Source organism: Lepidochelys kempii, chromosome 1 (genome assembly GCF_965140265.1).
Source record: "Lepidochelys kempii isolate rLepKem1 chromosome 1, rLepKem1.hap2, whole genome shotgun sequence".
Taxonomy (NCBI): Eukaryota; Metazoa; Chordata; order Testudines; family Cheloniidae; genus Lepidochelys; species Lepidochelys kempii.
This window is the reverse complement of record NC_133256.1, coordinates 244651354-244723442: the sequence shown is the minus strand read 5'-3', so window position 1 is coordinate 244723442 and position 72089 is coordinate 244651354. Positions and strand designations below refer to the sequence as shown.

Genomic DNA, 72089 nt, shown 5'->3' with positions numbered 1-72089 from the left:
AATCAATTTGGAGTGGGCAAATCTACTGTTGGGGCTGCTGTGATGCAAGTAGCCCACGCAATCAAAGATCTGCTGATATCAAGGGTAGTGACCCTGGGAAATGTGCAGGTCATAGTGGATGGCTTTGCTGCAATGGGATTCCCTAACTGTGGTGGGGCCATAGACGGAATCCATATCCCTATCTTGGCACCGGAGCACCAAGCCGCCGAGTACATAAACCGCAAGGGGTACTTTTCAATAGTGCTGCAAGCTCTGGTGGATCGCAAGGGACGTTTCACCAACATCAACGTGGGATAGCCGGGAAAGGTACATGACACTCGCATCTTCAGTAACTCTGGTCTGTTTCAAAAGCTGCAGGAAGGGACTTTATTTCCAGACCAGAAAATAACTGTTGGGGATGTTGAAATGCCTATATGTATCCTTGGGGACCCAGCCTACCCCTTAATGCCATGGCTCATGAAGCCGTACACAGGCAGCCTGGACAGTAGTCAGGAGCTGTTCAACTACAGGCTGAGCAAGTGCAGAATGGTGGTAGAATGTGCATTTGGACGTTTAAAGGTGCGCTGGCGCAGTTTACTGACTTGCTTAGACCTCAGCGAAACCAATATTCCCACTGTTATTACTGCTTTCTGTGTGCTCCACAATATCTGTGAGAGTAAGGGGGAGACGTTTATGGCGGGGTGGGAGGTTGAGGCAAATCGCCTGGCTGCTGGTTATGCGCAGCCAGACACCAGGGCAGTTAGAAGAGCACAGGAGGGTGCGGTACGCATCAGAGAAGCTTTGAAAACCAGTTTCATGACTGGCCAGGCTACGGTGTGAAAGTTCTGTTTGTTTCTCCTTGATGAAACCCCCGCCCCTTGGTTCACTCTACTTCCCTGTAAGCTAGCCACCCTCCCCTCCTCCCTTCAATCACCACTTGCAGAGGCAATAAAGTCATTGTTGCTTCACATTCATGCATTCTTTATTCATTCATCACACAAATAGGGGGATGACTACCAAGGTAGCCCAGGAGGGGTGGTGGAGGAGGGAAGGAAAATGCCACACAGCACTTTAAAAGTTTACAACTTTAAAATTTATTGAATGACAGCCTTCTTTTTGGGGGGCAATCCTCTGTGGTGGAGTGGCTGGTTGGCCGGAGGCCCCCCCCACCAAGTTCTTGGGCGTCTGGGTGTGGAGGCTATGGAACTTGGGGAGGAGGGCAGTTGGTTACACAGGGGCTGTAGTGGCAGTCTGTGCTTCAGCTGCCTTTGCTGCAGCTCAACCATACACTGGAGCATACTGGTTTGGTCCTCCAGCAGCCTCAGCATTGAATCCTGCCTCCTCTCATCACGCTGCCGCCACATTTGAGCTTCAGCCCTGTCTTCAGCCTGCCACTTACTCTCTTCAGCCCGCCACCTCTCCTCCTGGTCATTTTGTGCTTTCCTGCACTCTGACATTATTTGCCTCCATGCATTCGTCTGTTCTCTGTCAGTGTGGGAGGACAGCATGAGCTCGGAGAACATTTCATCGCGAGTGCGTTTTTTTTTCTTTCTAAGCTTCACTAGCCTCTGGGAAGGAGAAGATCCTGTGATCATTGAAACACATGCAGCTGGTGGAGAAAAAAAAGGGACAGCGGTATTTAAAAAGACACATTTTATAAAACAGTGGCTACACTCTTTCAGGGTAAAACTTGCTGTTAACATTACATACATAGCACATGTGCTTTCGTTACAAGGTCGCATTTTGCCTCCCCCCACCATGTGGCTACCCCCTCAACCTTCCCCCCCCTCTGTGGCTAACAGCAGGGAACATTTCTGTTTAGCCACAGGCAAACAGCCCAGCAGGAATGGGCTCCTCTGAGTGTCCCCTGAAGAAAAGCACTCTATTTCAACCAGGTGACCATGAATTATATCTCACTCTCCTGAGGATAACACAGAGAGATAAAGAACGGATGTTGTTTGAACGCCAGCAAACATACACTGCAATGCTTTGTTGTACAATGATTCCCAAGTACGTGTTACTGGCCTGGAGTGGTAAAGTGTCCTACCATGAAGGACGCAATAAGGCTGCCCTCCCCAGAAACCTTTTGCAAAGGCTTTGGGAGTACATCCAGGAGAGCCGCGAATGCCAGGGCAAAGTAATCCTTTCACATGCTTGCTTTTAAACCATGTATAGTATTTTAAAAGGTACACTCACCGGAGGTCCCTTCTCCGCCTGCTGGGTCCAGGAGGCAGCCTTGGGTGGGTTCGGGGGGTACTGGCTCCAGGTCCAGGGTGAGAAACAGTTCCTGGCTGTCGGGAAAACCGGTTTCTCCGCTTGCTTGCTGTGAGCTATCTACAACCTCATCATCATCATCATCATCATCTTCTTCGTCCCCAAAACCTGCTTCCGTATTGCCTCCATCTCCATTGAAGGAGTCAAACAACACGGCTGGGGTAGTGGTGGCTGAACCCCCTAAAATGGCATGCAGCTCATCATAGAAGCGGCATGTTTGGGGCTCTGACCCAGAGCGGCCGTTCACCTCTCTGGTTTTCTGGTAGGCTTGCCTCAGCTCCTTCAGTTTCACGCGGCACTGCTTCGGGTCCCTGTTATGGCCTCTGTCCTTCATGCCCTGGGAGATTTTGACAAAGGTTTTGGCATTTCTAAAACTGGAACGGAGTTCTGATAGCATGGATTCCTCTCCCCAAACAGCGATCGGATCCCGTACCTCCCGTTCGGTCCATGCTGGAGCTCTTTTGCGATTCTGGGACTCCATCATGGTCACCTCTGCTGATGAGCTCTGCATGGTCACCTGCAGCTTGCCACGCTGGCCAAACAGGAAATGAGATTCAAAAGTTCACGGTTCTTTTCCTGTCTACCTGGCCAGTGCATCTGAGTTGAGAATGCTGTCCAGAGCGGTCACAATGGAGCACTCTGGGATAGCTCCTGGAGGCCAATACCGTCGAATTGTGTCCACAGTACCCCAAATTCGAGCCGGCAAGGCCGACTTAAGCGCTAATCCACTTGTCAGGGGTGGAGTAAGGAAATCGATTTTAAGAGCCCTTTAAGTCGAAATAAAGGGCTTCATCGTGTAGACGGGTGCAGGTTTACATCAATTTAATGCTGCTAAATTTGACCTAAAGTCCTAGTGTAGACCAGGGCTAAGGGACAACCCCTGCTCAAAAGAGTTCATAATCTCAATGGACAAGAAAGACACAGGATGGGAGAAAGGAATGATTATTGTACCCATTTTACAGATGGCGGAGTTGAGAGAAATAAAGCAATTTCCCTAAATTCACAAGAGAGACTGTGCTAGAGGTAATATCTTTTATTGGACCCAACTTCTGTTGGTGTATGAGAAAAGCTTTTGAGCTTCACCATTAGGAACTCAGCTGCCTGTGGGCTCAGTCATCTAGCAACTCAATGAGCTCAACTGGGTGGGCCCTCACTGAGAGACTGTCGTCCTTGATTGGTCAGAAGAGCCAACACATCACCGCTGTAGCCCTGTAGCAACAACAGCAAAGTAGTTGCTCGATGCTTTCCAAGCCTGCAGCTGTGCCAGACCTACTTCCTGTCCAGCCCTTGCTCCAACCCCGGCCTGCTCTACTCCAGCCCTAATCTCTGCCTAGCACTGAACTCCTGATTCCTGGCTCTGAGCACTGGCTTGTCTCCTGACCATGACTCTAGTTCTGGCTTTCGGTTCCGTTTTGACTCCTGGCTCCAACCATTGGTTTGCCTTCTGATCACACCTCTGTTTTTCCCCTCTGAGTCTCCTCTAACTACTAGGTCACACCATCTACACCTTGGTGTGTGAAGTTCATAGAGCTCTTCTTTCGGTCTCTTTGTGAAACTTGAAAGCTTGTCCCTTCCGCCAACAGAAGCTGGTCCATTAAAAGGTATTATCTCACCCACCTTGCCTCTCTCATATCCTGGGACCGACATGGCTACAACAACACTGTGCTAGAGTTGGGATTTGAACCTGGAACTACCGAGTCACTCTCCAATGTCTTAACCACAAGGCCATCTCTCTCCATGTACATTTAGAACTGTCTCAAAGAATTAGAATAATTCTGACCTTCAGCTATAGGATCACAAAGCAAAGTGAACAGTTATCTCTTGATGTCAGAAAAGAGGATGACACAATTATCTCATGCAGTGACTTAGTGCACTAACTTTCACCTCATGAGTGGAGTTCAAATTCTGACCGAAGTGATCTCATCCACATCCCTTTATCTTGAAAGCAAATGAATGAATGAAAGCAGCATTCCCATACCCTACAGCCATAATGTGTTAGTCTGTTATTGCAGATAACATTCCACTCTTTATGACAACCTTTGTTCAAAATTTTCTTGTTTGGAATGCTCAGCTTTGACAGGCTCTGCCCTGTGGATTGCTTTATAACTGCAATAATGCCTATCAGACAGCTATTTTTTATTACATTAGCAGTGAAAGACACTTCTTATTCAAAATTAGAGGGTTAAAAATGTTCAGGCAAGCTAAAGCAATCCTTAGTGCCTTGGAGTTTTGCTATATAGTTTTAAAAATCCATTTCAAAAGATAATCCAGTTAAAAGTGAACGTGTATGTAATCATTTTTACTTAACTTTTTTACAGATAAATTAAAAACCTGAAGATGAAATTTGTAACTTTCTCCAGTTTTGTTGCTTGTTTTGTATATTCCCAGTTATTGATCCTTAAACCAAAGAAATTATGAGAGCCAGATTCTCAGCTGCAGTAAACTGATTTGGGCTTGTCTACATGAATACTTAGGGTATGTCTACATTTAAAATGCTACAGCGATGCAGCTGGGCCACTGAGTGCTTCAGTGTAGATACTACCTATACCAACAAGAGGGATTCTCCCTTCGGTGTAAATAATTCACCTCCCTGAGAGGCAGTAACTAGGTCAACAAAAGAATTCTTTCATCAACCAGCACCATCTATACTGGGTGTTAGGTTGGTGTGGCTACATCTCTCAGGGGTGTGGATTTTTCGCACCACTGAGTGATGTAGCTATACCAATGTAAGTTTCTAGTGTAGACCAGGCCTTAGTTCGCAGCTAGCTGGAGTGTAAACCTACCCTGCTGCACACGAAGGGCTTGGCTACACTTGCAAATTGGAGCACATTAAAGCAGCCCCGGGTGCCCTAACTCCCGACCCGTCCACACTGGCAAGGCACTTAGCGCGCCTGGACTCTGCAGCTGGAGCGGTCCTGGTACTCCACCTGCACAAGAAGCATAACGCTTGCTGCGCCTTGGCTGAAATGCCCAGGCATCAGTGTGAACAAGGTGTTGCATTACTGTGCTGTGATCGGCCTCCAGAAACGTCACATAATCCCTTAAGACAAGTGGCCACTCTGGTCATTGTTTTGAACTCGGCTGTAGGAATGTGGATATGCCATTTCAAAGCTCCGTTTCTGACAGCCGGCATGCTTATCTGCACCAGAACAAAGCAAGCCATTACTGTGGAATGCTGCTTGCTGTGAGTGTGTGAGAGAGAGGCTGGGGAGTGGGGTCTGCTGCTGTCTCAAGTTACAAGAGAGCATGATGACACACACTCAGAACCCAAAAAAGCAACTCTCTCCCCCCACACACTCCCTGTGACACTCCACCCCCCCCCATTTGAAAAGCATGTTGCAACCACTTGAACACTGGGATAGCTACCACAATGCACTGCTCTCTGTGGCATTGCAAGAGCTGCTAATGTAGCCGCGCTTGAATCTGACAGTGTGAACACACTGCAGCACTTTTCCTACTGTGCTCTCCAAGGGCTGGTTTAACTCACAGCGCTCTACATCTGCAAGTGTAGCCATGCCCCTTTTGTCTGTGCGGATCCTGCTGCCATACATGAAAAATTATGTAGTACACTTTGAACTACTCTGCTTTGAAAGGGGAGTAGATCAAAGATCACTCCAGAACTTTTAGTGTATGGCAGCAAGGACGTTTAGCATATGGCAGACTACTGTGGGGTAGATTTACATCCCAGCTTGCCATGAACTAAGTATTTGTGTAGACAAGCCCTTATCTGTGTTCTAGTAGCACCTACAGGTACCAACCAAGATCAGGACTCCACTGTGTTAAGCTCTGTACAAACACACAGTGAGATAGAATCTCTGTGCTGAAAAACTTATGATCTAAATTGAAAAAACACACAAAGGGTAAGAGGGGAAATAGAAGCACAGAGAAGTAACATGACCTCTCTAAAGTAACACTACAGGTCAATGGCAGAGCCAGGAATAAAATCCACGTCTCTTTGACTCCCTACCTTGTAGACCACCATGCTTCCCCATAGAAATCTATGGAGCTATGCCAGTTTCACCAGCTGAGAATCTAACCCTGACTCTTGAAGTCCAAAATTATAACATTCATTGTTCACCTCTGCCCTGCATCCATCCATATGGCATTGAATAAACTCCCCAGGTTCTGGTCTAAGGTTACATAGGAAATTTCCAGTAGAGCAGGGGATTGATCCCAGGTCTTCAGCATCCCAGGCTAGTTTAATCTGACATCAGTTTTGTGAGCACAGATAATGGCCATTAGAAAGTTCAAAGAGCAAATTTCTAGCCAGTGTCAACACTTATAGCCTTTAAAAAAAACAAAACAGTAGACCCAATATAAATTTGCCAATTACTGGTAGTCAACCTTACAAGTACAGGTAGGACATAATATGATCACAGCTTGAACCAAGGAGTAATCATCCCACTGCATTCTGAACAAGCTACAAGTAATGAAGCAGCCTTACAGAGAGCCCTACGAAGAGAGAAATGCAATAATCAAGCTTCTTGGACACAAGGGCATGTGATGAAATTGTGAGGTCAACCAGCTAGGAAAAAATGAAAAGCTTTCATACCACTTCCAATTCAGATTCATGATTTTCCATTGAAAGGACAAGTTTGAGGGGAACGCTATGACTCTTATTCTCATTAAATATTTCCAAATTAATCCCCTGAATAAACAAAAAAGGAATCACCTTGTATAAACAACCTCTTCCCAACAGCAAAATGTATGGCTTCACAGGACTGAGGACAAGATAGCTCTAACACATCCAGCCATTAGTATCATTCATTTAGCTAATCTCTCAGCAACACTTTTTTTTTACCCTGATGAATTCAAAAAGTTTATATCCAGGTTTCTGATTTAGAATGCAGATGCATTCGATAAAGGGATAGGAGTAATTACAGATTTATTTTGCACCCTTACAAACTGCAAGGGTTTCAAGCTGAGATTTTCAAAAGAGCTGAAGGAAGTTAGGTGTCCAACTAATTAGGAACCTACCTCTCTTTGCTTCCTTTGAAATTCCCAGGCTTAATAACCTTTTAAAAAACAACCATGTACAATTTTCTTTTTTAATTGTTTTGTGTTATACCCTACATAGGTGCTTAATAACAATAATCAGTAAGTGAATTATGGCAGTGCAGAGGGGCCCCAAAAGAGATCAAGGTGCCATTGTGATGGGCACTGTCCGTAAACATAGTAAGAGAAGGACCCGGGTCAGGAGTAAGGCCCTGCAGCTGTGCCTGCTCAGCCTCTGACAGCCTAACAGGTCAGCTATGCTGCTAGATTAGCTGAGGAAGCTAGCAGGCCAATTCGTAAACCCAGCAGCAGCAGTAGCATGCTGACTGCTCAACACACATGATTATGGATTCTCTACCTCCCTGTGGTCACTTTACTCCAAGTACTGCTCCTCCACTGTTCTAGCCTAGACGCTGCCCTGCACCCAATCTTATTCCAGTCCTGTCCCAGACTTACTTCTGCCTTGGAATCAGCTTTGCTCTCAACTCCAGGTAATCCAAGTCTGATGGTTGACTCTGATTCCCGACTCTGACATTGTCTCAACCCTTAGCCCTGGCATTAGGACTCTGACCGCAGATCTGACCCCTGCCTCTAATTCTGCTTTGACTTTGGGCTCTGACATTCAGATTCTGGCCACTAGACCTTGTGACATTGCACTCCATATGTTTTATGGAAATATCCTTATGAGTGTGAATATGATGTAACTGGAATGTGCTTTATGCAAAAGGTCTCTTGTAAGGTATCATAACAAAGGTTATAAACTACTGAATGTGTTCCTCCTATTTGTATACATGTATCATTCTTGTATCTGAAGCTAGAAATATGAAATATAACTCTGAAGTCCTAATGTAATTATACAAAGTGTGGGCCATTAATGATGGTTTAGAATCTTGATGGCTCCCATTGACGAGGACAATTGGTTGTAAATGGCTCTGTTTACTTACAAACCTTCCTGTGGGCCAGCCCAGGAAGAATGGAGGCTAGGGTCTCACAGGATATGTGATCATGTTACCTGATACTGGAATCCATCTTAAATCTGGTACTTTTCCATTTGGGGGGGACCCAGAGAGACAAAAGATTCCCACCTTGTGCCAAAGCTATAAAATGGGGTGGAAGAGAACAAAGGGGGGTTTCCAGTCATGAGAAAGCCTCAGTTTTCCACCTAAGATGTCTGCTAGAACTAACAAGGACTGTACCAGGGGAAAGGATTGGGCCCAGACTAGGAAGGAGTCTAGTCTGTGAAAGAAGCTTATTGGAACATCTCTGAGGATGAGCTATTATCTGTAATCAGTTTCTTAATGTATTCGGCTTAGACTTGCATGTTTTTGCTTTATTTTGCTTTGTGACTGACTTTGTTTTGTTATTACTTGAAACCACTTAAATCCTACTTTTTATATTTAATAAAATCACTTTTGTTTATTAATTAGCCCAGAGTAAGTGATCAATACCTGGGAGAGCAAACAGCTGTGCATACCTCTCTATCACTGTTACAGAGGGTGGACAATTTATGAGTTTACCCTGTATAAGCTTTATACAGAGTAAAACTGATTGATTTGGGGTTTGGATCCCATTGGGAATTGGGTGTCTGGGTTCTGGAGGCAGGTAACCTGCTGAGCAGCTTTGGGGGCATGGACCAGACCTGGGTCTGTGTTGCAGCAGGCTAGCATGTCTGAATCAATAAGGCATGGTTCTGGAGTCCCAAGCTGGCAGGGAAAACGGGCTCAGAGGTAATTCCAGCACATCAGGTGATAGTCTGAAGGGGGAGCTATGTGACCGAACTCGTCACAGGCCTAACTGTCTATGACCCAGTCCCCTGACACCCTGCTCCCAAAAGCTTATAATCTAAATAGACAAGACATACAAAGGGTAGGAGAAGGGAAATATTTTTATTCCCATCTTATATGTGATGAAAATTTGACTCTGTGGCAGGGGTGCTGGAACAATTTTTATAATAGGGGTGCTGAGAGCCATTGAACCAAACTGTATATCGGGGTCTTAAACTCATGGCCCGCGGGCCACCTGCAGCCCACGAACCTCCCCAATGTGGGTTGTGGGGCTCCAGCAGTTTTGGGGCTGGGTCTCTCCCCGGGTCACCCCTGGATGCTCCACAATGGCCAGGGGCCCTGGCAGTGCAGCAGAGCTGAGCAGCATCTACATGCCCACTCCATGTGTCTGCCAGCCCCTCCCTGCAGCCCCAGGGTGGGGCGGGGCTGTGCCTCCGCATGCTGCCCCCGCCCCAAGTGCCCCTGTGGCAAAAGGGAAGCTGCGGGGCAGTGCCTGGGGGCAGCAGCCCACCCTGGCCCGCCCTGCCTTGGAGCCCCAGGTAGGCACCACAGCCCCCGACCCCCTTCCAGAGCCTGCACCTCCACCCCTTTCCCACACACCCCCTACCCACCCCAAACTCCCTCTCAGAGCCCACACCTCATCCCCCTCCTCCTGCATCCCCACCTCCTCCCCAGCCCAGTGCCTGCACCCCAGACACCCTCCCCCATCCAAACTCCCTCCCAGAGCCCAACATCTCCCCCCTTCTGCACCCAAACTCCCTCCCAGAGCCTGCACCCCAATCCCCTACCCCAGACCTCCTCCCCCACCCAAACTCCCTCCCAGAGCCTTAGGCAGGTGGGGGGTGGAGTTTTGGGGGGTGGGTTCTGCGTGGCATGAGTAACATTATTGGTCCGCTGGGAGGATTTGAGGGCTGGCACTGGCCCTAAGGTAAACTGAGTTTGAGACCCCTGCTGTATATGATGGAAACCACTTCAAGCCAGGAAATGCTGCAGCACCCCCAGATCCCCTAGTTCCAGCACCTATGCTCTGTTGAATTCAGTGGAAAAACACTCAGTGATATCAATGGAGCACAGATGTCACACAGGTAGTCTGTGGCAGAGCTCAGAACTGAATGTGGACTTCCTGAGTGTAAGACAAAGTAATACTCAATCTTTACTTCTATTAACACTAGGAGTTCTAGACAGATTTATCATCTTCCCTCTGTGCATATTCATACCTCCCATTAACTTCAGTAAGAGCTATGCATATGGCTTTAGGGTATGTCTACATTGCAATGTAAGCCTGGGCTCAGACTCCAGCTCAAGCCCAACCCCCCTTTACATCTACATGCAAATCTGTCTGACTCGGGCCAGTAAGCCCTCAGGACCTGGGACCTGGGGGGGCAGGATCCGAGCCCAAGTCCCACTGGGTCCAAACTGCAAGGTGGATGCAGCTTGTGCCTGGATGCCCAGATTCATGTCCTGAGAGTCTGCCAACACTATCCCATGGGTCAGTGTTCCTTGCCCTTTCTATCCCAAGACTAGCCAATCAGCTCCCAGGATAGGGAAGCAAACCCCCTGGTTCTAGTACAGCTGTTTGGCATTTAACTCTTCCATTTCATTCCAACCACCGAACTGCAAACAAAATGAACCATCTCCTGCATTAGCTATGGCCACCAAGAAGAAGTAGTCCTTTGCCAAGCATGCTGCTACCTGGTCATGGCACCACAGTCAGAGTCTCATAAATCTCTGGTGCTAGGTAAGTAAGATGTTCAACTTCAGTAAGAGCACCAGAAATGACCACATGTGCCAAAAAATAACGGACAATCTGGAAGCACTGGGGATTAAATGGAACAGTGACCAGTGCAGGGAGCTGATTAAGCAGATCAAGAGCAATTCCTGGAAAGCCAGGTGTAAGAACCACACTTTTGGGAACTCCCCATCATCCTGCCTTTTTTACAAGGACTTTCACTGAGTGTCGGGTACAATAGCTCAGTCAACCAGGATGACAACCTTCTGACCTCCAGATCTCGTACAGCACTAGAGGGGAGCCAGCAGCTGCCAAATCAAGTGACTCTGGTGTCCCCTGTCGGTCCCCCAGCAGGCTTTGCCACCAAAGCAGCTGCAGCTCATCCTGGGCCCATACCCAGAGGAGCTGTTTGATGACCCCCATCCTGGAAGATCAGCCTGCTTCAGAACTGGCAGCAGAAGGCTCCAGACTACTTCTGCATCTGGATGTGTCTGGCTCCATGCCTGTTGTTTAATATATGAATGGGGGGGATTTCTGAGTTATGACCTAATGCATTGTTATTACAAGCCATAGGTAGCAGTTAAACAAGCATTTAACATTAAACTTTTTACTAGATATTTGCACATTATTACAAAGATTTGGTGGGGTGCTACCCTTTTAGTACACCACATCATGCAAATCGGCCATCCCACAGCACAATGAATCATCTGCTGTATGCAGGGTGTGGGAAAATATAGCGCATGGATGACTAAATCCTTGCTGTATTTTAGAGAATTGGGTTTATGCAGTCCAGAAATGTGCCAAGGAGGAGGGGGGCTGGCTATGAAGTTCTTTGAGAGTCCATATTGTCATGTTTGTTTGCGTGTAGTCCATAGGTAGATGTAGTCAGAGCAGGCTGTATCATAAATTGTAGCTGCACCCAGTAACGGCAGGAATGCAGAGAGTTTTCAGCAGTTTACACAGAGGCAGTAATACATGTGGACTCTAGCACAGCATCCTGTTGATTTTCCCCATGAATTTTCACCCAATCACAGCTCATAGCTGAAAACTTCTCCTGTAGAAGGAACTTCATATAGATAGTCACATTTCAGGGAAGAGTATATTTTTCAGGCCCTCCTCTGTAGGACATCAGCCCACTCCACTGATAGATGTGTTGCTCGGTCATCATAAACTTGAAAACCTCCGAGGCATACACAGCTGGCTTCCAATCAGTAGCTTGGAGCAGAATGTTCCTTTGCCATTCAGGAACCTCTAGGATTGTTATCCTCCAGAAGGTGGAATGCCTGAAAAGACTGAAAAAGCTTAGGAAGTAAACACCCACACACACCAAGGCTAAAATGGTCTGTAACTTTTAAACATATAGTATTTGTAAATTTCACCTTACCATTCTCAGCCTTTTCACTCTGCTTAACTGTGTTATGTGCACAGAGCACCTGGGATCGTAAGCGTTGCTCTCAGAATATATTGAAGCTGAGTTTTAGAAAGGTTTTTTTTTTTGCCTTGCGATTCAAAATGTAACTTTTTCTGAGGATGTACTTAACCTTTTCTGAAGTACTGAGATAATAATGTACTATTTGATGTCTATTTTCAGGCCTTTCCACTTCTGCAGCCTAGCAAGAGCCAGGGATTTTGAACAGTCATGAAGCAGTCCGAAAGGATGCCTGTCCATGATGAACTTATGGTGAATATCTTGGATAGGGCCAACAAGCAGGTACAGTACCAAAGGGAAAAGGATTCACGGCTAGGGAAAAGGCACAGACAGATTGCAGAGTATAGGAGAGATTTGCAGTGTAGTTTCTAGACCAGGAATGGTGACTGAAGGAGGAAGAGGGAGCAGAGCAGAACACAGCAGAAAGACATGTTTGCTGCTTGCACTAATGGCCATGGTCAGGCTCCTGCACCACATCCTGAGTCCCCTCCACAGTACCTCTCCACAGACCAGGAATGCATTGGTGAATACTATGGTTGGGTTGCCCCTAAAAGTGGGAGTGAATGCTAATTGGACAGGGCACACATAACCCCTGCAGTCTTCCACTGTCATTTAGTGCCAAGTGCATGCTGAACGTGGTAGAAAGGGAAAGTAGAATGGGGCCAGGAGACATGCAGAAGTAGGGAATTTATTTGTTTGCATTAGTTACACTGTTTTGCACTGCTCAGTATTTGTTATGTGCTTTGATTCATTACTAGCTTTGGTGTTTTAATGGCAGCTGGCCTGCCTGACAATTCTTTAACATTGTTTTATTTTCTTTGTTTTTTGTAATACAGCCATGTTAACATTTGTCATTAAGAAAGTTCATTACCTTCACTGTATCCTATCATGTACACTAAGTGCATTGAAAGAATAAAGATAAAGACATAATAAGGCACATCTAGGAAGTTGTATCCAAACACAATTTCTCAATACATCTTTTCAGATCAATCCATAATGAAAATCCACAGTTCATGTCACAAAAGGCAATGCCCCCCCCCCATTACATAAGCAATCATCTAAACCATGACTAAAAATTCATGACAATCACATTCCCTCCCCACACACTAACACCGTACGCAGACAGTACTTCATTTACTGTTAACATTGCTGTACAAATAGATTAATCAACATACCATTCTCCCTCTTCCATTGTTCACACAGAGACAGAATGTGGGTGTACAAAGCCTCTTGATTCTATGACAGAGGCACTTTTTGGCTGAGTGTACAGTTCAGTACTCCATTATTGTCACTCAAGGGCAAATGGCTCACCTTTAGAGTCACAAAAATTGTGGAGGCGACAGCAAGCCACAATAATGTGGACAACATTGATGACAATGGAATCCAAACCGTTCCGTCAACAGTGCCAGTGGGCTTTCAATCTGCCAAAAGCCCAACCACCATTCTAAACCTACTGAGAATGTAATTAAACCTTCTTTTGCCAAGACCTCTGATATCAGAGTATGCTTTCATAAGTAATAGCGTGTACCCGGGGTCCCCCAGCACAATGGTGGGGACAATAATTCCATTTATGACACTGTCATTTGTTGGCGATAGTGTCCCAGTCTGTCTATGAATGTATACTCCCAATCAGCAGAGAACCCTGACATGAATTTTTCAGTTCAGCCCATTCTGGCATCCAAAAACTGTGGCCTCTGTGGTCAACAAGGTCCTGTATAACAATGGAGTGTAGTATCATTTATGGTTTATGTGCTCATGTGCTCCTTGAGGAGGATAAACTATGGGCACATGGGTCCCATCCGTGGTCCTGGTTTAGTTAGGAAACCCCATTCTCTCAAAACCAGCAGTGACTTCAGGGACATTGTTTATGCCCACCACCTTTGGGTAAATCACACACCTCAGAAATCTCCACCACCACAGCCAACTTGCTAACACCCAACTGGTTAGCAATGGACCTGTGGCAGTCTGGGGTAGACAGCTTCCAGATTGTTATCGCAACCCGTTTCTGGACCAGCATGACCACCCTTGTGGGAGCGTCCTCCCACTGGATAATCAGGGCAAGCTGCTCACAAAACTCCAGAAATGTCACTTTCTTCATGCAAAAGTTCTGTAGCAATTGCTGCTCGTCCCAGGTCCATACAGTGATGTGATCCCACCAGTCTGTACTTGTGGCCCTGCTCCAGAAAGACCAGTCTTCATCAGGGGCATCAGCAGCTACACTAACAATCATGGGCAGTATCAGCCAGTTCAAGTCTGCTATATTTGTTTTGTCATCATCTTTGTCCTCTTCTGACAGCTGCCTTCGGCAGGTTAGAAAATGCTGCCAAAATGTCCACCACAGCCTCATGCCTGCTATGCCAATTTCCTGACACAAGAGTGAAAGCAGGACAATTTCTTCAAATGGTATTGCCTCCATGTTGCTGGCTCTGGTTGCTTGGAGCGTGAAGACCCAAAAGACAGGTTCAGTTGGATGCGCTGGCAGGCTGTGACAACTTCCTATAAAGTGCTACAGGATGGACAGTCAAATTGTCCCACTGTGCACAAAGGGCTAGAGTGGTAGAGCTGGAGAGGGCACTAGGAAGCCTGGGATAGGCTGGTTTGACTCAGGTTTGTGTAGTGCAGTGTGGACACATCAGTGTGAAATCCAGGTCCAGAAATTCTAACCTTAGGGTCAATATTCAGGGTGTACATTCAAGCACAGGCTTACAAACACTGAGTCTGTGGGCTCCAGTCCCACAGATCTGGGCTTCCATTGCAGCATAGGCATACCCTTAGAAGTGAACAGACTCCTTAATTATTAATCAGTGATGTGTGACATTATTTTGTGTACTGAGCTCTAAATCTAACAATGAATAATTATTCATATTTTCAAATCTGAAGGGTATAGTTTCCTTCACTTTTAATGAAAGACGTACATAAAGTTTGTATCCCTAAAATATATTTTACTTAATCATATATATTTGTCTATATAAAGATTAAATGGAGCTTCAGCTATGATTGTACAGTTCTTTGACCAGATGTGCTATGCTAGGAATCCTAACATTGTATGTAGTTCCCAGAAAATTATCTGGACATAGAAAAGTAAAGACATTATAGAAAACCTGGCATTTTTTCTTGTATTACAGGTGTGCTAAGTCCTACACTAGTTTGCAAAGAAAACAGAAAAGTAAATGTATATGAATTAATATGCATAAATGTATATGCCTTCATCTAACAAAACTTATTTTTACACACACATTCATATCCTCTATATTCAAAATACATAACTTTCAGAATGGAAAATAGAAATACTGTACAATACTTAAACAATGTATGTTCTTAATTGTCTATGCATAAAAAAATTGCAGGAGGAACATTATCGATTTTTACATTTTATTAGAAATCAATTATAAATTAACTTGACAGTGAGAGATTAAAAATTCCATACTGGAAAAAAGTTCAATAATGAACAAGTTAACTGTTCTTGCTCATGAAGCACAAGAATCCAAGTAGCAAACTAGAGCAGACTAGTGGCTGTTTAAGCAAACTGCTACCAAAATTATTTTTAACCTATGCCTAATGAACAGCGATTAGCATTGAAAAATATACACAAGTCATGGAATAGACTATATTTCATCACTATATAAAATGCTTTGTAGTTGTTAAGGAGTTTATTAATGTAATAGTATAAAGCCTTAATTCCCCTAAACAGTGGATTCCTTATTTAAAACTATTGAACCCTCTGAACTGAGAATGAAACTGTGTTGGACTTTTTAAAAATGATCAAGTATGCACAAAGTATCAAGAACATCTAAATCTGTGATGAAGCACCTGTAAGACATTAACTTGTTTAGTAACTGGACAGTTTCAAGCCTAATAATTTCTTTACAAGTAAAGAATTAGTTAAACACCAGAGCTCCTGTGGTGATCTGGTGAGTGAAGTCCTCTGATACTGCTGTGCATGTGTTATGCAAGGTTATAGTATCCATGCCATTTGAACAAATGAAGATTTCACCAAATTAAGACGAGTGTGTTTAAAAATAATCTCAGCATGTTCCATCAAGTGTGAATTGGAAACCAAGGAGTTTCACATCAAACAAAACAGGAAAACCCAATTTCCTTTCTGTTCTTGCACAGTCTGAGCTCAGGCATGCAGCACCCCGGGCTATGAAAGGCAACCTTTGACATTCAACAGAGGACTACGGTGAATGTGCATGTAAGGGGTCCCTTCTCCCCCCAGTAAAGAAGGGGAGTGTCATATTTCATTCCCCCCCTCGCCCGCCCCACCCAGCTCCTGCTTGGGTGGGGGAAACCCTGAGGGGACTGGGATGTGTCAGCGAGGGGCCAGGGCACGGCACAGAGGCAAGAAGTGTCCTTGGAGAGCGGCGCCCCTCAAAGCTCCGCGAGCCAGGCTGCTCCTCCCGCCCCCGGGAACACGCAAGGACACGGACTGCCCCGGGGCCTTGCCATCCCGCCCGGCGCTGCCGCCACCTGTATCCCTCCCAGTGCAAGCGCCCGCGCTCTGCTGCCATTGGACGCCGCTGCCTACCGAAGCCTGCTAGGCACAAAAGGCGTTGCTAAGTGAATGCTTATTTTGTTTCCCTCCTTTTTTTTTTCCCTCCCCTCTTGCGCCCCCCCCCCCCTTTACTGATGAGAGCCTTGATTCACTTGCAACGTGTCAATTGCACTGGCTCTCTCGCTGCTCTTCCCTCTCCCCTTTTCTTTTTCTTTTTTTTTTTTTCCTTCCGGGGATGGTGACTTGGTAGCTGGGTGGCTTTTTAGTGACATCCAGAAAACCCTTCCCAGGCAAGCGATGGCTTAGAGAAGAAGAAGAAGAAGAAGAAGAAGAAGAAGAAGAAGAAGAAGAAGAAGAAGATGAGTTTCCACAAGGAGGATGGTGTGGGGAGCCTGTGTCACAAGGCGCTGCAGATCATCTCAGAGCTGTGCCTGGGGGGACAGGTGGAGCGGGAGAAATGTTCAGGCATCTTCTTTCCCTTGGAGACCACCAAGCAAGGTATAGGCAGCACAGGTACAGTGGACTCTCTGCAGATCCCCCCTCTCCTGCTCCTCTCTCGTCTTCTGCTGCTTCCCCCCAGCTTCTTTCCACTACCCTCTCCCCCCCCCCCCAGTCCCCCGTCCCCCTCACTCTGCTCCTTGCCTCTGCTTCGCTTCCTTGGTGCAAAGAGGGGGGAACACCCGTGTGGGACGGTTATCTACTAATAGCAGCGGCAGCAGGTTGTGTGGGCGTTCGGAAAGTTGAACTTTTTCTTTGCTTTGCCTATGAAGGTGGAGGGGGGCGGGCGGTGGGAGAATCCATGTTAAAATAACAATAACCAGAAGCAGTTTGTCTTCAAGTGCTCAGGACCGCACTCAGCGCAAGCACAGCAAACGCTGGTGCCCAAGAGTCTCATTTGCTCTGCACGGCGCTGATTATAAAGCAGAGCTCCGGGAAGGTTCCGACGTTGTGCGGAGGGGCTGCTGTTGTAGCGATGCTGCAGAGCGTGAGGACGAGAAGTACAAAGAAAAGGAAAATGCTGCTGGGGGGGGGGGGGGGGCGTCAGGACCTTGGATCAGGGGACAGGGAGTGGAGGAAAGAGAGAGAGAGAGAGAGAGAATCACCCCCAGAGTGAAAGCCCAACAGTTGGTTGGATTTGTGCAACAGGAAATATCCCGCCTTGTATCCCATCTCCTTTCCCCTCTTTCCAGTGCTAGTCTTCCCCTCCCGCGCACACACACTTGAACTTCCATTGTTAATTGTTTCGTGCTTTATCTGCAAGGAAATTTTCCTTTCTTAAGGCTGGAAAACTATTTGCTCCTGTTGCACCGATAGGAAGGGGGAAGAGGCTGCTGGTTTAGTGTTATAAACAATGGTGTATGTTCCGGGGGAAGGAAGTGTTAGTCTACATGTATGATTTACCCCACGTCTCCCCTTCTCTGTTCTTCCCAGTGGCCCTTATTTTTCCTTGCGATATTTCGAGCACAGGTTTTCAGTCGGGCAGCCACTAAGCCAACAGGTTGTATGAATTGGAAGCGCTTCAAATGAAGGCTTGCTGTACATAACATTGCTCAAGATTTAGAGGGAGTGGAGGGAAGGAAATGGACAGGAACCCTATTCACAGAGCCGAGACACGGTGTTTAGATGTTTTTTAATGTGAAAACCCGATTTTTGTTGTTGAAGTTTTAACTATGAAAAAAGGTATATTGTGTTATAGTTATGGGAGAAAAATATCCTGGGGGACCCCAAACCAATCCATCAATATACCTTTGTGTGCACTTTCGGCTGTTTCTGGATGACCAGCTGTTGCAGCGATCGCTTACTGATGATAAAGCCATAAAGCCTGGCAACACCAAGTTTTATGAATGAAAGGAACAGTTATTTTAATAAAATAGTCCCATAGGATGAGCCCTCGTTTACGGGTGAAGTTGTTGTTAAGGGTGTGTATTTTACATTGCCTAGGTTTCATGGGAATGTACAAATGGAAACCTGTAGATTCAGTGAAGTGCTTTGGGGTCAGATCTGTTCTAGGATCCATCAGGGAAGACTTGAAGAAAATAAGGGACTGATTTAAATCCTCAGAAGCAAGATAATCTATCAAAGGTGAAATTGTCTTGTTTTGCCTAGTTAACGGAGCTCAAGTGGTACCATATTTGGACACTTACTATTTGTACCACGGCACATCAAGGTTAGGGAATGAATTTCTGATTAATTTCTGCATTGTCCCAGGTTTCTGGCTCAGTTCAGCTCTCTCACCTTACTTTGTCATAGTTCATGATTCCGTTGCCTTTCCTATGGTAATGTTTTTAAAGGGAGCGTTTAAAAATTAAGCTCATTTTTGGTGCTTTATTCTTATGCTCTCGCAGGCGAGACCTGAACAACAGAGAAAAATAATAAACATGTAGTTTAAAAATCATTATGAAGAGCAATAGCAGTAGTATAAATGTCCCACCTGTTTGTTTTTTTTTTCTTTTAATGCCCAAAGTCTTTAGTGCATATTCAGCAGTAAGGTGGAGTTTTATAGCACTCAACAATTCCACTTCAGAACAGAGAAACTTCCCACCTAAAAAGAGAGAGGAATGAGGATCTAATTTTTTTTCCAACTCCTGTTGACAAAACCAAAACAACCATAACAACAACCACCCTTCTAGTTCTTTCTCATAGGCTACGGCACCGTGTGCCAAGTTTTATTCTAAGGTGTATTTACACACCTTGAATGCAAGGATCCATAATGAAATCTCTCTAATCAAGTTAACGCTAGCTGGCGCCTCTGGATCATTTTATGTGGTTATTTACCTGAGCCAAGAACAAAGGAAGTGATTCTACTGCTGTTGGAGTTGTGGGAAAAGTCCCAAAGTTTCCAGTGGGAACAGAATCCAGCAGGAAGTTTATCTGCATCGATGGCGGGGTGGGGAGGGGAAGCGGGGGTGGGGGGGAGAAGAGGTGTATGTATTTCAATGTGTCTGTGTGCGCGAGGAATACATACAATATAGTACACGCTATAAATGGATAGACAGATTAATAGATTGTGTATGCGAAAGTGTTGCTAGTGGATGTGATTGATTATTTTTCATTTGGTTGAACTACACAGTATTCCCAATAGCATTTTTAATTAAATATAGTATATTTTAGCATATTTGTTATAATCCATCATATGTTAATTATCTTGATCCAGATTGAATCATATCAAATGGAGATGTAGTTGGTGTTGAGCTTCAAAATCTTACAGTAGGGTTGCTTTACTTGTGGTAAAAGAGCACCTAGTGCACTGTATATTAATTTTTGAGGGTCATTATTAATTTTATTTTAACAAACATAAATGTAATATAAAGGAATAATATATGAAAGATACAAAGGTGCTCTCCAAGGTACTGATAAAGCAAATTATCCTGTTTAGACATTTAAATTCAGCACCTGTTTTCATATTAGATTGCATACCTTCATTTTTAGCATTTCTTCAAAGCCAGCAATTTTATCAGTATTTTAAATTCATAATGCTTAACCAATTTGCAGCTGTTTGCCAAAAGGCCTGGGATTTTAAATTTTGTATTCTGTGGCAATAACAATTTGTCATGAAGTAAAAATGGCTGAGGTGAGAATATAAAATTGCTTGCTCATAAGATTACTAGAAACACATCTTACATAAAAAATAATGCTAGAGAATGTATTTTCTAAATTATCAGGATATTAGATTACATGTCTTCCATTTGATGAATGCTTGATAAATTTTTAACTTCTCTTCAGCAAATACATTGTCTTGAGTATATCTACATCATTTTAATAAGCTATAGAATCTTAGGGCATCTTCACATGAATAAACATAAAGCATGTTTTAAAATAAAGGCATTCTTTTCTGTAGTATGACATTTTCTTCATTTCTCATCAATATGTAGATGTGTGTTTTAAAACTCACTAACATTTTTAAACTGTTCCTTACATTAAATGAGACCACTAATGCACTGATAAAAGACATGATCCAGCATTTCTTCTTCTTCTTCAAGCAAAACTTCCACTGAACTCACTGGGTGCTGGACCGCAAACCCCTAACTCTCAGTGGTGAACAGTTGCTCCATGAGTAGTGCTATTAAAGTCATCGGGATTACTTCTGTGAGAGGCTGTTCATTTATTGTAAGGGGTTCACAATCTGCCCATGACCACAGCAGAGTTTCATTTGAAGAAAAGCAGCGGGATCAGGCCAAAAGTTAGATAGTCATACCCAAGTTCTGCCACTTTTGTCATGTAGTACCATATTCAGAGAGTAGTACTAGTAAATAGTCCCACTAATATCAAGGGGACTACTTGCCAAATAAGGAACTACTCAACATGAATAAGGGTGGCAGAATCTAGTCCAAAATTATTAGAGTGTCATATAGGATGCTTAAGAGATCATATTAGTTGGCTCATATTAGTAAAATCATATCAATGAACCACCACAAATATGGAATAGTAGGCACTCTACTCCAAAGAGACATGAATGAAAAAGTGATTTCCTCCTCCTCCACATTTTTTCATCTCTCCATTGAAGAATGGGAAGCTTTTTCTGTAGCCATGTATACTTCTACTTGAGCATCAGTGTTCATTAAGATTACTATCAATTGTACTATAACGTAATTTGTGTTTGAAAGTAACCATGTCTCTACAGACAGAATAGTTATATTCCTTAGCAGTGCAAGACGTCATTGGGTGATACAGGACATTGCTTGCATAATCTGAGCTTTTGCCTTTCTTTTAATATAGTGAATGCCTTTTATGAATGATCATACAAACGAAAACCTGTATTAAATGTCCATATTATGTATGCTATCATACTTGAAAGTCGATGGTCAGTGTTGGTCTTTCTTCAATTATTGCATTTGACCATGCAATTTAATTGAGATAATCTTTTCTCTCACAGCTAGAACGTGAATGTGAATTTCAATTAATGACTGATTTTTGAAGGAGCATTTGCATTTATTTGCAAACACTTCTTCCTCTTCAAACCATTGCTGTCAGATGATGCTCATCAACTGAATTTACACTCAGATTAAATTAAAAACAATCCCACTAATTAAACCCTGTTAGCAAACATAATTTAATATTTACTGACACCAGAAAAGTAATGCAAACACACATTTGTTGTTAAAATATTAACAATGTTAACATATTTAAATATCTAAACACTTGAATACAGAACATTTAAATAGCAGTATGTACATCCGTGGACATGAGAATTATGTGCTGAAAGATTGAGCCCAGGGACCCTCCACCCTCGTAGGGTCCCAGGGTTTGGGCTCCAGCCCAAGCCTGAACATCTACACAGCAATTTTTTTGCCCCAAAGCCCGAGCCCCACGAACCTGAATCAGCTGACACAGGCCAGCCATGGGGTTTTTTTTTTATCCCTGTGTAGACATACCCTAGAGGACTCTCAAACTATTTAATAGGACATTACCCACTTCCTATAGACTACATAGATAACGACACACTGTTAAGTAGAATCTGAAATAGTGAAAAAGGAAAGTCTTGTGGATGCTTGGGTTAAAAGGCAATCTGAAAGTACCAATGATCAAATGGATATGTAACTTGTCTGCTGCTCAGGATGAAAAATATATTTGATGACTGGATTGTTATTCTCTCAAGAGATAATGAATCACACATTCATATATATCCCAGTGTGCCACCAAAAATATGTGCAACCATCAGGTCCATTAGCAGTGAGCAATAACCTAAAAGTACTTATTGAGCAAATTCAGATGCCAACAGAGTGGGTTAACAGTGAGATATGTTTCCAAAGCACTGAAATATAACGAAACTACATTCAGATTGAAAAGGAAATGCAGGCAGTGTGTTTGGTAGTGGATGATTTTATGAGCTGAAATCAACTGAAGTCGATATGGACCATAAATTGTTGGATGCTCTATTACAGAAATTATTGTGCAAAGCACTGTCTAGAATCCAGAAAATGATCATGAAATTTCATGGAGTACTTGTTTAATGTGAAATACTGGCTGACAATAAGCTTTTTGTAGTGGATGTATTTTCAAGGGTGCCTATAAACAGTGAAAGCCAGGAGCTACAGGAAGAAGAATTTGAAGTAAATACTACTCAGTCACTTTGCATTTCCAAAAATAAATGTGACAAACTCAAATGAGAAATACAAAATGGCCCAAAGATACAACAGCTTGAAGGAGTCATTTTAATTGGAAAACCAACAGAAAAATGACAGGTAATTGCAATCATAAACTCTTATTAGCTTGTGGAGATGAAATCATGGCAAATGATTGGATGCTGTACAAAAAATACCCGAGGTGAAATCCTGGCCCTATTGAAGTCAATGGGAGATCTGTGATTGACTTCAATCTGCACATGCTTTCACCCATAGCACAACATGAGGACAGGAATGCTAAATGCAATCCACAGCTCTTATAAGATATTGTGAAGCATAAGAACAAAACTTGAGATGCCCTATTCTAGACACCATCAAAGGTAAATGGCTGAATGCAGCTGCGGGGATGAGACTGTCAGGGAGCTGATTACAGGTCCCCAATTTCCTGACCCATCTTTGAACCCAGAGCAGGTTAGAACAGCCATTTCAGAATACAGACACCCATGACTTTTGCCATAACAGAATTAATGTACATCCATCTGCATCCAAAAATTAAATTAGGCTCTTAATTTTGTCTCTATCTTTAAGTCTTAGTTAGGGACAAATAGCACACTATTGACATATAGGGAATACAATCCATTCCTGTTGACAGATTCAGCCTTAAGTACTAAACTTCCTTGATGGGCATACGAAGAGACTCCTGTCTGAAGAAATGTCTCTTGATATTTTCTCTTATCAAATCAAACTTTCTGTGAAAAAGACATTATAGGCGACATTTCCTGTTTGATACATAGGATTTGGAAAGCTCAAAAAGTTTGAGAAACAACTTGATTACAGTGTATAATTACTTTCATGGATAGAAAATGATGGGTACTAAAGGGCTCTTTACTCTAGTGGAGAAAGGCATAATGAACCTATGGCTGGAAGCTGAAGTCAGACAAATTCAAATTAGTTACTGAAACTGAATGGCCTGTGAAATACAGATCAGACTAGACAGAAGATCTAATGGTCCCTTCTGTCCTTAGAATGAATGATTCTCATTGAAACTTGTTTGTTTTTCACAATTGTTATGATTAGCTGTAGTAATGTGTTAATTTGTTGTGTGGTAGAAATTAGCAATATGCATTTTTTTAATCTTAAAATTGATCTGAAAGGGATTTTTAAGGGCTAAATGTTGGCATTTAGTCTCAGCTCTGAGGTTAGAACCTAGCAAAGCAACACCCACCCAGAGTAGCCCTGGCAAACACTCTGCCTCTGTGAGGCACAATGCCCTCTGCAGCTCTTCAGTTGCATAGGAGGGAGTAATTTGCCTATACCCATTTAAAGCATGCAGTATGCGCCCTCAAATCTCCTGCTGTGTGATTGGCCACTAGATGAGTGAGGTTAGGAAAGGTGGAACTGTGATTCTGCCTGCTCCTTCACCCCTTTTCCAGTGAGTTCACTGGGAGCAACTCAGAAGTGAACCTAGCCTGTTCTTCCCAGAGCACAGGTTTCAATTTCAGTTTTTCAAGCCAAACAAGGGGAGTGAACAATTCCTTACTCCCTTCTTACTCCATCATGGCTATGTAAGGGCAAGCCACAATTTAGTTCTAAAGGGTTACTTAATATATGAAGAGATAAATCTCTATATACAGGAGAAATAGAACAATTCCAGAATTTTAGACAACTAGCCAAAATATATATGTCTAAAATTCTGTAATTGTTTCATTTCTCTAGTATAAAATGTTCTGTGTTTTGATTTTTAAGTACCCTTTTTATTTTGATTTGGCTTAGTTTAAACCCCAGGGTTTTTCTGGTCCTTCCAAATTTTCTCAAGGCTCTAAACCTTTCTTTTTTTTCTTTTTGTACAGTTATCACTTATCATGGTATATGGACCTTGAGCTCAATATTTATTATTGAAAGATATGTATCTGGAAATCATAACTATAATGTTTAAAAAAACAAACTTCTTTAATTTCAGTTGTACTTCTAATCCCCCTAAGAGAAGAGTGAGTTACATACCATTTCATAGAACCACTGTGTAGTTCAAGGATTTTTTCTTTCTGTGATTTTTTTAGCAAACTTGTATTTAAGGTGCTCAATGTGCTTCTCAGCTGGTTCATTTTAGCTGCATGGAGCCTGAAGCGTTGGATGCAGAGTATTAGCTGTAGATCTGTCAACCCTTGTTGGAGCAAGCAGTAGCAGCAATGGCTTAAGGGACAAGAATTCTCCACAAGATTTAATTGGGGCCGATTGAATAATTTTAAAACATGTGAAAGGCCCTTTTCAAAAGACAAGGGGTTTGAGAATTTTTAAGTCTATATTTTAAAATATAACATGGTACTGAAAAAAATCAAACTGAAGTGTGTCTCATATAATAACTCTCCTAATGAGGACTCCTACTGGCACTACCAAACATCAACCTTCCCTTGAAATTTGAATCTGTTCACAAAGCTGAGATGAAATCTGTTTTTTTTACTTTGGTAATGTTATTAGACATGTTCACCATGGTGGCAGGCCAAATCAAATGCTGGATAGCAGGGGTAGCTAAAGTGCAGCATATGGTCTACAAGGTGCTCTGTGGTGAGCCTCATTTTCAGTACAGAGGGATAGCCCATGGAGACTCCAGGTACCAGCACGCTAAATGCCATCTTGATCTGAGCAGCTTTCAGATGTTAGCCTGTGCTGGTCATACCTCCATACTTGTTAAAAAAGAGAGCAGCTGTATTCTGTTCTATTTCATGCAAATTATGCATTGCCTTTGGGCTTCTGACATGTTTCCAATGCATCCAATGCACATTTCTTAATGTGACTAAAGTTTGGAAGATGCTGAACAACTATATATCTGCCAGGGTGCACATGATGATCTATTAATGTGTACTCAAAGAAGATAGGTTCTGTGATTTAATTTTTTGAGTCAGATACATTCTTGGTTTTACTCCATGAAAGTTCTTGCCAGGGCCTAACCCAAGGGCCTAACACAAAGTCCACCAAAGGCCTAAACCAAAGCCCACTAAAATCAATGGAAAGACAGGCTACGCTTCCTCTCAATGATTAGCACCCATTCATTTTAGTGTGAGTAAGACTGGCAGAAACTGGCCATTTGCTGGTAAACAAAGCAATAATTAATAGAATTTTAGTTAAATTGTTATCAGTGGGCAAAACTTTTAAAATGTATATTGTTTAGATATCTGCAAGAGTGAAAATGTTAATCTGTCATATCCTGAAAGCTCTATACAAGAGAAATATCTAAAATCTTCTGCTTCCTTACTTGTGTCATGTTTCTTTTTCTCTGTGCTTGACTGTCTTGACAATCTTTGTTTTTGATTATTTGCAGACATCTCAGTCAGTCTGCTAGCAGTAGTCGTCAGCTTCTGTGGGCTTGCCTTGCTGGTAGTCTCGCTATTTGTCTTTTGGAAGTTGTGTTGGCCATGCTGGAGAAGCAAACCTCTTATTTCTAATACCAGTAATATCCCTCAAAGCACCTGTAGTGCTCCTACTGAGGTTTTCGAAACCAACGAGAAAAAGGAAATTAAAGAAAATGGGAAACCTTCAGTGAAGGTACTTGAGGCTGCAATGAAAATTAGCCACACTTCACCTGATATTCCAGCAGAAGTCCAGAATGCATTGAAAGAACATCTAATTAAACATGCCCGCATGCAGAGACAGATCACTGAGCCTACATCCTCATCCAGGTAAGGAAAACTCAGTTTTATAGTAATTTATGGAGTATAGATAAGAGCCAGAGCATTTTGTTGTGAATTAAGGCCTCAAAATTGGAGTGTTCTCAGTCCAGTGCTTACACGTTTTCGGGAAAACAGTCATATTAAGCCAAAGCATCAACATTTCTGCAAATTTTTCAGTAAACAGCCATAAAGAACACTCTCTCAAAAATTTAAATTGAAATATTTCATTGTTTATAAATGCAAAGATCAAGTCTATGTCTGTCACTATTGTACTTAAAAATGTATTTGTACTTGTGACACATTTCCATACAAACTTTTATTAAGGAAGGATCTTTTAGGGCAATTTACCAGAGCCAGGCAAGTTTATAGAACATCTCCTGCTTTCAGGTACAATTGGTATGCATATTTTTACAGCTCCATCAACTGAAAATTTGACTCATAAAATAAATTACAAACGTGGTTGATGCACATTTCTTTAAGATGTGGATTGACATTTTAAAAGGATTAAAATTTCCACACTCAACAAAATATACCTCTTTGTGGAATATTCCTAATACATTACACCTATAATACAGAGGGTTTTTTAATAAACCTGAAGCAGCTCTGAAAGCCCTGGTACAATTTAGAGAATACCAACTGTTTGTCCATCTCAGGTACTGGATTATGTCAATATATGGTGAACTAAAGATATATTGTGACGTAGTAGTGCCTGTAATATCATAGAATTTTTTGTGACTTACGTATTTAATGTACATGAGACATTTAAACAGTGAAATGCAACATCAATCACTACATCTGAAATAATTTAGTAATGTGTTTTAGACACAGGGAAAATGAAAGCGGGGAAGAGGTGTGCTGTGAATCATGACATAAATGAAAACAATAAATGCTAAATATAAAGTATTGCATTTTTACTCAATAAATGATTTGTACAATGTACACTTGAAACTGAAGCAAAAATACATGAACAGTTCAGGCAAATGTTGAAGATGACATCTTGAGACAGATTCTGTCCCACACAGTGGCCCCTTTATGCCCAGTATATATGTACGTAGAGAACCTTATATTGACCTCTTGAGCATAGGGATTTGCTGGGGGAGTATTCTGAATGGGATGGTGAGTGGCTGGAGTGCTTTGTTCTGCTACTGTTCCAGGCTGTGAAGTAGCCATGTGAGGCAGTCATAAATCAAAACATTCCTTAGGGAAGGTCTCACTCACACCAGGAACTGCACAATCCTCTTAAACATCCTTGAATTAGGAGGATGCACAGATGACTTAAAGCAATCTTTTTCTCCCACTTTGTCTGGGCTCCAAGTCCAGTGCTCCACTTCCTAAAAGGCAGAGCACAGAATCTGACTTGTTACATGGAACTTTTTTAAAATGCTGGAGAGATATCCATGAAATCATAACTGTCATTCTGGCCAGAGAAAGACCAAAGTTGGTACCATTTAACATGACGAGAATATTACATAGAATAATTTGATATTAAGTGGAAGGTTCTTGCCCATACCATCACTTCTCACACTCCAAAATCTCCATCAGGGAGTGTAAACCTCCAATGAATAGATAGAAGAAATATCTAGCTGCAGAACAAACCCAAGTACTACGTGTGGTATCATATAGGAAAGGAAACAACTCCTAGGATCCTGATCCAAAGCCCATTCAAGTCCATGGAAGTATTCCTGTAGATTTCTAATGGGCGTTGGATCAGACCCTAAAACCATAAAAAGTCTTGGAGCCGAGGACAATCTTAAGGAATATAAGCAGTTATTTCTCCTCTTCTCACTTGTATCAGCTGGTAGTGTTTCCAGGGGGTCTTTCTCTCTTGCTCATTCCAGATTATGAAGGGGAAAACTTCACTCAGATCGGCCTTTCATCTCTCCTGGCTTTGGAGCTGCCATTTGACAGCAGGATCTTTGGAGACATAGCCCTTTTAGGGTTCCCCTCAAAGCTGAGTGTCTATCATACAAAATACTTTCTTGTGTATTTTTAGAATCAGATCCCCCATAAAAGCTTCACAGTAGCCTTCCACATGGTCCTTTCTGAATTTACAAATACCTTTTCCCCATACCTACACTTGTTTCATATAGCTGTCTGCCTACTGCTCCTTGAACCTCTCACATTCAGTAGTGTAATTATCATGACCCAAAACTTTATATATCAGGTGAGCAGACACAAAGGTCAATTCTCTGGATTGCTCAGTCCCTTTTGTGTCACTCTGAGAATCTTGCTACAGCTTCCTTACTGGGATACCTGTAGCAGTAGGAGAGTCCCTAGCAAGCATAGAAGTGGTGTAGCTGGCTTCTATACCACTCTCAGCAGAAGACTATTCAGAAAGGGCATGTCACAACAGAAAATGACCAGAACGCATTGCCCTCAGACCATCTGCCAGCTGAGCATAGCTGATCAATAAAGTTTGCCAGGTGGCTAAAGTTAGAGTAGCTCCTAGGCTTCTCTAACCTGTACTGGAGCAGAGAATTCGGGAGTGTAACCAACCCTTAATAGCCCCCATTACCTATGCTGAACTTATATTTAGAGCAGACGATCTGGACAGGAGTCTGTCATGCAAATGAGATACATTGTTGGTCTTCTTGCATTAGTTAATTATTAATCAAACAAACTGCATGATATTAACTGATTATAACTATAATCATATAATACATTATTCAAAACATAATAATGTGTCTGATCACAATTTCTGGATAGTATTTTTAACACAGAGACATGTTCAGAAAAATGAGGTTTCTCAGCTTAACTGGAACATTTTGTATCGTTATCATAGCTTGTAATAATATGAAGAAGGCTGACTTATTAAAAAAGTCACTCTTCAGTGTCTGGATCCCAACTAAGCAGTAAACTATAACGGGACGAACATTTCTGCAGCATTGTTGCACCTCTTGGGTACATTTTGGGTTTGTACCTTTATCCACTTGAGAACTACACTCACTAGAGGCCCAGGAACACACTCCCTAGCGTATGTTCTTACTTTTATGATATGTAAATGATTACTGATCATTTACATTTTCAGAAAGGAAAAAACTTTTTAAAAATCATTTTGAGCTATTTATTGTAACATAGCCATCCATTCTGGAGTTCTTAGTGGGGGCGTAAGTTACAAATACTCTTACCTACATTTGTTTTCTAACAAATTTCATCTAACTTCATTTTTTAAAAAAGATCTTGAATTGTTTGGTCTCTTTCTTCCCCAGGATACCAGAAGTCCTTTCAGAAGCAGTTTGTGGCCCTCTGGCCATTTGCAACTTTAGTTTAACTACTGAAAAATCTAAACTGGGCTTATTAAACAGCTCTTGATTTAATTCACTATAACAGAAAGTGAGACTTGAAACTATCCAGAGGAACAATCCATAGCATCTCTAAAAGAGAAGTTGGTCTCATGGTGGAAATTATTAAATTCCTCTTTCCTACTTCATGACACTCCCAAATCAATCCCACTTCAGCCCAGCTTCTTTCTTTCCTCTTCTTTCCTTCCTCCAGCTCATCCGCTGAAATTAACTAAGTAGGAATAAAATTTAAAGTAGCTTTTGCAGGAGAGATTATTTGCTTTTTAAGAAATTAATCAAAATAGAGAAAGGAAGGGGGCAGCTGAAATCTGCAGGAGGCAGCTACTGCATAGTAGGGTGAATGCAAGACTATGAGGAGACTCAGATTCCATTTTTAACTCTGCCACTAACTCACTGTGTGATCTTGAGAAAGTCACTAAGGCCAAATCTGCAAAGGTGGCTTTCTAACTTTGGATACCTTCATTTTTGGGTGCCCAGGTTGACATGCGTACAAACAGATTTTCAGAGGTGTTGAGCTAAGAACTCCCACTATAGTCAACACAGATATAGCAAAAATAGAAGAGTTCCAGAGGAAGAAATGAAAATCATTAGTAGCATGGAGAGACTTTGCTATGAGGAGATATTGAAAAGACTGGGACAGTTCAGTTTAGAGAGGAGAGGAATAAGAGGGGAGATGATAGAAGTACACAAAATAATTTATGGTAAATTGAGGGCATCTATTTACCCTTGCTTATAATACGAGACCAAGGGAATTTTCAACAAAAGTGAAAGGCAACAAATTTAAAGCTGATCAAATGGGGAAAAAATGCAGGGCAAAATTGACCTATGGAACTAATTACCACAGTAGGATTCAGACTAGGAGTCTAGGATTGAAAAAAATAATTAGACATTTATTTAGATAATTAGAACATAATAGTTACATTAGATATGATTAAAAATAAGAGAGAGAAACCTTTATGCTTAATGGCTGGAGCAACCATTAACAGACGAACTTACCGCCTTACAATTTCATTGTAAGTCCCCATATCCTTGTACCATATAAAAGGAGAAATAAGTGTGTCCAAACTGTCTGCTCTATACTATTCATTATTTTATAATTAGTTTATAACTTGAATGTGCTTTCTCTGTGCAAGTTAATAATCCTATATTGGGTTAAGTAAACGCTAAAGCCAAAGGCCAAATTATTACTCTTTATTATTTGTACTATAGTAATGCCTAGAGGCCCCAACTAAAAATGCAGCCCCATTATACAAAGAGGCCCTGAATACCTTACAATCTAACTGGACAAGATAGCTTAAGTTTGAGAGAAAAGGAGTATTATCAAAACCCACCCCCACCCCCATTTTACAGATGAGGAACTGCGTCACCATGATCCGAAAGCAAAGTACTTAAGCACATCCTTAGGTCTATCCATACTCAGCAAAGTACTTAAGCATGTGATTATGTTCCATTCTAGGGATTAACTTAAGCACATGTTTAAAGTTAAGCATGTACTTATATGTTTGGCTAAACTACGGACTAAGTGATTTGCCCAAGGTCACACAGGAAGTCTGTAAAAGAGCTAATAATTGAACTCATATATCCTGACTTCCAGTCCGGTGCCTTAATCATAGTCTCATCTGTCTGCTCTTATTTCTTTGGGTGTGAGTCTGACTGAGTTAACAGAAAGCACTGTCATGTTACTAATTGTTATATAATTACTAATATTCTTACTGGAAAATATCTAGGGAGTAAACATTTATGACACAAAGTTTTTTTCATATGATTTGAGGAAATCGTTCTTGTTTGGGGGATGTGGATGCCAGTTTTAAGCACTTTCAAATCTACGAATGAAAAATGCTATATAAGAGCTAAGTATCATTATTTATGATGACGATTTTAGGGGCAGTAGTGAATCAGAGTGCATGGGCCTGCACTCTCTTGTCACTGAAAGCCCTGGTAGAGGTATGAGTCTGTAACTGTGCAGCATCTCCACAATGCGATTGGCTGAGATCCTTGCACTTCAGTATAACAGTCATTAATCCCTTTGTTATTGCAGAAGAAAGGAACGTAACTATGTTGCCATGACAACAGTGAAGCACCTTAATAATTAAAAGAGTAATTATCTGTCTTGTTGAAAAGTTGTGACTCAGAACATTCACTAAGTACTGTGTAATTAGGGCATTGGCTTAGTAGAGTAAGAGTGCTACTGAGCCTTGGTTCCCACAGAGAGCAATCCTACAGCTGCACTGTTTTATCAAGTGACACTTAAAACTAGTGACTAGTTTCATTGGAGGATATTACAGGGTGTGTGTGTGTGTGTGTGTGAATATTTTTAATTTTGAAAGGACTCTTGCAACTTAGAAATTAGATTTGTTCAAAAAATGTTACCTACTATTTTTACAAATGCTACCGCAGATTATTATAAATGCAAGAGATCAAAGAACATTTTTTGTATGTTTCTAGTTTGCTTACTTTGTTCCTCTGACAGCAGTTTATTTCACAGTTTCCACTGCATAGTCAGAGTCTTCTGTTGTTTGTGTAGACTTTTTCATACAGCATGGAGGAGAAAAACATTTTTGAAAAATGTGTGATTATAAATCCCTCCAAATTTGCAGGCGGACTCGAGGACATTTGTGGCACCTGAGCCTATATTTAACCTATTTTTTTAAAATTTGGTTAGGGTTCAGCTTGAGAGTTTCTCTCTGACACAGAAATGTGTGCGATCAGAAGTGTGTTTTAGTCATCTAACTTTCAGGTTTAAAATACTGAGATTTCCTGTAACCAGTTCAAATCCAAATTATGGCTGTGTTGAGACCATTCCCTGCAGTCAACACCCCTAAGGCATCCAGAATGGAAAATGTTCTTGTTCATTATTTAATGGCTGCAGATTGCCCCCTTGGTGCAGCACTCAGAGGATCCACAGCAGTTTTGTTCATTGTGCAGCCTCTCCCATACAGCATAAATAAGAATATTTTCCATGAAATTACTCATAATCATTTTCAAATGGAGAATTTGTTTTCCTGGTTTAAAGAAATAAACATACAGCTGTGACTCCTCTTGGTTTCAGCATGCTGAACAGTGGGGAGAACTGAGCAATAATGCACATTTACATCTGGCATTAATAAGTAATAGATTGTTCAAAAGTGAGGAAATTCTGACAATTAAATTGGTTTTTAATGGCAACTAAGTATAAGTGTAGTCATAGGAGTAATCTGTGACTTTGTTACAGCACAGCTTACTAGGGAAATTTTATAATGGCAGAAAAATCAAATGGACATTTAGGTTACACAAAGTCTTCACCAGATTAAATATAGTAAGTATATTATCCTACAGTTTATACTACTGTAAAACACATAATAGGCCAGATCCTACTCTTTTTGAAGGCAATGGCAAAATTCCCACTGTTATTGTAGACAGCATAAGGCCTTAAGTATCATGAATGTACTATACTGCAATCCAAATTAGGAGGGTTTAAAAATAATTTCTTTTGGTATCATTAAGTGAATTCATCTTCTGACACACTGTAGGATGAATAGGAAAGCAGGAAAAAATGGAAGAAACAAATGTCTAATAAAGCTTTAAATGGTAGAACGACTAGAATAAAATGTTAAATCACCAGTCGAGAATCCAACTATAATCTTAATCCTGAAAAGATTTAAGCACGTGTATATATCTTTACAGGATCAGGGCCTCTACTGTTTAAATGCTGTACTTTTACCTGCAGGCCTAGTACCTTATGATCTTTACAGATCTCGCAAGTTGAGAAGTGTTGAACCTCTTAAATACTTAGATGGAAAACCTCCAAGGGAATGCCCAAGAGGTACAGGAAGTGTTGATGATGAGTGGTAGGCCGTACTTTTTCCTGTGTAACAACACTGTACTAATACCCCAGCATGGTGCTAGGGATCAGGGTTAGAGTTCCGATTTTATGAGATATAAAACTGAAGTCCTGGCCAATTCTGATTATTAAAAAAAATCATATGGCACTTACCATAAAAATGAAGTTATTAATTTACAGTGATGTTTTAGTCTTACTGAAGTTTGGGGAGTCATATAATTTCTACTGCAGTTTCAGGTACACATTTTTCAAAACAAGGTATGTGTTGTATTGCTAGGAAATTGGGTGTCCTTTGGGATAAGAAGTTCCATTTTCATGTAAAATTATGTTGTATGGTGTTAATGGTAATTCTTAGTTCAAGGCTGGATTTCCACAACAATTTCTTTGTTTTTAAACCTAAGCTTTGATTTGTTTAGAATTTTTGTTCTTATTTTTATTTGGGGAAAACCCATACATTTTCATGGAGATAATCCAAGCTAATTTTTTGTGTGTGCAGGCATAATTCTTTCAGGAGGCACTTGCCAAGGCAGATGCAAGTGTCCAGTGTTGATTTTAACATGGGGACAGATCCGATTTTACAACGGGGTGAGACAACAACCAGCATTGGGCGAATAAAACCAGAACTCTATAAACAGAAGTCTGTTGATGCGGAAGACAAGCAAGAAGATGTGAAAATCTGTGGGAAACTTAACTTTACTCTCCAGTATGATTATGAAAATGAACTCCTTGTTGTTACCATTGTCAAAGCCTTAGAGCTACCTGCTAAAGACTTCACAGGAACCTCAGACCCGTATGTTAAGATTTACCTTCTCCCAGACAGGAAAAAGAAGTTTCAGACACGGGTTCACAGAAAGACTTTAAATCCTGTCTTTGATGAAACCTTTCAGTTTCCTGTAGCCTATGATCAGCTCAGCAACAGGAAATTGCATTTCAGTGTATATGATTTTGACAGATTTTCTAGACATGACATGATTGGGGAAGTTATTCTTGATAACTTTTTTGAAGTCTCTGATCTCTCCAGGGAAGCCACTGTGTGGAAAGACATCCACTGTGCCACCACAGTAAGTAATGTGTCCCAAAAGTGTTCAAATTGATGATATTTTAATTTCTCCTTTGTACTTTATGGAAAGCATATACTGTCTATCAGCACAGATTGAAAGAAAGAGTTGCCAGTGTTTTCCTTTGAGCATGGAAAATAAGATGATTGGGAAGCCGTGAAATGTAATTTAAAAAAAACTCTTCTGGGAACATAGTTACTCTCATGACACACTACACAAATGGAAATTAGATTTATTAATTAAATAAAACACCCCTAAGTGTCACTGTTTAACAGGAACAGTTAATATTTTCCTGTTAGCAAAACATATGTACATTTCCACATTGTCCTTCAAAATGTTCATGTACTAATATGCCATGAAACCACCTTGGTATTATTAACCGCCTTTCACATATTGGAATCTAAATGAAAAAAGAGATGGAGGTTAAGATGATCCAGTGTCTAAAATGATTTCTAACAGCTGTCCCATGCACAGGGTATCCTATATGAAATATCTATGTATTCTTTGTTGCTAATGTCTACTGTAGACACTCAATGTTGATAGAGAGCAGAAGGACGTATGGGGGAGCATTTCGAAACAGAGAGAATTGGTTTACTGTTTCAAGTGAGAACTGTAGCCTATAAAATTCACCTGTGAACAGAAGCAAATAGGTGACATGCTGCAACTACTAACAAATGCTACCTCCCAACCTTATCTTTACTGGTCAAAAGGCCAAACTCATCTTTTCCACTCGGAATCAGATAGATGGTTTCAGAAAACAAATCAGTTTTCTCTAAAATACTACACTGTTCATAAGGAAACTTCCTGTTATGTTGTTGTACTGAGGGGATCTACGTCACTCTGAGCCATATGCCTTCCTTATCCATGCGTTTTCGGTAGGAGGTGGGCTGCTGCCAGCGCTGCCCCTAAGATTTAGTGGGTCTAAGAGATAAAACACAAGCAGGGCTGCTCCCTCAAGGTGGGAGCTCTACACCATCCTTTCTGTTTTCCCCTTTTCTCCCAGAGGACTCACTCTCTTACCTTGTCTCTGTCCCGCATTTGTTGTTTTCCTCCTTCCCCCTTCACATTGATGGCCTTGGCTCCCTTCTTCCATTTGCTGTTCCCCCCTTTTCTCTGCCCTCTATTTGTGCCCTTTTCTCTCTCTCTCTCTCTCTCTCTCTCTCTCTCTCTCTCTCTCACATACACACACACCCTCGTCTCTCTGCCCTGTTTTTTTTCACCCTCCTTCATCTTTTCACGTCTCCCTTCATTTGTGTCCCCTGTGCCCCTGTTTTTCTCCATTCCCAGTCTGCCTTCCATTTTGCGCCTTTTCCAGGATCTTGGAATAGCCAGGGTCTGTTCAGGGCTTCATTTCAGGCTCTCTTCATGCTGCCTGGCACCTCCTCAGCAGTCACCTGCTGCTGCCTCTCTTCTACAGCTGCAGCTGCTAATGGCATCGCCACCTTAGCCTCCTGTTGCTGTTGCACTTAGTGAGACCCTGTGCTGCTCTAGAGAGCAGTGCATTAGCACTGACCCACCACTAGAGGTACCAGTGAGCACCAACATCTCATGCACAGGACTGGAACAACTGTCTCAGCTAGCTCCACTGCCCTTTCTGGCGTCAGCCCTGGTTGCTACATTGTGCAGACTTTAAAGGTTCATAGGTAACATTAAAATATTTCTTGGCTGAATATGAAATTGTTTTTTTCATCATTTTCTTAGTCCTCTTGAGCATATTATTTTGTTTTTAGAAGTCTATTCTTGAAGGCCAGTCTGTTTCATGATGATGATAATGCTTTGCACTTATATAGCACCTTTCCTCCAAGGATCTTGAAGGGTTTTCCAAACATTCACTAGTTAATTCTACAAGTTTAGGATGGTTTGTTCTCTTCTGTACAATACCAGTGGAGTTAAAAATTAAATAAAATAAAAAATCATTCATATGCATTTTAATTTATTTCCTCCTGAACAAAGTGATCAGCTTGACTGAAAGTCTAAGCAAGAGCTGGGATATAGTGGTGAACTCATGCAATTTTTTAGAGGGGTGGATTGGCCAAATTACAAACCACAGGCTACCGCAGGCATTCCTCCTCTTTAATGTGGGAAGACAACTCCTCTTTTCTTTTACCCCTACAAACCTCAGGGAGGAAGGAATCACCCTCCCCTTTGTTCTCTCCACCCTCAGGACAGGCATATCAGAAGTGGTGGCACTGGGTACTGCTAGATTCAAGTGGATGGTAGTGCTTTGGAGGTTCTAGCTTCTGGGTGCAGCTCAGTGGTGCAGATATGGGTAGGATACAGGGACCTACTTTCTTTCTGATCATAGGTCCAGTACCAATACCTCTGAAGAGTTAACAGACTGCCAAAATATTTCTTTGGCCTGGCAAGTACATGAAACAGTGGATCTTAAACATGGAAAGGATGATTCAGAATGCTAGCCTTGGTCCTGGGTTCAATTCCCTGCTCTTCTGTAAGCTTCTTGGATGATGTTGCACTTAGGCCTGGTCTACACTAGTGGGGCATCGATCTAAGTTACGCAACTTCAGCTACATGAATAACAGAGCTGAAGTCAACGTACTTAGATCTACTTACCACGGTGTCTTCACTGCGGTAGGTCGACTGCTGACACTCCCCCGTTGACTCCGCCAACGCTTCTCACTCCGGTGGCGTACCAGAGTTGATGGGAGAGCACTCGGTGGTCGATTTATCGTGTCTTCACTAGACGTGGTAAATCGACCCCCTCTGGATCGATTGCTCCAGAGGTAAGTCTAGACATGACCTTAGTCTGTCTCTGTCTCAGTTCCTCATTCTACAAAATTGAAATGATAATACAGCCCAGGAGTGTTCTGAGGATAAATGCTTTAAAGATTGTGAGGCACTCAGATCAGATGCTATGATAACAGGTGCCATTTGAGTACCTAAGGGTATATCTACTTTGCAATTAAACCCCTATGGCTGGCCTGTGTTAGCTGACTTGGGCTCTTGCAGCTTGGGCTATTTGGCTTTAAAATTGCAGTGTAGATGTTCGGGCTCATGCTGGAGCCTAAGTTCCAGGATGCTGCCAGGGGGGAAGAGTCTCAGGGCCTGAGCTCCAGTCCAAGCCCGAACATCTACACTGCAATTTAACAGCCCCTCAGCCCCAGCTTGAGTCAGCTGACACAGACTAGCCATAGGTGTTTAACTGCAGTGTAGACATATACCTATATATAAGGCCCCGCCAAATTCAGAGGCCATTTTGGTCAATTTCACAGTCATAGGATTTTTTAAATCATAAATTTCATGATTTCAGCTATTTAAATCTGAAATTTCATGATGTTGTAATTTTAGGGGTCCTGACCCAAACAGGAGTTGGGAGGGGCATTGCAAGGTTATTATAGGGGGTGTTGCAGGTACTGCCATCCCTACTTCTGCACTGCTGCTGGTGGTGGCTACCTTCAGAGCTGAGCAGCTGGAGAGCCAGGGCCACTGGCTGGGAGCCCAGCTCTGAAGGCAGAGCTACCACCAGCAGCAGCGCAGAAGTAAGGATGGCATGGAAGGGTATTGCCACCCTTACTTCTGCTCTGCTGTCTGCAGACCTGGGCCCTCAGTCAGCAGCCGCCAGTCTCTGGCTGCCCAACTCTGAAGGCAGCAGCACAGAAGTAAGGGTGGCAATACCGCAACCCCGCTAAAATAATCTTGTGACCACCCCCCCCCGCCGCAGCTCTCTTTTGGGTCAGGACCCCCAGTTTGAGAAACGCTGGTCTCGCCTGTGAAATCTGTATGGTAAAAGCACACAAAAGACCATATTTCACGGTCCCTGATGCATTTTTCATGGCCATGAATTTGGTAGGGCCCTACCTATAGATGATGATAAAGCATGAGTGTCAACTAGCTAATACATTTGTTTTCGTATATTAAATATCTGAAAATTAAGTTAGTCACACAAAAGGTAAAGGAAAACCATCTGGCTCCCTCTTCTAGAGAAGTCTAATAGGCCATTTGAGACTCATACTGCTGATGATTTCACAAGCAAATCAGACTAAGTAGAGAAAATATCATACTATAATATCTAAATAAGTCAAACGTCTTCCTCTTGAAGGTGGAAACAGCAAATATTCATGATGTCAGCAGCAAATGGGACTCAAATGGTCTTTTAGACTTTAATTGAAATTACAGCTGAGGTAAAAATATTAACATCTCTTTATGTTTCCAATGAACATTCAGGGCTTAAAACTTAAAATCCCAGCTTTCCATTGGCATAGGCTTTGATCCAGCAAAGCACTTAGGTATGTATTTAACTTTCACATGCTTTGACTTCAATGAGTGCCTTAAGTTCTTTGCAGAAAAGAAGCCCAATGGCATTGCTTTTTTATTATTATTAATTCTGGTGGGTTTTGAGAGATTTTACATTTAAATGTTTGTTGGTCCTTTAGACCAGGCAAAAATGCAAACTTTTTACTTGATAAACCAAAATGATCTCGTCATTCTAAACTTATTGGACATCTTTTTGGGCAGACTAGAATGCCATACCAAATGGTGCTACTGGGAGAGACATACTAATATGCATGTAGCTGAGAATTATTGCTGTTCTTGGCTGCTGATATTAGTACAACTCTCCTCACATTGAGAAACAAAACCCGCCTAATTATAGTGCTTAGTTTAGCGTGGTAGTATCTTGTTTAGTGTTAATGAACCACTATTTTACAATTTCAAATCATAAGTATGCAGTTTAGGAAGTAGTGGCTGTGTTCTGAGCTTCAGTCATTCAGCAAGGAGCTTATAACTGTAAACACAACTTTATGTACAGTATTGAATTAGTGCAAATAGCCTGTTTTCAAAGTGGCTACCACTTAGAAATGACTACCAATGAACATGTGAAAATTAAAGTAATTTGTAGTTATGTATAGCCATATTGGGACTTTATAGACTTTTTGAATCTTTGAATTATTAACAACATTTTTTCAGTAGTTGACTGGATTATTTTTACTGGCAAAATAAAACTATACTATAATAAATCACTAACATATACAAGCTGGAATGTGCTACCATGAACTTGTGTTTTGGATTATTTTGTAGTTTATTTTAGCTATTTCATATTCATGAAAATCAGGTTAGTGTTAACGATTTCCAGTTCTTACATTGCAGAAACTGTAAGACTGAGGGTCCAATTCTGCACTGGGTTAAGCAATGCTTAAGTAGATAAGATGAGGAATTTATACTCTAAGAACCTATTCAAAAGTCTAGTGAAGTCAATGGTAAGATGCCAAAAGGTTTTGGATCCGGCAAGTAAAGTCCATAGGATTTGGGTCATGCCTTGAGAAGTAGGTGCTCAAACTGATTCAGCAGACATTGAGAATAAACTTTACGCCTTGAACAGTTTTTTTTTTTTTTTACTTAAGCACTTTTCTGCTTCCTTTAGTGCCATTAATGTGGAATGAGAAAAGCTATGCTTGGGTACATGAATGTGCTTTAGTGGAAATGGATTTCATCACAAGATGGCCTGCCCGTATTAGTGATCAGCTGATAATTTTAAAAATTGAATGTCTGAAGCAGGAGCAAGGTGAATGAGACACCACCCATAGGTATATTCCTCTGATACTTCTTTCCCCCTTGCCTCACTCCCATCTTCCCCATGTTTTGGACAGGTTTGTTTGTTTTGTGGGGTTTATTACCTCTGGCCAATGGGTCCAGGCATGCTTTCCAGTACACAGGAAGCATGCCTAGAGATTTACTGACACTGTAGGTAACTGGGAGCCAACCCTAGGTCTGGATCTGGGGATTGGGGATCACCAAATAAAGGGTGAGTCGCATCTCCTCAGACTTTCAAGCCTTCCCAGGACCACCTCCCTCCCACAGACAAATATTCATATCCTGTTCTGCAAGTAGAGTATGGCTAAGAATTCCCTTAGTCCCCCTTTCTCCATTAAAAGACACCTACATGGGGATAAGGTTTCTGGTGCCAGGTTTCTTGGTTCTAGCAGAAAAAGGGATAATGATATCCAATTGCTGGAAACTGAAGCTAGACAAATTCAGACCAGGAATAAAGTGAACATTTTAACAGTGAGGGTAATTAACCATTAGAACAATATACATAGCAATATGGGGGATTCTCTATCACTCAAAGTCTCTAAATCAAGATTGGATGTCTTTCCAAGAGCTATGCTGTAGTTCAACCAGGATTTTCTGGTCAAAAGCATGAAATGTATTCATCTTCTTTCTTAAATTAACTTTAATGTAGCTTTCCTGTCCCACTGTGTAGACCAGCTTACTGGCTCTCCCGTTCCCCCCCAACTATTATGGACATATTCATTTGAGAAAAGATAATGTGTGAGTTGGAATCTTCAGCCAGTCACAGAAATTTTGTAATAGATGTCTAACTAACAATATGTTATGTACAGAAGAAATTTTTTTGAACACTTGCATTAATTATATTACAGAAAATATTGATTTTATTATGTCATTTTTCTTACCATACACAGTAGAAATTAGTTATATACAAGAGATACATCTAGGTAATATTTACTACACATAGAAATGTAGTATTTTTAATAAATGAAAACTATAAGAAACTCAATGCATTTTGCAAGCATAAGCATACGTACACATAGTTGTCAATTTAGAGATGGAGAATTTTAAATATTTTATGTAACATTTCTTAGTATGCCCAACGATATCAAGATATTCCATTTGATAGAAACAGTAAAATGTGCTGAGAATTTAAATGAACACCATATCCAGGATAATGATGCATTCTTGGACTCCTTATGAGGGGCTGCAGATATATGGAAGCTCTGGGAGTATCTTATGTTCTAGATCCATGGAACCTGATTCTTATTCAAAGCTTTTGAGAGAGTCCATATACGGTCACATTCGGCTCCCTTAGAGTGCCTAAGTGTATTGCCATCCCTTTTCCAAGGTTGGAGTCATAGACTTCACTTAATCTGTTGTAACAAGGTTCAAGAAAATGAAACCAGTATGCACACAAAACATGCTCATTGTATCCACTGATTTTTAAAAAATGAAAGGCAACCAATGAAAAAATAAATGAATCCTTCCAGCTGCACTTTGATGGTTTTTAATATAAAGAAATATGCAAAGAACCCCAATAAAAGAAATAGTCTACTCCATCTTAATGAGAATTTGGCATGTGAAGTCCTTGCTGGGTTGGACTCTTATATTTCTAAATCTGTCATGGGGTGCTCCACTCATTGCTTGTCTGGAGCCTCCTCTTGGTCACTCTGGCTCTCATAATCAATGTCCTTCATGTGGTCACACAATGTCACACCATCTCTTTCTCATGTCTGCAGCTCCTCTCTCATTTCAGGAACCACAGGGTTCTCTTCGTGACTTGACCCTTTGTCCTCCCACTTCCGGGTTTATCAGAGTCTTTCTTTGAGCAGTCCTGGACAGTCTTCCCATTCACTGCCTCAGGTGCCAATCCTTTAGTGGCTGGTAAGGGAACCTCGGCTTGCCCTCTACTCTGGGTTCCAGTCCAGGGACCCTTAATCCAGCGGTTCTGGGCTGCACTCTCCCAACCCCTACTGCTTCTTACCTGGACTGCTTTCTACCACTCCTGGTTCCCCACTTTTTCTGGGAGTACCAGCTCCAAACCCTCCTCCCTCTTCCCAGGGAGTGACTGCTGCCTCAATCTGTTGCCAGCTTCCTGGTTTTATAGGTTCTGCCTCTTCCTGCCCAGCTGAGCCTGCTTGCAATTAATTCTTGCTCCCTGGCTCTTCCTGCAGGTGCAGCCTGTGGAGTCAATAGCTTACCTGGCCACGTTAACCCCTTCCAGCCCTGTTTAAGTGTTCTTGTATAACCTTCCATCCTCTGATACTTTCTAAATCTGATCCATATGCCACATTAACGATAGCTGATACTATTTACATTTACATTACAGTAGGCTCCTAAGGCCTCCATGAGGATGGGCACCTCAGTGTACTGGGTACTGTATAAGTAAAGATAAAATCTCTGCTTTTTATTGATATAAATGTAGAATCTATGCAGGTTAACCTTTGTGTGCCTCTGCACGTTTGGATACCAGACTACCAATAGGAAGAGGTATGCTATATAGTGGTCTGATTAAAGGACTTGGAGCAAGAAACTCTTGACTCCTAGTTCAAGCTATGACAATGACTCCTTTGTCCTTGGATAAGTCACTAACATCTCTGTGTCAAAGTTTCTCCATAGGTAAACTGGAGATAGTAATGGTGCAAGATATGCATCCTTATAGACACAGTATTGTGAGTGAAGATTAAATCCAAGAGCTAAAGCAGTGATATGGGATTAATTATTGTCTGTCAAGCACTTTGAATATGAATAAGTGGAAGGTATTACTGAATAGGGTGTAAGTGTTTGTATACCACATTTTTTTAAAAATGGGCAATCACATATACCTCGCTCTAGACCTATTCAGGCTTCAGATGCTATTCTTGTAGTTATGGATAGAGGCTAATTGGACATGCTGATGTTGTTTGCGCTATTAGCAGCTTTTAATACCAGCCATCACTGCCTTCAGGTCAAAACGTAAAACCCATCTCCATGGCCTAGCTTCCCACAATAACACTAATCTCCCAGCAGAATAACTAAGTCAATAGATGATGCTGGGAAGGAAAAAAAGAATGAAATTCATGTGCCTGGAAAAGGGAAGAGAACAAAATATCATCTGGAGATGATGTTTTGAAAAGAATAAATTCCATTGAAAGTCAATAGGATTAGTGCTCCTATCTGCCAGAGGCATTTTTGAAAAGCCCATGTGACTTCATGTAATTTTTTACAAGGTAAATACCACAATGATGAGCTCATAATACACAGACAGACAAACATCACAATTGTTAGTTTGGGTCCTATGTAATCTTTCATTGAGATGACACTGGTTCCTCTAGTACAGTTATAATTTTTGTAACCTAATTCTGAGAGCAATTCTATCATGCTCTTGGAGGCCAAGGCCCATCGCCTCTTTAATTTCCACCCAACCCACAAAATAATCTGATTTTTCAACATTGTTTTATTTACTCCCTGATTGGATATTGGAATGTGCAATTGTTCTGTATGTTAAAACTCATTCGGACATTTTTTGGTGGAAACCAGGAACATTGAAATGTCCCTAAAAATCAGAAAACATCTTTTTTGTGCTTTCCTGTCATTTCAAACTATCTCATGACGGATTCTGCCAGCTTTCTGTTGAAATTAATGTTAGTATACCAGAGTAAGGTACTGTTCAATGTGAGTAAAAGTGGCAGAATAGGGTCCTAAATCATTTGGATTTTCAAAATAGTGTCATATAATGTAACTAGAGACTGTACTAGAGCTAACTGATGCTGCTGGAGCTCACTGTCTATGAGGGAGATGAGACCATTGTAGGTATTTTTAATGTCATCTTGTGGAACTGAAAAAAGGACTCACTATTTAATAAAATAATAGCGTAAATTAGATTCATTTGGAAAGTGAACCAAAAAGTGGTGATAACGAAGATGTGTAGAATGGTTTGCTAGAAATCTACATAATGGCATATAGAAGTAGAAAATGCTGCCCACGAATATTTTTGCTATTTTACTGTCACACAATATCTAGTATTAAAAAAAATTTACATTGTATTTAACAGAAAATTTCTGGTAAAGTCACTAAATATTGATTAATAATAGCCAAAATAGTTATGAATTCCTCTGGTTTTCATTGTAATAATCTGAATGGTATTATTGTCATCAGCAGTATTCTAGGGGATGTCCATTGTAATTCAGTATTAATTAAATGGATAGCTATTATTTTAATACTAGCAATTAATCACCAACTAGCATGAATAAAACAATATAAAGTTCCAAGCCCTTGTAATATCTAACTAGCCCATGGCAGTAGTGAACTGAAAAATGCTGCTGAAGGAGTTAATTTGAGTCACTTGGGAAGTTTGAAAAATCAGAGAGGAAATAATGATGTGACAATACAGTAACTGCTTAGACTACAGTTATGGTCAGAAAAATGATAATGCAAAAATGACGCCTTCTTACTTCACAGATCTGCTCCCTGTTTGCTTTTTCTTCCTGTTAGCACTGTAGAACCCACAAAGCTATTGGAAAGTGAGATGGAATCTGTCCCAGCTCTCCCATCAACAGAATTAATACATTCTTATTGCAATATCTTTCCCTGATATTGCAGGGAATAGGCATACAGGCTTCAGGTTAGCTACATCACCAACATGCCTCATTTGGGTTAGAATTTCTGATGATGTTATCAGAGTAGGAAAGGACGTTGTTTGATTCCCAGTTGAGTTTGCAGGGCTTGCAGCTATAGAACTGTGTTTTTAATTGTGTACTGAAGACATTTGATATGGAAACCATTGAGAACAACTGGGAAAACCCATAAGTCTGTGTCTGAGTGGGAAAGAGTGAAGCTTTCTCCAGCAACTAAAGTCCTAAGGGCCATGTCATGGACCATCCTGGGCACTCCACCGGGGAACAAGGGCGTATGAGGCACCTCCTTACACTTCTGCATGGTTACCTGCATCATGCCTAGCAGCATTTGCAGAATTGCTGCTACCTCTCCCACATAGGTGGGTAGAGGTAGAGAATGGGTGCAGCTTTAGTTTTCTCCAGTGGGCCAGATGACAGTGATTACAAGACAATGGTAATCTATCCATTGATTTCAGTGGCCCCTGGATCAAGCTCCCAGCTGACAGACAGTGAACTCAAAAAACTCCCATTGAACCTAACAGGAGTTTTACATGTTCAGGGTCACTTAGGAGTGGTTGTAGAGTTGGTCCCTAGGTGAAGGATAAGAATTTAATGCTGTCTAAGGAATCTATATTTTATAGTTAAATAATTGAGTTGATATGAATAGTGGACACCTTTATTTTGAATTTTGTTTCTCCTATTTTTGTATTTCTTTCTTGCCTCACCATGACAGAAATATATTGGCTAGTCATGTAAACAGGGAGCAATAGAAATAAATGTAAGCTGGTATAGTGCTTACCATTGTTTCAGTTCCACGGTTCTGTATAATGGCTTGTGTTCAAAACAAGGAAACAAATAGATAAAAGATACTCACCACCAAGTGGATGTTTTATTGTATCTGTTCTCAGTGTTGCTTTTTTTTTTTCGTACAAGTTATTGCAAGCCTTTGGCAGTGAATCATATGAGCAGTGTGGATCTGAAAGTAAAGCAGTATCTCTCAGTAAGGCTAGCTCTTAACTGAAACCTTAATTTAATTTAAGAAGATGAAAAACTCACAATACACTAATGAAATTTGGAAAACTTCACTGGAGTTGCCTAAAAAAAAAAGAAAAAAACCTGTAGCCATTATGAATAAAATAAAACATTCAGTATAAAAGTCTGCTTCTAAAATAAACTCTGGCAAGCTTAATTCTTGATGTTATAGTTAAATAAATACTTATCTGATTAACTGTGGACTGGAATTCTTTGTGCTTGTATCTCTTGAGTCACAGGTCATATAAACAAGTGTGTTGGAGATACAAAAGTGAACATTGCAGACAATCTACACCTTGGTTTTATGAAGTCTGATAGCACTGAGATATTCTGGTCAGGTGGCTGAGGTAAAACTTAGTGAACTGGTGTGACATAAAGTGATATAGGGTAGAATTTTCAAGAGCACCTAAGTGATTTAGGTGCCTACGACTTATTCAAAGTCAATGGGACTTTGGCTACTATGTCATTTAGGCACCTTCAAAAATGTTACCCAGAGGGACCCAAACTATTAGAAAAGAATACTATGGGCGGGTGAATAAAATATATAAGCTATATCTGTATGTACACCCCATGTACGTTTCCAAGTATTACTAATACATGGAACCCATACCAGTGCCAAGTGTCTACATATGCAGTGCTGGGCACAGCTAGACACTGTGCACAGGCATATATACCTGTATCCATGCTGCCCCATATTTGGTACAAGATGGCAGCACTACTATTGCAGGGACAGTATCCCAGGGACCTGCATGTCATAGGAGACACTCTGGGAATCGCCTGGCTTTGTGTTGCTGGTACTAGATGCTACCTTCACACAGTTGGCAATGGCAACTCTCCCTCACCTCTCCTTTCTACCAAACCATGTGGAAGACATAGAACCAAGTCCATGATGATGTGGATCTGCTCCTGCTTGCAGGACAAATGTTCATGTGGGTTCATTCACTTATACTGGATGGAATTGGTCCAGAAATAGTTGAGATGCTGAAGAGAGCTGACCGAGAGGATTAACGAAAATCCACTATAGTCCCATGGAACAGATACATTGAATTCTGCGATTGCAGTAGTATGCTCATGGCTGGATTGCCACTTCTGGTCCTGGAAAGCCAGCACAACATGGTCAGACCACATCGTCTTGGAAACCTGGAAGGATGACCAGTAGCTGCAGAACTTCCAAATGAGGAAGCAAACCTTCATGGAGTTATGTGAGGAGTTGGCACCAACACTCCAGTGCCATGCCACTCAATTTCAGAAACCCGTACCAGTACAGAAGCGGGTAGCTACAGCACCTGACAGCTACTGGTACGTTGCAAACCAATTTGAGGTTGGGAAGTCAACTGTCAGGGTGGTGGCTGTATAGGTTTGCCAGGCTATCAATACTGAGATCCACCCAGGTCCCTGTAATTGTAGCTGGATTTCAGAGGAATGGGTTTCTGAACTGTGCAGGGGCCATCGAGGGAACACACATCCCAATACTTTATCCACCAAAGGGGGCAAGTGAATATGTGAACCAAAAAGTTACAATTCACTCATTCTTGAAGTCTTGGTGGACCACAGTGGTTGGTGCATGATCACCAATGTTGGGGACACAGGAAAAGTCCATGATGCCAGGGTGCTCAGGGGACTGGGATTGTATTGCAGGGGGAAAGAAGGAACTTTATTCCCCAGAAATGACGTGGTTATATACAGTGTTTCTGGTCTGACATTTATTTTGGGGCACCCCACAGACCCATTCCTAACTTGGCTCATGAAGTTGTATCCCAACATTGCTGATCCAAGAAAAAGAGAATTCAGCTACAGACTAAGTAGCTGCAGAATGATGGTGGAGTGTTGTTAGCCGACGGCCAAGGATGCTTGGTGAGGTGCCAGCTATGCCCGTTTACACCATCCGTGACTTTAACCGCTAAGACGCACTGTCCCTTCGTGGCGGGCAGCCCGGGCTAGGCTGATGGATGCCCCAAGGTCCTAACCACCCGTGACTTTAACCGCTAGAGCTCAGAGCTCCTTCGCAGCGGGCAGTCAGTACTGACTGACAGGTGCCCCAATGGCAGCACTAAGAGCCTCTCCACACCTGTGACTTTAACTGCTAGAGCTCAGAGCTCCTTCGCAGCAGGCAGCCAGGATTGACTGACAGGTGCCTCAAGAGTTTGCCCCGTGGAGGCGGCACAACTCAATGCTAGGCTCTTAGTACTCTCACCTAATGGCCAGGCTTTAGAGCCAAAACGGCTGAGGTTCTTTAATTGTGTTGGCTGCTTTACAGTAAACCAGAGAAAACAAGTCAGGCTTATGCACAAATGGTTACCAAAATTTATTAAGCTAGATTCTAATCATGTGGTTACAAAATTGCTAGTGCCTACTTATTTAAATGTAGAGATGTTACACACACAAACAAGTTACAAAACTGAAGCCACAATCCCAAAGAAAGAAAACAAAGTATAGAGCTCTATTTCAAAATATGTGTACACTAAAGATAGGAGATCAGGTGTGGGTGCTTCTTACCCTCCTTGCATCTCTCGATTCCAGCGGTGCCAAGCCAGGATCGGTCACTCAATTCCGCGGAAAGACGAATAAGGGACAAGGCTTAGGGACCCTCTTAGCTGCAGAAGCCTTGGAAGGCTGTCACTTATCTGACCAGCAGATAGATAGTGAAAAGCACTCAAAAATCATGATGCTGTAGGTCCCCTACTTATACCTCTGTACTCCTTTATTCTCTTTCTCCTTTCTTATGCCAAATTGAGGCTGGTCTGTCTGGGCGACACCAGCTTTCGCAAGAGTAGTTTACACTTGCAAGGGAGAGAAACAATAAGTTTCGACTACTGGACATTCCTTTTATCAGGGTAAATATTTTCCCATCTAGGATGTTGGGGTGTGTGCATCACGCTATTTAGTAGGGGCTAAGAGCCATGTCTGTCACAGGGCCTCTGCCTGCTGTGAGCTTAATTGTTGTATATGTTCCCAGAGGCACATTGTAGCAGCACACCTGTGCTTTCACAGCTTCAAAGGCTGTGCTGGAATATATGTTAAGTGCCCTGTTCCGGCTTCCTCCTGTGTTTCCAGCAATGCTGGTCTGAGGTGGGGGGGGGCTGGCTGTCTGGCTACAAGTGTGTATTTGGGAGGCTGACACCTTGCTGGTGATACTGTCGGACCCCTCTGGATACCCATGTGTCCTATGTATTTTGCATAATCGTGGTATGCTGTGCCTTGCCCAATTTATGTGAGGATAAGGGGGACTACTTCTGCACTGAGCAGGCACAAGACAAGCAGCCAGATCCCAAACATGTGCACACAGCTCCTAGAGGGCAAGGGACATTTGTGGTGCTATTTGCTTGCACACCATGGAACAGTGGGGGAACAGAAGGTGACTTTGGTCTGTGCCAAGGGACACCAAAGGATGTTATGTGATGCTACAGTGCTGCTGTAGAAGCTCAATAGAGCATTGCTATATAGTTGTGTTGTGGCATCCATTGGTGGGTTTTGATCCCTGCAGCTTATGTGTCATAGATTCATAGATACTAAGGTCAGAAGGGACCGTTATGATCATCTAGTCTGACCTCCTGCACAACGCAGGCCATAGAATTTCACCCATGTTAATGTACCAAATGAAGGCAGACCATTATGTGAGGGTTCCTCCTCAGGGTCAATCCCTTTGGCTGTGGTTTTGGTTTCAGTTTCGAGGGTGTAAAAGCAATTCAGTGCCAGCACTGAGTGATCTTTTTGTTATAGGTTAACAACTCTGTTTCATGGTGCTCTCTGGGGACTACTTAATCATTCTGAAAGTAACTGAAAAACAGTTCTGTAAGGTTTTGGGGGGGGTTCACTTGTTCCTTCTTCGCAATCTTTTCTGCAACTAGTGATCACAGAACTGATCAGCCGCTATGTGGGAGTACTCCCCTGGTGGCATGTCGCAACTGTTTGACAGGGTGAAGGAAGAAGGGTCATAAAAGCACTGCTCAGCGTAAGACATCTTCAGTATTAGTTTAGTTTTGTTTCCTTTCTCTGTATTGTCAGTTAAATTATTGACAAAGCCATAAAGACATTTTAAGTAAACTCCTCTGATTTTTGTTCTGGTGCATTGGACAACAACAGTTTTTTCAGAGCTTTGTTCATTGTCATAAACCCTGCTCTCTTTTCTCTCTCTCTCTCTCTCTTTGTTAAACATTGGGAAATTCATGGCAACGGGGGGGAAGGATTTGTGGGAGGGACAGAAAATTCATTGTCTTTCTATGGCATCATTGCATTAGAAAGTTACAGAACTGATAGTCATTTGCTATGCATCCTGCTGACCCATCCCAAATGTGTGGGAAATATCTCACTGATGATACTCGGAAAGCAAGGTGCCCACACAAGTGAAGTGAACAATAACTTTTATTTAAAAGGTCTATGGAACATAGAACAAAAATAGGTTTTTAACTGGAACTGCGAATGAACCAAAAACTGGATCAAATTCCCTGAGCAATGTGCAAACATTACTTTTGTGGACCTGTCTCCTTGTCCTGCCCCTTCCCCTGACAAGGGGAGACTAGAAGAGAAAAAGTGTGGGGAAGATGAGGGGACATCTCCTGCATGGAGTGTGAGGGATGAACACTGGCTGGGCTAATGGGTGGGGCTCAGGCTCATTTTTCAACATCTGTATGCTTTGGAGGGGTTCTCCCAGCGAGGGCTTTTGGGTGCCGGCGAAGGGTATTGTGCCAGGAGATCAGCGTGTTCCTCCCCACTGTGGAGTGGGTAGTGTTGGATCAGCAGCAGCCTGTGAGGCACCTGGAAGAGGAGTAGGGAGAGGAGGAGGTGCTGCCTGTTCCCAGGCAACAGCAGCAGGTGGGTCTCAAAAGCTTTCCACCCCCAGCTGTACTAGTGACTGCATGAGTGCATGATCCTCTTACCCACGGGGCATACTCCCATTCCCTGTGGCATGACTCTAGAGCAGGGGTAGGCAACCTATGGCACGCGTGCCGAAGGCACCACATGAGCTGATTTTCAGCAGCACTCACACGGCCCGGGTCCTGCCCACCGGTCCGGGGGGCTCTGCATATTAATATAATTTTAAATGAAGCTTCTTAAACATTTTAAAAACCTTATTTACTTTACATACAACAATAGTTTAGTTGTATATTATAGACTTATAGAAAAAGACCTTCTAAAAACGTTAAAATGCATTACGGGCACGCGAAACCTTAGATTAGAGTGAATAAGTGAAGACTCGGCACACCACTTCTGAAAGGTTGCCGACCCCTGCTCTAGATTCAGGAACTGGTTCATCAGTGCCCCACCCTGCCTAAGAGCTTGATTGTTCCATGCCCAAAGAAAGCAAAACTGTTCCTGACTTCTCTTGTGTATTGCAATGAGCAGATGCTCCAGTCTGTCTGCCTGCCTCCTCTGTCTCTGCAGTGCTGCTCCTGCCCTCCTGGCAGAATGGGTACCCCGTTGGCATCAGAACATCCTGCTGAGTCAAACACAAGGGTAGTGTTATATTTCATTTCTCTTTTGAAGGAACCTATGAACACCCTCTCCCCAACACACACACAACTTAACTGTGCTCCTGAAGGCCACAATGTTGATACTTTTTAATATCACAGGAATGCAACTGTTTACAGCATCCTTCCTTCTCAGACAACTTTTGCAGCCCACAAGGAAGGAGTTGAGGCAAATAATGGTAAGGTTCCTGCAGTACTGTTATTAAAATGTTGTAATGTTTACAGTGCATCAAGGAGCCATTTGGGGTGGGGGTTGGTTCCTTTTGGGGGTACATTACCAGGCATCTATTTGTTCTTGAAAAGACAGGCATCATTTGGAGAACAAAGCAGTGTTTGAGGTATTGGGATGGAAAAGAGCAGTAGTTTACCAGTCCTGTGGAGGAGATCTGGCCTCCTATGCCAGTGCAATGTTTCTTCTGAAGGTCACCTCTCTACATATTGCTGAGTGGAGGGGTTTGGAGAGCTACAAAGGTGAACCAAACACATTTGCCCTGCCACAGAACCTGAACAACCAGCTTGAATCTCTCCTACACCAAACATTTGCTGAATTATGCTTACAGGACTGGGAAGTAATTCAAGAAGAAGTTGACTGTATTTTAAGCTAGCAGACAGAGTTCCATGGAAGAGGAACAAAGAACCACAACGAACATCCACCCACCCCCTAACCTTCCCTGCATCACCAGAAAGTTCAGGCCCCATGTCCAGCGACCAGCATTGGAAAAGGACAGGGAAATGGGTAGCTGTGCTGCAAGTGTATTTTCTTCCCTGAACTTTCAGACTAACACCTCAAGCCTGTTACCTCTCCACTGCTAAGGGACATAGCACTTTGTGTGTGCAACTGGCAAAGCAGATGCTTCACCCACCCTATCTTCTGCTGGCTACTGCAGGGTGGCTCAGTGCAGGGAGAGGCTAGACACCAGGGACTGGGAACAGTAATAAACATTTGAAATGGTCACAGGGAGAATGAATGACTATGGCTTTCGCTGGACAATCAAACAGTTCCCTTTCCACTGCCAAACATCGGCAGGCCAGCACACAAGCCACCAACCACCCCCATCTTGCTTCCATGCAGCTCCCATTCATATGGGGATGGAAAGATGGGGGATAAGTGGGATGTGTGGTTTGGGGTCTTTGAACAAACATAAATGTCACAAAACTGTTCTTTCCCCACCTGGGCCCTTTCAAACCCACTCCCTCTCTCCCTCCCTCCTTTCCAGTCTGCACAGCCAAAGGGCTATCAGTCTCAGTGCTGACCAAGAAAGACACAGGCACAGGTTCACAGTGACTGCTTTTTAATTATCTCTTATAGTTTCTGCTAAATACTTTGCAGTGGTGTATGGAATTTCAATAAAATAATTGGTTTACAGCTGTGTCTGGCTTGGGGATCATATCAGGTTGGAGCAGGGGGCTGGAGGCAAGGGGCTGTTTCAGGCACGTATCACTGGAGCAAGAGGGAATATTTCCAGGGAGTGTGGGGGTGTATTGTAACTTACCAGCCTTGGGTTCTGGTTCCTGCAGTGTCTCTGGGTCCTTTTCAGGCTCCTCAGGGAGGGCTTCCTCAACCAGGCCTGACAGGTAGAGGCAGAATCACATGCTCCTCCTCCTCCATGACTTCCAGGGCTTCCTCCAGGAATTCCTCCAACGTCCCCAATGCCTGTCATTGGTGTCCCATTGTATGATGAAGCCAGTGGGGTTGAGGATGGGGTCATAAGTCACTAGTCACTTCAGACTCTGTTCTTGCAGCCCTGAAGAGCATCTAGTCCAGCTTATCAGAGCATGGGCATGAGCTAGATCCCCCGTACCCCATCCCTGAGCAACTCTTTGTCCTTCACCCTTGGTACAGGAGTCTGAGGTGCTTCATGAGCTCCTGGCAGTAGGATGGAGTCCAGTAAACGCCTGTTTCCTCCAGCCTCTGAAAAATCTCCAGGTACTGGTCTGTGCTCCTGTTGGGTGAAGTTGTAAAGAATGGTATATTCTGACCACACATTGATCAGGTGTGCTCCAGAGACCAGGCAGCAGCTCTTGGAATGTGCTCCATGATTGCCTGTGCTGATCGATAGAGTTCACCCAGAAAACTTTTCTGAGGTTCTCAGGTCACTACTACTGCTGACCAAGGGTGGTCAGGGACCTTTGCCTAAGGGTGAGGCAGCAAAAGGTTCAATACAGGGATGGCCCTGGAAGACTATTGATACTTGTGACCTCGTACACACCCCTAACCCTCATCTCCACTACACTGTAGAATGAGTATGAGGTTATGCCCCAGCAGAGGCATGCACTTACCCACACCCCTCTGGTGTACTAGCTTTCTTGCTTTTTACTCTCTTTCAGGGACATGTTTTAGAGCTTCAGATGTGGACAATAAGGGGGTTATGGCATAACAGTACACATGTAACTGTGTACAGTTGCAAGTGTAGATGGAGCTATGTAGACCCACATCTCATGGTAGTCTCTCTGTGTGTGTACGTATACATCCTTGCTTGGTCCATTAGCTGGGTTTGAACATGGGACTTTCAGCACTAAAAGTATGAACCTCCGCTGCTTGAGCTAAAGAACCCTGACTAGTAGCTGAGAGCTGTAGCGTATCAGCTTCTAAAGGGGGACAAAAACTCTATCTTTGCTAGTGTCATTTACATATGCACTATTCAAGCCCTCAAAATAGGAGGTGCATAGGCTTTGTGCTACTCCTCTGCACAAGGATGGATTTCACCTATATGAATCACTTCCCAGCATATATATTATAATCATACATTTTAATTTTTTGTTCCCATATGCTACTGGATATCTTAGCAAAATATACATAATTAATACAAATATGAAACAGGACCACATGCCGTAACAGATCTATAAAAGAAGAACAGAACAAAAATACTAGTAACCTCCATTCCACACTTACCAAAAATACGCCTCTCACATAGATATCAGTGCCACCACAATTAAATTAAAAATAGAAAATCAGGAGACTGTTCCAAACCATATGGAAATGGCTTATACTGAACCCAGAGAGCAAGAGAATTCCAAGTCATTCGTGGCAATCTGTGCATACCAGTTCTCTCTGGACACCACTATGGTATCAGTCTCCAGTGACAGAGGACCTTGAGATGGAATCTACAGATTATCTCAGTGAAACATTCATTTCAATTCTGATACCTTGATTCTTCAGTGATGGACACATTATAAATGGCATAGATGAGATTAGATACTTTGGGATGGTATCTATTCCAGTCTATTCAGAACTCATTTGTTGTCACAAGACATAGGGCAATAAGTTTCCCTCAGGTAGACTGATTATACTATATATTATTTAATAATTTAAGGGTAACTCCAGCCTCCTGCTCCATGGATGCAGTTCAGCAGCTACTCTGGAGGATATATGTGTAGACAATGCAAGGGTATAGAGCCTTGCTTCTAGGCATAAACACAGCCTTCAGCCTGTGGAGATCGGGAAGTCCCATGAAAGGGCTCACTGGGCCATAGTAACCTCTGTGGAGCTGCTCTTCAGCCACTCTGCACCCTGGATGGAAATATCCTCCCCCCCCTCCCCCCCCGCACTGCCCCAGACATTGGACAGAGCATTTGGGCCTGATTTACTAATTTATTTAGTAAATAAATCTTCTTAGCAAACTGCCAGGTTCGTCATGGGGTGCTCGTGCCCCACCTCTGCGGACATCACCTCTTGCCACCTCTTATTTGGTGGTGGAGTATTGTGCACCAGTATGGAGCCGATCGTCACACACCAAACTGGTGGATAAGTAGTTACATGCCAACATGCGTATCACCTCTGACACCCTGTATCCAACTCCACTCCCATGGCTCCCAGTTCTGGGCAATATTGCTCCTCCTCATATTGGACGAGAGGTTGCCACTAGCAAGTTACTGGAGAAAGTATGCGCCAACTCAAGCCTGCCACTGCACATTAACCTTTTTAAACCACCAGCTGCACGTTTGCCATCACGTCGCACATTATGATCTCATCTTCCACACCAGGATGTTAGGGCAGAAACACTCTGGCAAGAGGAATGGATATCTGTTATAATCCCCAACCAGTCCCTCGTTGCCAACCCCACAATTTTCCCGCCTGGTTTTGACCTGCCCCATCACCAATGGTCCCTGTTGAACAGGTTCTGGACCGGACAAGGTCTCTGTGCAGCCAACCAGTATCACTGGGGCCTTCGTGACAGCCCTTTGTGCAGCTGTGGAGAAACACAGACGATGACGCACATTGTCGACGAATGCCTGCTGATTAGGTTCAGCGGTGGCCTAGAAGAACTGCATCAGGCCACTGAAGATGCCATCACTTGGCGAGATGACTGTGCACACGCTTAATAAAAAAAATAGATTTACTAGTAGTAAGATTCTAAAGCACACTCGCTCTACAATAGGCCAGCAGTGCAGCCATCAGAGCACAAATGTCAATGTAATGGGTGAAATCACCTGAGCAGTTATCACACAGCAGAACCCCATTCATCTGACCTAATTGGGACCAAGGTCAGATCAGATAATCCAAAATTTGCACAATCAGGAGAATGGGCTAAGAGCTTTCTATCCATTAGTTTAAAGATGCAGAGTTTCTTTTAAACTAGCTGACCCCCTCCCGGAAAAGCATTAAAACATAGCGCTCTTCTTTATTTACAGCATACACGAAACGTTACTTCTCGTAACCAGTACCAGTTTTTAAAAATGCAGAAATTAGCGTTTTAAGCTGCAACAAACAGCAATACCAATGGTAACAACTAACAACAATAAGAATATATAATATGCATAAAGTACCACATTAAAATACAATACTGTATACAGCACAGCTGTAGTTACAGCAGCACTCATGTTCATCATGGCTGGAAAAAATTGAACAGTTTGCGTTGTTTTAAATGAAAGGTTCTCTTTTTCATTGCACAATCACGGAGTTGTTTCATCAGCAACCATTCAGGGTGTGTGCTGGTTGTTCACTTAATATGGAAAGCTGGCTAATGGAGGCTTGGGTGAACAGAGATCTACTGTACTATAGCTGAAAGTAGCTGCAATCTATTCCTAACTGATGGTCACTTTAGACAGTCACCATATAAATGGACTGCAATGGAATAAGACTCCTACAACTGGTGTAGGCCATTCCAAATAGCCTACTTTTCCTGTGATATCCATGCTTCCCAGATGACTCAGTTTTCCTTCTGTGATATATGTAATAGTATGTGGAACAGAGAAGACTTTGGAAATTTAGAAATAATGTTTTCCTTTATATTCAAGGTAACCTGCATACTCCCTTCAATGTCCAACATATTGTTAAATACTGGGTGTTTGGATAGTAATTTTTCAAGGTCATTTTCCATCTACATTGTATATGGAATATTTAAATGGATGAAAAAGGGATGATCCAGAGCCATGAATTATTATTTATTTATTATTTATTAAGCACTGCAGAATGCAGAGAGGAAGACATAGTAACTATCCTAAGAATTTGCAAGTCTGTACAATGAGAACTTACCATTCAAATATAACAAATTACCCCCACATCTGGCTTTCTGAGGGAAGAATTGGGCACAATGTGTCCATCCCAAATATAACATAATTTGTGCTATAATTCTATATCACCCTCACCCTTGCATTACAATATCACTTACATCTCCACGCACTTTCAATGACAGCTTTTTAATGCATGAATAATTCTAGCAATCGCCTACTAAACCAAAGATTAGACATCACAAAGTCATAATATGTCACTCTCACTTGAATTATGATATTTGTAAGAAATGTTTTTAAAAGATCTAAGTAACCATCATCCTCTGGATCTTCCTGCCCCATATTTGCTTGGGTTTTAGATTGTAAGTAGAACTGCAGGGGGAAACATTCTCAATTTTGAAAAGTCCAAAAAATATGTTGTGATTTTTATTTTTTGAAAGTTTCCCCCCCACATATTTTGCTGTTTTTACAACTAGCTTATGGAGTGGTCAACTCCTTTAGTAAATTTGAAATTTTGCTTACAACTTTTCATTAAAATTTTGAAAAACATTTGCAATTTCTTTCATTAATTTTTGCCCAGCTGTAATTGTACAAGCACTTCAGGAACAATCTGTGTCTGATTTGTACTTTTGGTATGGTGCTGAGCACCCTGATCATGCTTAGTAAACAAATAGCCATTAACAAAAAATGAATGATACAAACGTTCCGACACTTTGGGTTACGTGAGTATTCTGGGAACTGTGGTTTCATTTGTTTCCATTAGAAGTGTTTGGAAATCTAATTTAAAAAAGAAACTCCCATTTAAGATCACAAATCATAGCTGTAAACTTTAACATGCATGATAAAGCCAAAGAGAGACTCTGCCAAGGCATCCCCTTGGCTGTGGTAGCCCTCAGGTAAGCCAGGTGGTCATGGGTCTTAAAGGCTATTTAGGAATGATCATACCACCTGGGCTATGTTAGCTCTTTCTCTTAATAGCCACAGGACTAAATGGAAGGATGATGTGTGTCCCACTTGTCTTTCCTCTGGCCAGCCCACTCCCTTACCTGGGCCAGTCCATCTCTATCCCCTCCCCCAGCATGGACCTTAGACTATGTTAAGAAGCATCTGTAGTGTATTTGTTGCGGGGGCAGGGGACATGGAAGAGATGGTGGTATGAAGGTAGTTACACTCTCTTTCCATGTGTAATGGGGTGGGATCCATGCAAAGAGAGGACCTTCTGCATACAAATACATGGGTCATAATCTGGCCCCATGTACGTAAATTAGTACTAATAACTGAAAGGGCTGTATTAGAATAAACATGCAGATATGACAAAACTGTTAAAGGTAATTTAAGGCGTTTCACTCCTTTTGTGAATGGGTGGAAAAATGTCTCTTTTCATTTGTTTATGTTTTATTCATATTTTCCAGAAGTGTTTTTAATGCATTGTAATTTATAAAATTGAAAGTAATGTGTCACAAAATAAGAGGTATGAGAAGAGGTGAAGTGGTCAATTCCATCTGATGTGGACTGAATGTGAGCAAAAGTCATTTTGAAATATTTGGAACCTTTGCCAAGCAATGAAAATTACATAGGCACATGCCTATTAACCTATTAATTTTCAAAACAAAACCCCAAGGAAACTATTTTATATGTGCAAAAAGAAAAGGAGTACTTGTGGCACTTTAGAGACTAACCAATTTATTTGAGCATAAGCTTTCATGAGCTACAGCTCACTTCATCGGATGCATACTGTGGAAAATACGGAAGATGTTTTTATACACACAGACCATGAAAAAATGGGTGTTTATCACTACAAAAGGTTTTGATAAACACCCATTTTTTCATGGTCTGTGCGTATAAAAACATCTTCTGTATTTTCCACAGTATGCATCTGATGAAGTGAGCTGTAGCTCACGAAAGCTTATGCTCAAATAAATTGGTTAGTCTCTAAAGTGCCACAAGTACTCCTTTTCTTTTGCGAATACAGACTAACACGGCTGTTACTCTAAAACATATTTCATATGTGAGTGGGATATAAGATGACCTGCACAAAATTCAATCTAAATAAGCTTCCAAGATTGTCACTATGTCTATGGGTTACTCTGAAGCTCAGAAAGTCTGTTGAGTCACTGTGAAGTAAAGAAAACAACTACAAGCATGGTCAAGAGCATTTTTTGTTCGTCACCAGGTTGAATTATCACTGGGACTCGCAGGCAGGCACCATCCAATTTTTAAGTTATATGCTATTTTTTGCTTTTTCACACACATGGGCAGTCAGTTATTTGTATTTATTAATAGTACAAGAAATAATTTAAAGCTATTCTGAAACCTACATTCTCAAATTTAGAGCTACAATTAGTGGCCCTGATTCAGAAAAGCAATGAAGGACGTGGTTACATCCACCTTTGCAAAAGACTGTACTTAAGCATATATTTAAATTTAAATCCCATTGAAGTCAATGAAACTACTCATGAGAGTAATTGCTCACCAATGTGAATGAAGAGTCCCAATCTGGCCCATAATTATCAGCAACATACTGTGTATCACCTTCTACACAGGCATTATTAATCCGGCATATTATGGTAAAATGTTTCATGTTCTCCTCCACGTACCATAATTGTTTGACCATAAATGGCCCAGTAACATGATATTTATAAGCCAACTTCAAATGTATTAAGATTAAGTATCTACAGCACATCTCTCACTATCCATATAACTATAGGTATTGATGCCTGAGCCAAAACTCTTTGAAGTCAATGGAAAGACCTCCCTTATTTTCTGTTAGTCTTGGATTGAGCCTTTAGTTCTTACTATACAACTTTCTTTTTGTCCATTTTTGTGTTTTTAAGGTTTAAAAAGAGTTTGTTTGTTTGTTGATTTCACTGGAGAAACATACCTGAACAATATCTACCATATCTGCTGTCAAATATATTTGGTTTGTAGGGAAATTACTGTACACATGCGTGGGAGAAAGGCTCCATAATTCATATCTCTTTTTTTTATCCTTCAGTTCTCAAGCTTCATATTTATGCAACAGGGCCAGTTTATTTCCTTGTTCCATCTCTGGCCAGTGTCTCTCTCCTGTATGTAAATAATATCTCTATGTAATGTGATGAGTAAGTTCCATAGGAAGAAATTTTATTTGGACTTTTTTCAGAGTAACAGCCATGTTAGTCTGTATTCGCAAAAAGAAATTGTGGCACCTTAGAGACTAACCAATTTATTTGAGCATAAGCTTTCGTGAGCTACAGCTCACTTCATCAGATGCATACTGTGGAAAGTGTAGAAGATCTTTTTATACACACAAAGCATGAAAAAATACCTCCCCCCACCCCACTCTCCTGCTGGTAATAGCTTATCTAAAGTGATCACTCTCCTTACAGTGTGTATGATAATCAAGTTGGGTCATTTCCAGCACAAATCCAGGTTTTCTCCCCTCCTACCCCCCCCCCCCCACACACCTCTTCTGTTGGTAATAGCTTATCTAAAGTGATCACTCTCCTTACAATGTGTATGATAATCAAAATGGGCTATTTCCAGCACAAATCCAGGGTTTAACAAGAACGTCTGGGGGCAGGAGGGGGGGTAGGAAAAAACAAGGGGAAATAGGTTACCTTGCATAATGACTTAGCCACTCCCAGTCTCTATTCAAGCCTAAGTTAATTGTATCCAATTTGCAAATGAATTCCAATTCAACAGTCTCTCGCTGGAGTCTGGTTTTGAAGTTTTTTTGTTGTAATATCGCAACTTTCATGTCTGTAATTGCGTGACCAGAGAGACTGAAGTGTTCTCCGACTGGTTTATGAATGTTATAATTCTTGATATCTGATTTGTGTCCATTTATTCTTTTACATAGAGATTGTCCAGTTTGACCAATGTACATGGCAGAGGGGCATTGCTGGCACATGATGGCATGTATCACATTGGTGGATGTGCAGGTGAACGAGCCTCTGATAGATAAAAAGATCTTCTACACTTTCCACAGTATGCATCCGATGAAGTGAGCTGTAGCTCACGAAAGCTTATGCTCAAATAAATTGGTTAGTCTCTAAGGTGCCACAAGTACTCCTTTTCTATTTGGACTTTGTCCATCTTTCCCAGGTTTGTACATCACCTTCCTAAAGGTTGTGTTGCACCCAGGAAGGAACAAGATAGTGTAGAGAATGCTACTTTGCTCTTTCCTTCCTTCTGTCTGACCAATAGAACACAGAAGAAGGAAATGGTAAAGAGCTTCATGTTGATGACTTTTACAAGTTCAATGACCTCTCTAAATGCTCACAAAATGAGGCAAATTTTTCACATCCACACAAATTGTTCACACATTTGTGGAATGGGCTTAATTTATGTGAATATACATTAGGCTGATACCTCACCACCTTACTGCCTGGCTGGGAGGGTAGAACACGAAGTCCCTTCCGGAGCTGACATTAGTATCTCTCCATGACTTCCAAGGAGCCATGGCATGCAAGGATCCTACATTCAGCATTCCTTGTTCCTCACTCTGAATGCAACATGCCTCTGGTCCCACCAGCCTGGAACATCAGAGTTCTGAGGTTGTTCCTGAACTAAAATCCTCAATATGAACCTCAAAAGCCAGTCACCAAAATATTCTTCCATTTCTAATTATTTTTTGTACTTCAAATAATTTTTTTTTGAAAAGTTTATTTATAATCTCTTTATAAACACATCTAAATGAGATTGGATCTTCAGCAAAATAGGTTTCCACATTCATTTTTTGAATGATTCTACAATTTTGGATTGTTTGAACTGTTTGCATAATGCACAAAATTCTAACCATATTTCTCCTTTTTAGGAAAGCATAGATTTGGGTGAAATCATGTTTTCCCTTTGCTATTTACCTACTGCCGGGCGAATGACGTTAACAGTAATCAAATGTAGAAATCTCAAAGCCATGGATGTAACTGGCGCTTCGGGTGGGTATTCTTCTTTTCACTTAACAACGTGGGGTTCTGGTCTGAAAAGTAGCTATATTAAAACAACAACTTCTTACTCAACAAATATGTATATTTTGAATATGCTGAGTCATATCTGCTCAGTTTTGTGGAAAAAATGGGGGTTGTTTTTTTCCTGCGTTTTCTTTTTATTAGCTGTGCAGAGACAACATGGCTCAGAAAGAGTGAAATGAGGATTCTGTTTAATCTTTTGCATGATCAACGAAATTGTTTACAAAGTTCCGAACAATTCCAAGCAAAGCCATTGAAAGCAATAGTCACTGAGGGCACTCACTGAAGACAATGGGATTATGCAGGTGAAAGAGAGGGTATAATTTGGCCATCCCAACATTTATTATTTTGATGCTGAGTAAGATAAAACACTGGTTGGCTGTTAGAGTTCAGGCTGAGTTTGCAGGACTGTTGTTTTGTTTTAGTTTTAAAGTTGTAAACTGAAACTTGATACAGAAAGCACTGCGAGGCAAACATGTAAATCCACAGTCTTGTTGTACCAAAGACACTTTTCAGAATGGAAATGCTCTTCAGAAGACACCCCTTTAGTGGAGCATTAAAAATCTCTATAGCCAGTGGAAAGTTTTGATACAGTTGGCATTATATTGTACTTTGATTTTCACCTACAAAGTTTTGGGGTTTGTTTGTTTGTTTGTTTTTTAGTTAAGTTTTGCTTTGCTTTCTGGAGGGGTAGGACAATGGGGATTAATCTATCCTGCTAAAATAATAGCAGAAGATAATTAAAAGAAAATGAAGCATTAAAACATGGGGAGAGATTTTCAAAGACACACAACTCCCATTCACTTTCAATTGGAGTTAGGTATCTAACTGCCCTCTGCACTTTTGAAAATCTCCTCCTTTTATTTTTTAACTAATATGGTTATCACAGGAAAACTTCAGGAGAACTGGTTAAGGTGGAGAGGTCAACATTAGAGCTACTGGCTGAGTGTGAGGTAGAGGTGGGTGTATCTATTCTATCTGCTTGAACCTTCTTTTGAGTAGACAGGAAATTGAAATTGCAGCAGAGACAGCTCTGGTTGTCTTATGTCAGTAATACCTATACAACTTAGGTTTTCCTGAATGTTCACTTGCTAAGAATGTGCTGCTCTTTTGCTTTACATTTCAACTGCATTGAGACCAGTGTGTGAAAATGACTTCCTGTTACTCAGATCCATATGTCAAAGTCTCACTGATGTGTGAGGGTCGAAGGCTGAAAAAGCGGAAAACAACTACAAAGAAAAACACACTTAATCCAATTTATAATGAGGCCATCATCTTCGATATCCCTCCAGAGAATGTGGACCAGGTCAGCCTCTCCATTGCTGTGATGGACTATGATCGGTAAGTGCAATTTGTCCCCTGAAAATATTAATCTTCAGCAAGTGGTTTCCTCATTATAGCAATTGATTTATTATTTTAACTGCCTCGTGTTTTAAGTAAATCCACTGTCAGTAAAATAACACTTTTGAATCCTCTCCTGGAGGATTCAAAGCTACCATACCTTTCAGTGTTTACTTCTGTTTATCAGTGTCATTAATGATGGTATGAAGAAAATTAAACATGACTGGAAATTGTCATGTAAATGTAACCCACATTAACAGTGTGAGTCTTTGTCCGTTCCGTTCCCCTCTTCCCCCCGCCCCCCGCGACTCTGTGGCTAGACCGTGTAAGGGTTTGTAAGTCTGTAAAACTTTCAGCGAATGGAGTTATTCCTTTAGCTCAATCAGTAGAAAATATTTTAGCTCTATAGACCCTGGGTTAAATTCTTACAGATAATTCAACCAGGGGACTCATTACTTCAGGTCAATTACCCTGGCCCTGCCTACTTCCTGTCTCCATATAGAGGAGGGAAATACCCCACAACTGCATCGCCCACTTATGTTCTGATAAGGGCAGAGCTCCATCCCCTCCCATCCTTTCCCAGTTTCCTAGCACAAAGGGGACAACGTCATCCCTATGAGTAAAATAGCCTGGGGGTTGCAAGTTATGTTAGAAATGGATTGACAGAATAGTGCTTGGGCAGAGCCTACTTCACTCACACCTACTATTACTCATGAGTTCCAGAGACATTCAGAATTAAAGGCTTTGTCATAGGGGAAGATAAGTATCACTGCCTGTTTGCAGAGGGAAGAAATGAGAAAGAGAGAGAAAGTGACTTGATCAAGGTCACACAATAGATCAATGTTAGAGTCAGCACTATTAAGCATTTAGCTGGTGTTAAGATTTTTGCCAGTCATGGTTACACCCCTGAATGCCTTGATAAGAAGCATAGATCTACCTTTTATGTTTCTGTACCTGAGGTTCTAATTATTCTGACAGACTAAAGATGAAAAATATACCTTAAGATCAGCAGTTACTCTTGGATCCTGGATGGACCTCATTCCTCCAATTCCTACTCATCATCATCCCTCTCCCCACAATTTAAAACACAACAGCAAAACATGTAACTAACTAACCTGTGACACTCAAAACCTACAGACAACTATATACAAGAAATCCATGGATCACGATGCTTACCTTTATAGGTTCGGTAACCACCCCAAATACATCAAGAAATCTGTTAGCTACAGCCAGGTACTCAAATACCATAGAATATGCTCTAAGGAGAAAGTTTGGGACACACAGCTTAACACACTTAACCACCTTCATCAAACAAGGACACTCCACCAGAGAAGTAGATCATCTTATGGAATGGGCCACTCAAATACCCCGAGAGAACCTGCTCCAATACAGAAATAGCTGTGACAATAAGTAAGTTTCCCAGACCCGAAGCAAAGCTCTGTGTAAACTCTCAAAAAGCTTGTCTCTCTCACCAAGAAGTTGTTGATCCAATAAAAGATATTACCTCACCCACCTTGTCTCTTTAATATCCTGGGACCAACACAGCCGCAACACTGCATACTCAAAACCATGGTCATTTATTTGTATGTTATCCCTGTCTCCAACTCTTTGCCTGTTCTTTTGGATTGTAAGTAGATCCCTGCACAGATACCAAATTTGTATCTGCATCCAATCTGCGAACATGGTCCGTGGTTATCCGCATCCGCAGATATTTGTGGATTTAAAGTGGATATCCACAGATTTGCAGGGCTCTAACTGTAAGCTTTCCAGGGCAGGGCCAATTTCTTCATCTGTGATTTTATAGCTCCTAACAAAATGGTGCCCCAAACCTGACTGGGATTTTTCAGTCATCCTGTAATAAATATGATTAATAACAATAATGTGCACACTTTGGGCCTCTTCAAAAACATTTTGTGCTAAACCAATCAAACTGCATTATGGTTCAAAGATGTTAATAAATCTATCTGCATTACGAAAAGCTTTCTCTGCCCTTCTGTAATCCTCAGAGTAGGACACAATGAGGTGATCGGGGTGTGTAGGACAGGACTTGATGCTGAAGGACTTGGAAGAGATCACTGGAATGAAATGCTGGCTTACCCCCGTAAACCTATTACTCATTGGCATCCATTGGTAGAGGTAAGAAGTAGAATATCTCTATAGCCAACTTGTTGCTACATCTCTCTGCATTTAATAACTCATTTCCATGAGCCTCTGAGAATCATGACAGTCACTAAGGTGTGGGTACCACTCCCCATGTGAGGAGCTTGTGGAAGATCCTCCACACCACTTAAATCTTGCATGAGAGTTGTGTGTGAAGGGGGAGAGAGGGTTGAATGGCCAAGCGGGGATGCCTGTGCATACCTTACATACTGCAGAAAAGCACCTTGCCCTGCCCTGAAAAGGCTGGTATGGAGATCCACTTTGGGGCAGGCCAGGGGTCAGAAATTGACCCTGGGCTTCAGGGATGCATTTCGCTTCCTAAACCTTCCTGCACTCCACTTGAATAGGAAGTTTCTTATGTTTATGGATTGAATTTTCTCTAAATAGTGGACAGTCAAAAGAAATCTATGACTCAGTTCACGTCTAAAGAATGATTTTGTTGATTTATGCTGTTATTTTAATCAGTGAGGTTCTGATTTAGGGCTTTAATTTTGATCTGAAAGTGTCACTTCAGAAGTTGCCTTGCTCTGCTCTCAAGGTTTTGATATAAAGTTCTTTCAAATCTTCTTAGCAGCTACCTAGTGTTTATTTTAAGATTACCAAGGGTTGCTTAAAATTACTTGTTTCAGAGTAGCATCCATGTTAGTCTGTATCCGCAAAAAGAAAAGGAGTACTTGTGGCACCTTAGAGACTAGCAAATTTATTTGAGCATAAGCTTTCGTGAGCTACAGATCACTTCATCGGATGCTCAGATAAATTTCTTAGTCTCTAAGGTGCCAAAAGAACTCCTTTTTTTTAATTACTTTGGAGTAGTAAATGTAAATATTTCAAGGGCAATCATTTTCTTATCTGAAATCATTAGCATTAAAGAGAGTTGTGTCACTAAAATATTGAGTTTAGATTTCTCCATTAAGTAGGCTGAGTTGAGGCTACACACCAGTAGCCACTGTGACGGGGCAAGGCCAGATGGCTATAGAAAAGTAGTGGGAGATAGATATATTAGCTCCAAGCTAAACAAATCCCTTGTACCAGGATAAGTGAAAAGGCAGCTGCTCCAGGTCAATTAAGACACCTGGGGCCAATTAAGAACTTTCCAGAAGGCAGGGAGAATGCTAGGTTGATTGGGACACCTGAAGCCAATCAGGGACTGGCTGAAACTAGTTAAAAGCCTCCCAGTCAGTCAGGTGAGTGTGCATGTCAGGAGCTGTGGGAGGAAGTTGCTCTGTTGGAGAGACTGAGTAGTACACACTGTATCAGGCACAAGGAAGGAGGCCCTGAGGTAAGGGTGAAGTGGAGCTTGAGGAAGTGAGGGCTGCTGTGGGGGAAGTAGCCCAGGGAATTGTACATGTCATGTTTCTAAAAGGTCAGCTACCATAGCTGATACTATTAGGGTCCCTGGGCTGGAGCCCGGAGTAGAGGGTGGGCCCGGGCTCCCCCCCACCTTTGCCCCCTGATTAATCACTGAGACTGGGAGACAACAGAGACTGTGCAAGGAAGGATAACTTCTCCTCACCTCCCTTGCTGGCTTATGATGAAAATGGCTCAGTAGACTGTGACCCTTGTCTCTGTAGACTGTGACCCAGTGAGCCTCTGAGGCTAGCGAAATCCGCCAGGAAATGCAGGACCCATAGAGGCAAGGACAGAGCTTTGTCACACCACATACAGCAATGCTAAAACAGTCACTTATTTGAACCCTCTACTCCTAAGGCAGGGAAAATTCTGTGTGTAACTGTGAACTTTGAGAAGATCCCCTTCAGTGTCTTAGGACAACATCCTTCCAGATCCATAACACCCATTGGAGTCATGGCTTTCGGGCTGGGAAGGTGCAGACTGGGTTCATTAGGGAGCAGGCTAGGATTAGGGTCAGGGGGACAAATGTTGTTCACCCCTTCTCTTCAATCAAGCCTTGCAGATAACCCAGTTGAGAGCTGATACAACCTGAGGCAGCACTGACTATTTCATGGCTCCCTCTACTGTGGGGAACCACCCTTAAAGAAGCGTCCAGGGCGGTGGCAGCTGGGGAGTGTCTGCCGGAGCTACACTCTCAGGGAATGTGTGAGAGAGAGGAAGCTGGAGCCAGAACAGTTCAGAGGGCACTGCACAGAGGTTCCTGGCCTCCTCCTGGATTCTCCAGCATATATGCACGGTTTGGAGACAGAACTCAGTAGATGGTGAAGCAAACCACACCCAAATGGAATGATTCAGGGAGGGTCCTTATGAGGTCCCCCCAAAAGAGTTTCCTTACCATGGTTAATTCTCCAGGAGGGGTGTACTGAGGCATAAAAATTACTTCAGATTAAGTTTTCATTTTCTAAAAATGTCTTTTTCATTTGGAGGTACAATTCAGCTCCATCTTTTGGAGAGGGTCCTTATGACTCTCTCATCCTCAGAAATAACCATGATGAGTGGAGAGACCTGATGATGATTGTAAAACTAAAACTTTTCTTTCAGTTACCTGGCCAGGCAACCAGTTTTGATAGCCAGGGGTCTTGTTCATCACCAAAACCACCACCTACACCCTAGGGCACGAGAACGGATTCATCACATCCAGTGTCCAAGCTCCATGTCCATCACACCTACATTAACAAAAGGTTTGGCTTCCTGAGATGAACTGTATCCATATTTTTGTATTAAAATAGATTTTCTTCCTGTTCTAAGTCTTATATTAGAGTTCCTAATAATTTCTTAAGAATGAATTTCACTTGAGCCAAAATACTCCTTCCTTATGCAAAGATATTCCTTTTTCTCTCTGTCATAAAGTATTGTTTTGATACAACCTGTTTCTTTGCAGATGGAAGGAAATCAGAAAAAAACAAATACATATATACTAGCACTTGAAAATAAATGGAGTTTATGATGCTATTCCTTTTAAAGTAGCAAAATTGTCATATACCGCACTTATTTTGTAACTTGCCTATAAATTATAAATTTTGCACTAAACCGTATATGACCATTAAAGAAAACGTTTACAGATTTTGATGTACTAGGAAAAAACAATTCTAACAACATAATGTCCAGTTTCTCTATGATTGTCTTGAATGTTACTTTGCTCACCATGGGCCCGCACCAGAACCCACTGAAGTCAATGGAAAGGATCCTATTGAATTCATTTGGTTTTAGTTCAGGTCCTATGGACCATATCCTGCAAATGAATGCATGCAGTTGAACCCTTACAACAATCCTACTGACATTATGGAGACAACTATGTGGTATTTGATATCCAAGCTATTTTGACTGGATGCCTTGTTCGCATGGGATTGGTTCTGTTCTGTTCCTATGAATTTAATAGGACTGGATAAGTGTTTTTCTTAGAATCAGGCGTCCAGTGAAAATACTTGGGATTATGAATTTGAAATTTGCCTTCTGTCAATATAGTGAGGTAGAAACTTAAATGTTACTAACTCATAGAACATTCCTACTAGTAAACTCAAGAATATTCAAGGAAAAAAATACAAACTGAGCATCAGTTAAAGCTAGTTGGTTAAAAAAACTGAACAAATACTAGCACGTTACTTTGCAGTATTGATCCAAGTCTCAGTAAAACTCCAATTTAGCTCAGTGAGAGAATTTGTACTGAGTAAGAACAGAGAAAAGGCTGCAGGACTGGGCCCTGGACTTTTAAAGATGAGCTACAATAGGAAAATTAATTAGGGTTGTTCCTTTTTTTCTGTTTGTTTGTTTGCTTGTTTCTTTTTGACATATAAAGAAAGCCAGAAAGGTTTCAGTTTAAAAACAAATCCCAAAACAGCTTAAAATTAGAAATGTATGTCCTGTTTATGCAGAAAAACTCTGTAATGTTGGGAGAACTACCAAATTCTGACATGACAGAAGTCAAGAGAATGAAAACTGAGAGGAGGGGATTTTTACTCAGACTTAAAAAAATCTTTTGGGTTTGGTTGGCTCTGTTAATACCTATTTATTTCAGTGACTAACATTTTGGAAAAATAATTTATTTATAAAAATCCATCACCTCCAGCTTTTTAATTAGGGTGTGATAGCTCCCAGTAAACATGCTCTGAGATGTCTATTATTTCCTCCAGAAAAACCACAGAAAGTTAGTCTTGATGTTCTAGTAAAACCAAGCATAAAATAATTACATACACAAACACATAGGCCATCTTTCTATATTACTGTAAACAAAAACAAAAAAAGGGACCAACGGTTGAAAAAATTCGTTGCAAGCCACCTTTGCTGAATCCTATAGAAACTGTTTCCTTCTAGAGATTTGGTCCTCTTGTCCCATGGTATTTTAACCCTCAAGATTATATTTTAATAAATAAATATATATACATACAGCCTTGCAAAGTTTTACTCATCCACTTGCCTTGGGCATGTAAATTTTTTAAATAGGAGAGTAAACTGTAATTTGGTTTTCATCACCATCATCATCATGAGATTTTGTGCCTGGGCTGGTAAATTTTCGTGATAGTTTTGCAAGGCTGATATAGAGACATACTTATATATCTCGAGATTCAAAAACTATTTTGAGTATACATTTATCTTAATATAAAGTATTATAGGAAATGGGGTTTTGTGCCCCAAAAGTTACTATTTTGTAATGTGGTACTGTAACAGTTGACTGCATATTCTTTGCACTTTTTTGCATCTAATATCCAAAAAAAGCTAACAAGTTCACAATCAAATGTAGCATTAGTGTTCACTAATGAACAATATCTTGTTTATAACTGTTTCATCATTTTCTATTAATATCATGTATGTTTTATTATAAGTGGCAAGATATTTAAATGATCTCTTTCTTGGATTTAAATTATTATCCAGAACCAAAGGAATAATAATCCAGTTTGTGCTCTTTTTTTTGTTCATAAAATTATTACTAATGGCTTGTGTTTCCAAACTTGATTTATGGGTGCTCTGCCCCTCTGAAAAACCAGGCTGCTTAATTAGGTGCCTACTCATATGAGTTGAAATACTTAAATTTAGGCATCCGACTTTCAAAAAAAATCTAGCTGTAGATTATAGACTGTTTTTCTTATTGTGCCCTTATCAGTGATGTATTTAAGTAATGTAAAATGGTTTATTTTTTCATTGATCCTTTGAGTATTGATCCTGCAAAGTTAAGTCTGTGCTTCATTTACCATGTGAGCAATTCCATTCCTTTCAAGGGGATTTCTCACAAGTTATGCACGTGTGTAGCTTCTTGCAGGATTAGGAGCCTTAGATGATACCATTTTTTCTGAAGACCACCATGTTAAAAGTGTACACCTTTGTCATAAAAGTTCACTTAGAGTGAAAACTTAGCAAAGAAAGTCTCAGTGAATGAATAAATAACTTTTCCTTCCAGCTTTTAAGAAACATAATTGTGCTTAATTTGTAGACAAGGTGCAAAAAAATTGAAGAAATGTTTTGATTACCTATATTTGCATATTCGAAATATCATAAATATTATTTTGATTTAAACACAATCAAACTTAGCAAGTGGTTTGTGTAAAATATATTCCAATAACATCTGGCCATTCGAAAAACTCACATTTCTAAAAGCCTTAATTTACCTTGAATTGGCTGGGCACAGAAATTATTTTTCATAAGAAATTTTTTTGTACTACAGAATTTGTAATGCTTTCAGAACAGCAAACTCCACCCATATGAACTGTATTTACATGATGAATTAAGTGGCTCCAAAAAAATTGTTCAGCTCTTATATATACTTACAATAATACACTATAAAATGGAAAAGCCCAAATGCAAATTTCTCCTATGAGCCACTCTGGTCTCTTGGGTAAATAATGAAGTGTTTCCCCACCATACTAATGAGTTAAAAAAAAAACCCATAAAACACTGTTTGAACAACAATGAAGCTGTCCGTAGGTCTATGCAAAAAGTCTGAGTGGAACTTGAAAACCAGGGTAGGTTTGGATTTCTAGTGGGGCTGCAAACAAACAGAAGCAGATGTTCACAAATAGCCACTGAAACTGGGCTGATGCAGTTCACACATCGCCCTCTTTAATCTGGACTGTAGATCTGCCAAACTCCACTGACTTGTCTCTTCCCCCTCCATCTTCCCAACACCTCGCCGCTTTTTTCCTACAACCTTTTCTCTACCAGGTTTGTATTCAAGCAGCAGTAATCTGACACTGACTTTCCCCTGTACTGCCTCAAGAGGATTTCTGGCCTTAGAATCTATGAAAGCCCTTCTCAGTCCTCCTCAATAGGTGCAGGATGGCTACACCCATTATTTTCCTTCTTCAAGAAGCTGCCATAGAAAGCCTCTGACCTTTCTCCAGTGTATCATGATCATCAGAGGTTCAGGAAGCAGCATTACTCCCACTTCCTTCCCTTCCAGCAGGCAGCTGGAGAGGGAAATACACTATCTCTGTGCTACTAGTTGTTGCTAGATTGAGTGGCAGGGCAGGGACTGCAGTAACCCATAAATACATCAGGTTACACATTTTCCATCAAAATGGCTTTTTTGACTAAATGGATTTTTTTTTCTCAAAAATTTCCACGTTTGTTGAAAATTATGCTCTGGATGCCCCTAAACATCAGACTGCTAGAATCTAGGACTTGCAACAGGAGGTGCTTCACTCAATGAATTGCCCTGTTTTGTTCATTCCCTCTGAAGAATATGGCACCAGCCATTGTCACAAGACATGATGCTGGGCTAGATGGACCATTGGTCTGACTCACTATGGCCATTTTCATATTCTTATCTGGTTTTCATCAAAAAACAAAACATCCAAAAACTTGAAATACTTTTGGTTTTCAGTGATCAAAACCGCAAATTATTCAGTTTAAAACCAAAAAATTCAGAAATAACATTTCAATGAAAATAAGCAATTTTAATTTTCATCAAAGTTTTTCTCAGGAAAAAACTAATTTCTAACCACGTCTACCCATAAGGCTTAGCAATTTGTTCAGTTTCCAGGGAATCCTTACCCAGTCATCCTTTCCTCTTACTTTTGTATTTTCATTTATTTTCTGTTGGCTTTTATTTTATCTATTTGGAAGCCTTGACTA

At 41.5% G+C, this 72089-nt stretch overlaps 1 protein-coding gene across 1 annotated transcript; it reads left to right on the top strand.

The window, feature by feature from the left end:
- Positions 1-17044: 17044 nt before the first annotated feature.
- On the top strand, positions 17045-67637 carry SYT10 (synaptotagmin 10). The gene is made up of 7 exons (XM_073329970.1): positions 17045-17198; positions 26064-26421; positions 34031-34595; positions 61463-61583; positions 62783-62954; positions 64961-65090; positions 67566-67637. The coding sequence occupies exons 1-7, from the start codon at positions 17045-17047 to the stop codon at positions 67635-67637; spliced, it is 1572 nt and encodes a 523-aa protein (XP_073186071.1).
- The last annotated feature ends 4452 nt before the right edge of the window (positions 67638-72089 follow it).

Bases quoted from the DNA above. Each gene is read 5' to 3' on its own strand.
- SYT10 (XM_073329970.1), top strand. From the start codon at position 17,045: ATGAGTTTCCACAAGGAGGATGGTGTGGGGAGCCTGTGTCACAAGGCG. The intron at 61,584-62,782 runs GTGGGTATTCTT...CCTGTTACTCAG, and splicing joins GGATGTAACTGGCGCTTCGG to ATCCATATGTCAAAGTCTCA. The intron at 65,091-67,565 runs GTAAGAAGTAGA...CTTTTCTTTCAG, and splicing joins ATTGGCATCCATTGGTAGAG to TTACCTGGCCAGGCAACCAG.